Source organism: Rhinolophus sinicus, chromosome 17 (assembly GCF_057876585.1).
Source record: "Rhinolophus sinicus isolate RSI-liver-muscle chromosome 17, RSI-T2T, whole genome shotgun sequence".
Lineage (NCBI taxonomy): Eukaryota > Metazoa > Chordata > Mammalia > Chiroptera > Rhinolophidae > Rhinolophus > Rhinolophus sinicus.
Window position 1 is genome coordinate 198,531,463 of NC_142517.1, and position 72,089 is coordinate 198,603,551.

The following is a 72,089-nucleotide window of genomic DNA, read 5'->3' on the forward strand; positions in this document are numbered from 1 at the left end:
TGGGCCATGATCTGAGGTTTTCCTGGTTTACGTCCAAAGACTGCTTGGCTCCCTTAAAAAGCAGTGTCACATATCCACACGCAGCTTTGCCATGAGGAGAAGAGAAAATGTCTTCTTTCCATCCTGAGTCACTGCAGGGCCACACGAAAACATCTGGTTGTATTTCTTTCTCTCTATATATCTCAGGATGCACACACTAAGTTTCCTCCAGGTGTGACAAGAGGAGTGAATGGATTGAAATCATGGGTGTGTTAACCACTAAACTAGATATGCAAGATGAGAAAAAAAGACTTGAGAAAGGGATCAGAGGAGTGAAGATTTGAAATTACTTTAATCTCGAAGAATTTAGATGTAATTACAAAATAAAACCTCGGTATTACAGCTGTGGTTATCCACCCAAAAACAATTTTCACAGTTTGTGAATTTGGCTTCTTATTCATTAGTGGCTCTTCCCAAGTTAGTAGATGTGTTCTAATCATAAATGAATTCTTAAATAGCTTCAAACCAAGGGAATTATAACACAAAGGTCACTGTTTATTTTCTAAATAGCTTTTTGTAGTGTAATATAAAATATCTTTGATAAGAAAATTTATTCCTTCTGAAACTGGTTGGGGATAAAGAGTCCACTTTCCTCAAAACCCCAGGGTAACAATGTCACATCAAAGACACGGCAGTAAATGGAAGCTTCAAGAGCTGCCCTACGCCCACATGCACATAATCACAGGCTTTTGTTTGAGGAAAAGTGAACTGTAGCTCAGCCTCTGAGGGCTTGGATTAGCTAGGATATAAGACTGGGTACTGTGATAAAGGTCAAATTAACAATGACTTAAGTAATATAAAAATTAATTCGTTGTTCTCCAGAGAATCCAGGATTATATGGAAGCTCTGTTGTAGTACACAGTCCTCAGAAGTCCAAGTTCATTCATAATGCTTCTCATTCTTGGTCAGTACAGGTTTGAATTCCAGCCATCATAAGGAGGAAAGTGCAAAAGGAGAGTACACACCTTGTTTTTAAGTTCATGACTCAGAAGTCTCACACCTCACTTGTGCTCACATGCCATTGGTCAAAACATGGTCACATGGTTACATGTTCTGCAAGGGAAGCTGGGATGTGTAGTTCTTATTCTGGGCAGCCATGTTCTCAGCTAAAAATGCAACATCCACAGAGGTAGAAGGAAAAATCAATTCAGAGCACTGGTAGATTTTGTATTTGTAGGGCCTGAAGACTTTGACTTGGATATATACAGAGCCTAGCGGATGATCACATGCTGAGCCAGCCCTCAAAGCCTTAATCCATCCCAATCCAACTAGCCAACCCATCTGTAATCAGAACGTTATGCCTCATCAATGGGTTTTTCAGAGAGTGCCAATATTTTAGACACTTTTATTCTATATAGTAGAGTAGATAAAAGTTAATAATACGAGTAAAAAGTTATACATGCAATAAGAGAGATTCTAACCAAGTGTTAAGAAATTCAGAAGGTGAAGGGAATATTTCCCGTACAAATGCTACTCCTTTTTGATCCATCATTTACCATTTCTTATCCATTCTTGAAGCCCAGTGACAGTAGTACTAACCTTTAAATGGCCAGCAAAGATGGCAGTGAAGGAGAGGATGCTGTTAGCTGAGCAAACAAATGGGTGCAGGTTACACTTTGGCTTTGGCCAGAGGAGGCTGAGGCTGAGAACTGGCAGATGGGACTAGGAAGGAAGACAAGGCAAGCTGGTGCCAGGTCTTCTAAAGATGTTGGTACTGTGTTGTCATTGACAACTGTGCTAACACTGGGCAAGTGTATGGAATTCCAGTTTACTAAGGACACTAAGCTACTAGGTGGAACATAAAATGAAACAAGCAGATTGTGTCCTGGAGGGGGTGGAAGACTAGTACAAACTGTGACCATTGGGGCTTCTGAATCATGTTTTCACAGAAATCATAAGACCAGTGGATATTTGACTACTGTTTGGGGCACTCCTGTAAAAGGGTTTTCCTTTCTCTGGAGTTTTAGTGGAGAGTTTTTTGTACATTATGAAACAGAAAGTAGAGAACAGGACATAATGAAAACCAATTTGGATAAAGGAGTTCAGGAGTAAAGTTACCATAATATCAGAAACAGATGTGTTTAAAGATATACGCGACTTCTTTTTTATTTATCAGAGCTAAAAGATGTTAAGAATGTCTCTAGGAAGTTTCTTATTTGTTTGGTCATTTGATTTGTTTGTTGTTGTTGTTATTATTATTATTATTATTATTATTATTATGCTTGGGGAAAAATGATTTTTTAAATGTATGTGTGACGTATTGAATTATGAATTTATTTACCTAATCTCTCTGAACTTCATTGTATTTACCTGTAAATGGGGAGTAATATTACTTACAACGTAGGGTTATTGTCAGGATTAAATGGGCTAGTGCATAGTTCCTAGCACCCAGTAAGCTAGGCTGTGTTCAAGGTGATGATGATGATAATGAATAAATGTTACAGGTGGTGATGATGATGATGATGATGATGATGAGGATGAGGATGAGGATGAAGGAGAAGGAGGAGAGGAAAACTGATGATAAAATGGAAGCCTCTACATTTTAAACAATGGGCTATGTTACAGTGAGAACACCAGTGTTCTAAATTTGTTTTAATAAAGTTATATTTGCATAACTGTGGATAAATCAGAAAAAAAACATTCAGTCCCTCTGAAATAGAGGACTTATCCCATAACTACATAGAAAGCTAAAAATGCCCCCACCAGTGCAATATATGCTGAGCCTTAGTCACAGATGACAGATTTGTATATATATATATATATATATATATATATATATATATATATATATACAAATTTATATATAGCATATATAAATATATATATATATATATATATATATATATATATATATATATTTTTTTTTTTTTTTTTTTTTTTTTTTTTTCTATTGATAAGGGCCTGTTTTGAGATGTGCTTCTGAATGTTGATTAGGGAAATTGATAATATATCAGCAGTTCCTCTTCCCCTTCTTATTATGTCCTCCTTCTCCTCTTCCTCCTGTTCCTATTCTTCTTCCTGTTTTTCTTCCTCTTCTTCTTTTTATTCTATTCTTCCTCCTCCACTTCTTTATAATCACATCATTATAATAATAATAAACACTTTTTTCTCTCCAGTATCCCTTCTTCCTCTTTTTCTGGATCCTTTTTTTCTCCATTTTATATAGCTCAGGGGGCCATGATCATTCCTTTCCACTCTTCCCTAGCCCCAAGTGAAGACACATGTAGGTACCTGGCCAAGCAGAATAAGCCAGCTCCCTGTATGTGGCAATCAGTGTAGGGCTGGCCTCGGCCCCAAGCAAAGCCAAGTAGAGGCTTGTCAGATACAGTGGTACCTCGGTTTTCGAATGTCTCCATTGACGAACGTTTTGGTTTATGAACCCTGTAAACCTGGAAGTAAATGCTTCAGTTTTCGAACATGACTCAGAAGTTGAACATGTCACACGGCTTCCGCTGAGTGCAAGATCCTGAGGCCTAGCTGTCGGCTGTTTCTGAACTTTTCAGAACTCGTGAATTACGTTCGAAAACCGAGGTACCACTGTATTTTAGATTTGACCTATAGCAGCTGTGAAAGAGGTAGATTCTCTTCCTTTATGATAAAAAAAATTGTATGCAGAGTTTACTTGTGGCTTCTTCCTCCGTAGTCAACTGGAAGAATTTGTCTGCAGAAGATAAAAGAGTCATTGGAAGGCAATTGAATTGAATTGAAAGGCGAGAAAGAAGGGGCAGGGAGAGAGACTGAGGGAGAGAATTAGCGAGTGATTTAATAATAATTTTTAATAGCTAAATTCAAAATTTCTTAGTATATATCTGTGCACAAAGTTTTTAATTACATGAAAAATACATTTTTAAAACTTGAACCAGTTTGAGTTGGGTTTCTGTCATTTGTACCCCAAATATCGATTGAATAAAAATTTGAGGAAACGAAGTAACTTAAGATTCAAAGTATAAGTACTAGTATTTAAATTTTTAATCCAAAAAAGACATGTAAATATATATATAAAAAGACATGTAAATATATGTATATATATACATATATTTACATGTCTTTTTAGGGCAGTCTTGTTAGACATGAGTAGTTAGAGCAACTAAAATTTTAGTCTGGTGTGAATAAGTCATGTTCAGTAGACAACTCAATTTGAGATAAAACTTCTTAGAACTTTTCCAACATAAAAGTATCTTTCTTATTGTCTGGTTTGTTTTGTGAATAGTAGTATGTTTATATTTGTTTATAAAATTGGTATGATTTACAAGTAGTATAAGAAAAAAATGAACATTTATGCTGAATGGCATGAGGTACTTGGAATAGGTACCACATTTGAAGAAAATAAAATCAACAAAAGCTGTTATTTTTCATTTGATTTTAGCTTTATGTTGAAGTGGAACAAAGTAAATATGGTAAATATTTCTGATATGTAAACACTGGTATCACATTTTTATTAATCATGTAGTACATTTCACATTCCCAATTAAAACCTTTAATTTGCCTGCTATAGTGCCTGCAGTCCTGAGAGTAATTGTTCCCTTGTTTTCCTGGATAGCTTAGTTAGGGGAAAATAAAATAATGAAATTGATCTTAAAATGAAAAGGCCTGAAAATAGCGCTCTTATTTAAATTATGATACTTCACACTCATCTGAGATTTCTTCATCTCTGCAATAACGCAGCTGTTTTCCTCAGGGTGTTCTCACAAGTTCATAAAGAAAAAAATTGTTATGAGCCTTCCGAAACCCCAAGGAAGGCAGCTGTGTTTTTGATAAACTGGGCTACGGTTTCAACACTTCAAGCTATAGAGAAATTTACACAGGAATTTTCTGCATTATATATCCTTGAGTAATATATTTTCAACAGTAACAACGTACACTGTATTTAGTCAAACTTTACACAGCGAAGCGGTCAGGCTGAACACTGCGAAATTAAAAACCTGACCTTCAACAGAAGTCTCAGCTCTAAACATACAGAATATAACTCACTCTGACCTGTTAAAAAACGCAAGGGAAATTAAGGAAGGGTGAAGAGATGCTTTGGCTGAGCTCCCCCATCAGACGTCTGAGCATCACATTTTTCTCCACATTTGGTAGAGGGGATATGTCATAAATCAGTGGCATTATCCAAGGATTTCAGTAAAGAAAAAGTCTACCAGGGTTTGAGTGATTGAAGAGTTGGGACTCTGCCAATCCTAAATTCTCTTGGTTCAGGAGGCTGTGCTGAATCTTCCCTGCTCTCTCACCTTTGCTGTCAAAGTCCTTATCTTGCTGATTTTGGACAGGGAGGGAAACATTCCAGACTGAACTTAGGTACTTGAAAATTTTCTGTGTCCTGTTGTGTGCAGTGACTTAGGTTGTGGCCACCCAATTGTAAGAAAATGTGCGGGGAAAATACTATGGAATTGGTGTGTTCAGATGTGGAGAGTATGTACTTGCTTTTTCTGGACCTGCCGTCACCCCTTTCAGGTGCCTTGGCTTCACGTGGAACAGCTCTTGGATCATTCCTTTAGGCAGGACCATCATTCTCTGTCAGATCGGCTCTCCATCAAGCCAACTCTCATTTATTCCATGCCGGTTTCTTCCTTTGTGCGTCATTTATCCTGCTGACTTTTCTTTGACTTCTTGCTGCCCTCTTAGGCTTCTGCACTAAGAAATAAGAAGTTGCCATTGCAACAGACTGTTAAAAACAAAAAAAGGCTTATCTTATTCTGTGACCTGTGTCTCTTTTAAGAGCTCTGTTGTTATTGTTTATTTGCTTGTTTCAAGGGGCAGTGGCATTATTATTGCAAATATTCCCCAAGCTCATTTAATGAGCACCTATAATTTTTGAGCTCCTGTTACGGGTTGGGTATGGGATTATGTGTGTGTGTTTTCTTTCTTTCTTTCTTTCTTTCTTTCTTTCTTTCTTTCTTTCTTTCTTTCTTTCTTTCTTTCTTTCTTTCTTTCTTTCCTTCTTTCTTTCTTTCTTTTGTTAACCCTTTATTACAAGTCACACTCTTACAGGAGTATATGTGGGCTTCAGTGAAAGCGTGTATGTGTTTTCTAATGAGGGGGATGGAGAGACAGACAAGGAAATGAGGAACAATAATACAGTGTGATGCACACACCAGGGAAATATGCCCCACCTATAGTGTTGGGACCAAGGGTATGTTTGTGGGGTGAAACGAGCAGTTTAACCATTCCTGAGCATCAATTATCACATGAGCAGCCAGCATGTTAACAGCTTCAGTGAGTTTCATTGAATCAGCTGTCTCATGTCAGTCTCCATTCATAGGCGAGCCTCCAAGAGGTAAAATAATTTTCCAGAGGCCATACATAGAATTAGTAAATAGCAGAGGCAGGGTTCACAGGTTTTGTGTCTATTTCCTAAGCACATCTTGTATCTCAACACCAAGAGACACTCTTCCTTTCTTCTTCATAAATCTGATTTTATGCTGGAAGAAGAGAGAGGAACAGTCAATTCCTTTATTATTTTTGTTTTGTTTTGTTTTATTTTGCTTACCTTCCCAAGTACAGCAGTTCTGGCATCAAGGATACAAGCTAATCGTTGTATATTAAAATAATGGTCAGATGTAAATATCGATGAAAATAAATTATCTTGATTTGATTAACTTACCATTTTAATACCCTTGCTATCCCCTTTCAGTATGCCTGGGATAGACAATAATGTCACATACATCAAAACAACTCCATCTGTCTCATGGTAGACATTGCTAATCAAGTACCATCCTCTGATCTGCTTATCCCAGCCATAATAAGGAGCGCTCTCTATACACAGTACTCCAGACGGCCACCCCTACAGATCAGCCAGCCTTAGCAAGTGTTACAGATTGAACTCTGTCCTCCCCCAAATTCATATGTTGAAGTCCGAACCCTCAGTACCTCAGAATAGACCTTATTTGGAGAAAGAGCTAATCAGGTAAAATGAGGTCATTAGGGTGGGTTCTAACCCAATATGATTGGTTTCCATACAAAAAAGGACATTTTGGACACAGTCATGAATGCAGAGAGAATGTCATGTGAAGATGAAGGCAGGAGTCTACAAGTCAAGGGACGTAGATTTCCAGCAAACCACCAGAAGCTAGGAGCATCGGATGGAACGGTTCTCAGAAAGAACCAACCCTGCTGACACCTCAGTCTCAGACTCTAGGCTTCCAGAGCTCTGAGACAGCACATTTCTGATGTTTAAGCCACCCAGCTTGTGGCACTTTGTCACGGAAGCCCAAGCAAACTAATACAGCAGGGAAGATAAAGCTGTTTTCCATTGCTGTACTTGGGGAGGTAAACAAAACAAGACAAAACAAAACAAAATAAAAATAATAAAGGAATTGACTCCTCCTCTCTCTTCTTCCACTATAATAGCCTCCACTGATGAATTAGATTATTCTTATCCAAATTCAATTTTCTCATTAGAGTCAATATAATCAGGGCCCCTCATAGTGGAAATAAATGAGCAATTGATAACACGTGTGCCATCTACCTCAAATGTCCTTCAGGCTAAGCAAGGTCAGCATCTCTATGGCCACACCCATATGCAAAGAGCTAATCATGTTTGTCGGGAGTGTGCCTCTGAGAACAGTGGAGGTCCTTGCTTGGCCAGTATTCCTCAGCCCCTGTCCAAACTGTGCCACTAAGAAAGGGGACCCGCTCATGGCAGGTGGAGGTACAGCCATGCCAGTAACCCCAATATCAGACAGTCACTGATGCTTACTCATGTTGTTTCAACAAATGGTTATTATCATAACATAGAAGGATAAGCGTCCAAAGATGTGTGGGTGAATGTGTCTCTGTGTGTCCGTCTAATGCTGTGTGGAAACTGGACAATCCTGCACACTCCTGCTAAATGAATGAATGAATGAATGAATGAATGAATAATGCATGACATGATGCCAAAGGAAGAGCACGGGCTTTGGAATGAGGCAGAACTGGGTTACAAGGATTACAAGAGATAACCTTTGGAAAAGCAGTGACACAGAAATGTCACTTTCTTTCATACTCTTCCCTGTCCTCACCACCCTTATGCAAGAACACCCTTGATTGGACATCATGACTTAGCTTCCCTATTTCCAGCTTTGGTAAAGCTTTATTTAAGGAGAACTGGATGAACTCAGCTGAATAAGTCCCACTTCAGGTACAATGATAATTTCTTCTTTTTTTAAGGAAAGAGTGAGTATGTAAGAACCAATCTTTTCAGAATTAAGGTTTTATTAATCAATTAACATCTTGGAATAGATGAATGTATCAGCAGAAACCAAGCATCATATACTGTTTTAGTGATCCAAGAATGTATGGAAATTACATGCACATCCATGTATGTCCCTCAAGAAGCATGTTACTGTCATAGCTCCACATTCCCAACTCATCGGTGCTGAATCTTACCTGTTTTGTTCCTCACTCTTCTAAATTGCACCATTAACCAGCTGGTCCTGAAGACACATTCAGCAGTTAGGGAACTTTGGATAAGGTAGCTAACTATTGCTTGTGCCTTGTGGATTTCGTCTCTGTGACACTGAGCTTCTCACTGGTGTCCTATCTGGGTCTTTCCAGCTGCTAAAGAACATCAGTAGAACAAGAGAATTAATTAAATGTCCCTTATCTTCCCCTACACCATAGCTTGAGTTCTTTTAAATCAATAAGCTGCTCAAAACCAAACTGAGAATATAATGGGACACTCAGCGTTTTACCAGAGAGTGACACAGATTCACTCTTGACACAAGAATGTGACCCTCTCCAAACTGTGTTGGTTGACTTAGCTGCCATTTCCTTGCCAAAATTATAAGTAACCATGCTCTATAAAAAGTTCCTTCCGGTCAAGGAATTCCTTCCAACTTTTGCCTTGAGCTCCTGCTTGTGAATTCTCTTCTTTTAAAACTGGAGTTCTATTTTAATTCCAGTGCAAATGAGTAGAAGCACATTCATGTGATATTTGAGACATATGCTAAAAAGTTATTCCTTGTTTATATGAAATTCAAAGTTAACTGGTCATCCCATATTTTTATTTTCCAAATCTGGCAACCGTTTTTTACAGCTAACTTTCAAAGTAACGAAGCTCTGTCTTTAAAAGAAACTAGCATCAATATAAGTTTATCTTGTGATTACATTTTTGTATATATGTTCACCTTATTAATAAAAGTAACTGAGTGAGAAAAAAAAGGTTGAGAAGTACTGTACTGTGCAGTTAGCTTATTTTTTTATTCACAGCTTTGTCTCTTAAGTAGTTGAGGAAACTTTGATAGACACTTGGCCTCTACAAACCAGTTTCTTCTCAGAATTGGGAAAAGTAATATAAGGGGAATATCTGTGGTTGTTAAGTACCTTTATTTGTGCCTCAAGAACAGACTTATAAAGATGAAGATATAAATAACTAAGCCAACGTCATACTTTTTTTGGAGGGGGGACGGTGTTTGCTTCTGAAGATACTGTAAGAAGATAGCACTGCTTTTCCAAAAATGAAGAGGCCACCTCGATACACTGATCCAACTGCACTCTGTCATCATGGGCTGAAATGGCAGGCAAAGCCCTTGGTTCACGGTGAAGTGAAACGTGAACTTCCCTCCCTTGGAAGCAGAGCTGAGATATGGAAGAAATGTCATAGCTGCATGTGACAGCGCTCCCAGACAGCTAACAAATGTGCCAACTAGAAGCCTACCTGCAGGTCTGCCGCATAGCACACTGTTGAAATAATAGCTTAATATGTGTAGTTTGCAGACAACTTCTTTTTAAAATAAATTTTATTAGGGAATATTGGGGAACAGTGTGTTTATCCAGGGCCTATCAGCCCCAAGTCATTGTTCTTCAATCTAGTTGTGGAGGGCACAGCTCACTGGCCCATGTGAAAATCAAACCAGCAACCCTGTTTTTCAGAGCTGGTGCTCTAACCAACTGAGCCATCCTGCCGCCTATGCAGGCAACTTGGTTTTTGTCCATACAATTCCCTTCCCTCAAAGACATCACCCTGCAGTAACAGAGAGTGACTAGGTAAAAAGATAACTATAATTGCCTTATTAGAAAGTAATTAAATGCATAGCAAATAAAACTAGATATGCTCATCAAGAACAAGGATTGGAATTTGAGGATAATAGAGTCTAGAGTTCTCCCACCTTACATCGTTTGCAGTCCACCTTACAAGACGGCAGACACGGTATTTGCTTCAAAACATATGGCGAGGCAGATGAAATGAGCTCAATGGCAAACCAAATGCAACATTTTGTTTCCTTTTTTTCTAATACAAATGATAAATTGCTAGAAGAAAAAGGATACAGAGTATTTCAAACTTGAATATAAGGACGATATCCTTTCTGAAACATAGTGACTGACATTGGATACAAAAAAGGAGAATTTTTAATGGTGTATGCATTTAGTTAGGGGCACAAATATCATTTCCTAGTGGTTTGGAACATACACAGAATACAAATTGTCAAGCCAAGGAATTTATAAATACAGCAAACTCTTCTGTTCTCAGATAAACTGTAAAAATAAATGAAGTCATCAATAATATCAAGCATAATTTAATAATAATTTTTCATTCAACATTTAATGGTTTCCAGATGGCTTGATATTTCTCCAAAAATAAAGATGGTATATACATATATGAAATAAAAGCAAATGGTTAATTATTTTCTAGGAAAAGAAGCAAAAATGTGATAAAATGGGCAATTTAAATTTATCAGTGACATTTAACTAGAATCGTAGATATATAGAGGAATTTTTATCTAGATATTAATTCAATTTCTTCTGAAGTTTTACCTCATTTAGCAAGTGCTTGTTTTTTCTCTGCTAAACTTTCTTCTTTTATGTTTTTATATGTGTGCAATAGTTTTGTTTTTTATTATTGGTTCTTAGATGGTGTAAAAAACAAATCTCATTTTTTTCCTCTTTAACACAAGTTCAAAAGTGGCTTTAAGTAACAGTATATAGGAACTTAGCAAACGTTTGTCATTTTACTAAACCCTGTAGCATTAGTAGTGTAAATGTGATCAGTGGAATTGACTTCTAGCTGTACTTTTCTGTGAAGTTCCTTCTTTTAATGAAAAGAATATGAGTTTGGAGTTAGAACTGGTTTTGTGACCTAATAGCTTTGTAACCATGAGCAAGAGACTCTCTGAAAGTCAGTTTCCTTTATATCAAAATTTGATGACTAACAGGCTTTCTGTGAAAATTAAATAAGATAATGGTGAAGGCCAGAATATCTTGCCCATAGCAGCTTCTAAGCTCAAGTTAGTCGATTGCTGTGTCTCCTCTTCTTTCCTTTCCCTGATTTTTCTGAGAGTCTCGTCTGTCTATTGTTTTTTTAGTGTCTTGGACACCTAAGAATGGTGCAAGTTTAGTAGAACACATTTGAGAAGGAATAGAAGTTTATGATCTAGTTGATAAGTTACATGCATTGATACCATATAAAGTGATGACTAAAGCGTCTGCTATGAAGGAATGTTACTGATGGAATAAAAAATTATTCTGGAAAGAAATCAAATCAATTTATCAGACACTGAGTCAGCCCTGAGTCGTGTATAAGCCCGTATGTTATGTGTGTGCTTGGAAACACAAATATGAACAGGGCATAGTCCTTGCCCTAAAGGTGCGACTGATTTCATGAAGATATAAAATAAGTTATAAAGGATCCATAAAACAGAGCAAAAGAAATTCTAGGTTGAGGGATAAACAGTGTGCTGTGAGACAGGAGAAAGGAAAATTTTGCTTTGATATGAGTTTCAGTGAGAGATAGTCCGAACAATTAAAGGTAATGGCAAAAACAGGGCTGCATTTTTCTCATTATTCCACATTCTCATTTCACGTGACTTTGGAGTTTAACTACAATATACATATTATATAATACACCAAGTTTTAGGCTAAAAGATGGTACTATGAAAAGCAAAGGATGAAGGTACCTCTATCCAAAAACATGTTAATGCATTTGTGAGAGTGTCCTGTAAATCAACTGGCACATTGGTACAGCGATTGTTAATTTGTTTGAGGAAATCTGTGCCAAAGTGATTTAGCAGTGATTTACCATGTCCAATATAGCAGAGGAGTAGAAGGAGCGGCAGTAGTAGGAGTGCTAGGTACTTCCTAAGTAAATCACCGTGTTTGTTATTCCATTCAGCTGGCTATATTATTCACCTGTTTTATTGAGTTCCAACATATGCTTTTTTTTTTTCATTATATTTTAATGAGATACAACTTACACACAGCAACATGCACAGATATTAAATGTACTGTACATGCATGTTTTAAAAAGACTACTATTTTAGAGGAGTTTTAGGTTTGGAGCAAAATTGAGAGGAAGGTAATCAATGCATTTTGACAAATGCTTATATCTGTTAAATTTACATCTGCATTGATAATAGCATGTGTCCATCATCCCAGAAAGATCCTAAACCACCTCCATAAACAACAAGTATTCTGATGTTTATGACCATAGATTAGTTTTTCATGTTCTGGAACTTTTTAGATGGATTAAAAAAATGAATAAAATTTATGCTCTTTTTGTGTCCAGCTTTATTTACTCAGCATAGTGCTTCTGAGATTCAGCTATGTTGTTAGGAGCCTACTAGTTAGTTCCTTTTTATTTTTGAGTTGTATTCTGTGATGCGCTGATAAATGTTTAACAACTGGCTCTTAAAAACAAAAAACAAAAAAACAAAAAGTCAGAAAACAAAATAAAATCTCTGAATGGTAGTATTTCCCAATTTTTCTGGTGTAAATATTCCCCAAATAGAAAATTTCCAGCTACCAACATGTTTTCAGTGATTCTGAAGAATTTCTGAAAACTGAACCGTCAGTTCTGGTGACCTGGCATAAGTCGTCTCCAGCACACTACTGGTCATCTTCCACTGTATGAACATAGCACAGTTTGTTTATCAATTCTACTCTTGATGTGAACATGTGAGTCGTTTCTACTTTTGCATTATTATGGTTTAAGCTCCTATGAACATTCTTGTACAAGTGAGCATACATTTTCATTACTCCTGAGTAAATACCTGAGAGTAGAATTGCTTAGTCATGTGTGTATGTTACGTGCCAATGAGTGGACTGCTGGCGACCCTACAAATGAGTGATGGCCATAGTATAACTGTATCTTTAACTTTATGGAAAAAGATTGCTAAATGGTTATCCAAAGATAATGTAACATTTTATACCTCTAATAACGAAGCGTAGTTGCTCCACATCCTTGCCAATATTTGGTATTGTCAGTCTTTTCATTTGTAGCTATTTTGATGGAAGTCATATCTCATTGTGTGTATGTCTCTGTGTGTGTGTTTTCTCTTATGACTAATGGTCATGAGCAGCATTTTATGTGCTTATTGGCCATTTGTCTATTTTTCTTTGTGAAGTGTCCATTTAAATATTTGGACAATTTTTCTCATGTGTATTTATTATTGAGTTATAGGAGTTTTTATGTACTATTGACATAAGTTCTTTGTCATACACATTTATATATGTGTACATATAAACATTATATATAATGTATTATAAATGTATAAATATTTTGTCCTAGGTTGTGACTTGATCATTCATTTTCTTTATGGTGCATTTTTAAAAATCAATAAACGTTAATATTTAGGGCAGTTTTAGGTTTACAGAAAAATTGTCTGTACCACACAAATTCCCCCTCTATCAATATCCCATATATGGTGACTTTTGATAATCAAAAAAACCTTAAAGTTCTATTTATAACTGTTTTCCAGGTAGCACTTCTGTATCCTAAGAAATCTTTGCCTATTCCAAATTGACATAGATATTGTATGTTTTCTCTAGAAGTTTTATTGTTTTAGATTTTTATATTTAGGCCTATTAATTATTTCAATTTCATGATTGTGTAGGGTGAGAATTAAAGGTTGAGAAACAATTCACTCTATATAGATATCTAATTGTTTCGGCATTATCTGTAACACAAGTTTCTTTACCCCATTGAATTGCTTTGGCAACTTTGTAGAAAACAATTGGCCATATAAGTCTAGGTATAATTCTGGACTCTTCATTGTGTTCAATTAATTAGTCTATCCTTAAATCAATATCTAATGCCCTTAAATTTGTAGATTTATAAGCATTCTTGAAATCAGGTATTATGTGTCCTCCAATTTTTTCCCCAAAATTTTTGGCTATATCATTTAAAAAAATATTTTAAATCTTTATATTCTATATATTTTAAAATCAGCTAGTCAATTTCTACAAAATGATTTGCTGTGGTTTTGATTGGGAATGTAATCAATGTTTAAATCAATTTGGGAAGAATGACCTCCTAACAATATTGACTATCCCAATCCATAAATTTGATATGTTTTCTTAAGGTCTATAATTTCTCTTAGGAATGTTTTTTAGTTCTCAGTATAGATCTTCTGTACATTTTGTCAAATTTATCTCTAAATTGTTTTTGTTTTATGGTCCTATTATAAATAGCACTGTATTGTTAATGACTGTTATGTAGATTTACAATTGATTATTAATTAATCTTATATTTTTTATCTATCTAAATTTACTTACTAATTTAATAATTTTTTTGAAGAGTCTATAGGATTTTCTATATCAACAATCATGTTGTCTGTGAATGAAGATAGTTTTACTGCTTTTTCCAATGCTTATGCTTTTTAATTTTGTTCTTCTCTATAATAGAATGTTAAATATAAGTGGTGAGAGCCTTGCCTTGTTAGCCACTTTAAGGAGAAAAGGCTCAATTTATTATTACTTTTTAAAATAAAAAACTGGTGTGGTATTCTCTCAGCATTTGTTTACCAACACAAGTTTCTAGTTTGCCTTTATTATTCAAGGATATGATTGAAGAATATAGAATTTTAGTTTGATAGTTATTGTCATTTTTTTCAGCACTTGCATGACGTTCACTATCTTTTGACTTTCATTATTTCTGATGAGACATTAATTATATTTTATAATTTTTAAAACATGTATATAATGACTTTTCTTTTTCTTGCTGGTTTTAAGATTTTTTTTTTCTTAGTTTTGGGTTTCAGAGATTTTACTTTGACACCTAACTGTGGTTTTTGTGTTTCTTTTGCTCAGGGTTTGTTGAACTTCTCAAAATGTGGTTTGGTACTCTTTATTTTTCTTTCCAGTTTGGGAAAATTTTGGCCATTATTTATTCAAATAATTTTTTTCTGGGCTCATCTCTTTCTGTTGTATTTAATCCTAGTATTTCAGTTATAAACAAGTTAGACCAGCTGATATTTTTCTATATCTTCTGAGGCTCTGTTTTTTTTCTGTATTTTGTTTTCTTTTGCCTACATATGGATACTATGTATTACTTTGTCTTCAAGTCTACTGATTCTTTTTTTCAAAGTTTTTAATCTGTTATTCAGCACATTTATTGAATTTTAAATTTGATCATTTACTTTCCAGTTCTAGAATAATCATGTGGATCTTTTTTATTGGTTCCATTTCTTGGCTGAGATTTTCTATTTATTCACTCATTGTGATCATTACTTTATTTAAATTCTTGAAAACACACAAGTGCACACAGACACACACTGCATTAATCATGTTTTCTTATTTTTTGTTTTGGAGACCTTACTGACCCTGGATGGAATAGCTCTCCCTGGGCTAGTCAATTCCTACAGATAGTAAACAACTTGCCTGCATGCATGCATTTCATATACAAACCAACCAATCCAAAGCCCACACCCCCAACTACTTCCTCTTTTGGATTTTCATACTCGGAGCCAATATCCACAGGACTTAATCACTCCAGGGCTGGGTATCAGTCAAAAAGGGACAGTCCCTATGACCAAGAGGTCATTGAAATTATTCAAACTAGCCAATCCTAAGCCTATTTACCTTGCCTTGTCCATTTCTTCTCACAGAAACTGCGGAAGACATTTTCCCGCTTGGTCCTTCTGCCTCCTGATCAACTGTGGTGCTTTCCTGTGTTATTTCCCATAGCATGCACCCTTCTCTTGAGATCTGTGAGTATAATGAAATGTCTTTTCAATAGCAGTTGTTTCCTGATCTACTGATCTTGTCATAACTAACTAATAATAAAACTTACATTTTAAAGCATACATACATATATTCATAGATAACATATATTAACATTATCATCCAGACAGTTGTTGTTGTTTTTTTTCTTTTTTTTTTCCCAGTTACGGGTCACATTTTTATGCTTCTTTAAGTTTTTGGTATATATATATATATATATTTTAATTGAATGCTAGACATTTGTTGATAATATTTCATGGCAATTCTGAACTTTGTTTTCTTTTGAGAGTATTAAGTTTTATTTTGTCAGGCAGTTAATTTACTGTTCAGTTGGCTTGATCCCATGAAGACTTGGGTTTAGTCTTTGTTAGGTTAGGCCTAATGGAGCCCTTACTATAGGGCATGGATTTTCTCCTCTGAAGGCATGGCCTTTCTAGTGTTTCAGTTGAATGACCATTGTCTTAATAAGGTTGCTTCACTCTGGCTGGCTGGAACTCTAGTGTTCCCTGCATCATGTAAGTTCTAAAATATCTCTTCTGCTCACTGCTCTCTGTATCTCTTGTAGATATTCTCACATTGTTTGTACAACTTAGCATTTGACCAAATGTAGAAGAGGAAGCCTGCACTTGAATACTTAGAACTTTCTCTCAGCACAATTGTTTTTTTCACTGATATTCTACTCCATAAGTTCCAACTTCCTCAATAGCTTTGGAAATGTAGTCTCAGCTTTCTCTGAGCAGGGAGACCACTGCTACCTGTTTAGCTTCACTTCCTGTACCCAGGTTTCGAATATGGTCCCAGGCAGAAAGCTCTGATGAATATGACACTCACACTCTCTGGATACTTTCTTTCAAGGGATACAGACCTGCACTCTCTGTTTTTCAATGCTTAAACACAATTGCTTTGTATATTCTTGTCCAATTTTGTAAGTATTTATAGTAGGAGGTCAAATATGATACCCTCTCCTTTGTGAAAGCCAGAATGAGAAATATGTCAATATACGCTCTTTTTAAAGGAAAGATAATTTTTATGGGTTTCTGAAGGAAACAAAATGTAAAAAAAAATTTTTTATTTTTTTCTATTACTCTTTCTGGCATAGCTTTAGGATTGTTTTTCAATATTATGGTGACTTCAAGTGACATCTGTGAATTTTTGTTCTCTTTTTTGTTTCAAATCATCCATGTATGCTGTAATTCTTCCACAAATTACTCCTTTACACAATGAATTTTTCTATGAACTTGCTGTGTCTCAAGCATTCAGGCTTTTTAGACCTCAATTGTTCATTCTATTATGATGAGCACGTTAGGGACTATGTGGGGAACTCATTATGTATGATTTTAGTGCTTTTGCACAAGAACTATGATAAAAACTTTCAGGGAAAAGTAGCTTAACAAACTATATTTTGCAATTTCTAGTTTTATGAAGTTATAATAGGATTTATTGTAAAATTCCATAGAATATGATTAATTTCAGTCTGCACAGACCCAATAATTATTTTGAGATAGATTTAGTTGATTTCCTAACATTTAATTGGTTTGCTATAGGATCTGCTTGATTTAATTGTTAGTAGAGTCTAAAACAATCATATTTCAGAATAAGGAGATAAGGTTGGTTACAGGTAGATAACACAATTCATAGATCACTAAATTAAGATATAACTGCTCTAGTGTTTCAGGCTATCTTAATAGTGAATTTGGGTCAGTATATAGCCAATTCCATTGAATGATGGTGCTTAATAAACATGGATTGAATCCATACCCTACTAAGAGACTGAACTCAGAAACATGAGAAAACAAAAAATCAAGGTTATGCTTAATATCTTTGTATTAGTCTTTCTAGGGCTGCCATAATAATGTACCATAGACTGAGAAGGTTAGATAATAGAATGTTGCTTCTCGCTGCTCTGGAGGCTGGAAGTCCAATATCAAGGTGTCAACAGGTTTGGTTTCTCCTGAGGCCTCTCAACTTGGCTTGTAGACGGCTGCCTCCTTGCTGTGTCCTCACACGACCTTTCCTCTGTGCCTGCACACCACTTGTCTTTCTCTTCTTATAATGACATCAGTCATGTGGGATTAAGACCCCACACTTATGACCTCATTTAGTCTCAGTTAACTTCTTAAAGTCCCTATCTCCAAATATAGTCATGTGAGAGTTAAGACTTCTACATATATATTTCGGGGGACATAATATAGTCCATAACAATCTTCATGTTACCGTATATTTATATATGAGCATAGATTAAATTACTTAAGAAAAATACTAAGCTATGAAATTTCTCCTCTTAAGTTTTGTAAACAAACTTGAAGATATTTTTGTAGAGAGAGCGTTGAAATCTCATGACCAGGTGATAAAGATTTGAGGATCACATGAGATCAAATAGAAAATATGTGAACATGCTTTGAAATTTAGAAAACATAATAGAAACATAAGATGGTTATCATTATATGCATTAACTTTCAAGCCTCCTAAGCTCTCTTTTATTTTCCTTTCTGGTGATGTGCTCTTGACTAAAGCCCTTACACCTTAGTATAGATCTCTGGACCATAGTCATGTATATTTCTACTGTCCAGAGTTTAAAATTCCTTTCATTTTTCTCCCCTACATTTAGATATCTAGCTTCTCTTGAAAAAATTGAGAGTATGTGGCCACACCACAGGCTCAAGCATCTAGAACCAAGTGGCCATTATATCTCCAAAGGGCGTTCACTCTCCTGTTCATCATTGTCACAACACTTCTATTTCACTTATGCATGGTGTCGACCCTGAGACAATGGCTATTTGAATTCATAATCTTTTGATTTCTTAGCGATAGGGAATTGCTACATCTGAAGACAGACTGTGTTTTTTCTCTGAATCATTCTCCTGACATGCACACCCTCCCACAAGTCTAAATGTTCCATTTCTTCATATCAAAGAGAAGAGATTTTTGGCAACTTTCCCCAGCTTGGCCTAGCTATTATATTTCTTTTTTGGGTGAATTTCTGCAAATGAAGTATGTTTTTTAGGGAGAAAGGATTATGTCAGTTCCTCTCAGAGCCTAGCACATTGTTACTTGTTATTTGCACATAACAAGTTCTTGGAAATTTTTTGCCTTGGTATAGAGTACCTGACCTGGTCACCATGGGGTCTATCATGAAATGTCCATTGTAGCCTTTCTCTAGCCATAGCTTTCACCACTGGGTAAAGGGTCTTCAGGGTCAAGGAGACATGGCTACCCAGAGCCCAAGCATCCTCTTATCTCCCCTATTTTAGACCGTGCTCCTAGAATCCCTTGCCCCAGAGCCCATTTCCTGGGCCTAAACAGGTTTATTCTCTGGTTTGTTCTTTGAAGGCAGACTGAAGCACCACTGTGAATACTCCTGGGGGAATGTCCACTATGAATACACCCTAAGGGTGTCAAGGGTTAAATATTTGGGAGAGGGCTGTGGACAGGTGCACTGGGGCATCCACACATATATGATTAAGTGCTTAGAGTGGGACAAAAAGTGGGGAGGGCTGCTTGGGGTCAAACTTCTCCAGTTATCTTCTTTCCATGGACCCACAAATGTTAGGGCTTCCCAATGCTTGCCTACCTTTCAACCTCAATGCCTGCCTTCCTGTCTTCACTGAACTCTAGTCACACAGGTTTTCTTCCCGTCCCTCAAATGTGCTGCCTTTGTACACGTTGTTTCCTTTGCTTGCATTATACTTTCTCTATTTCTGTAATGAGCTCCTTCTGGTTATTCAAACCTGAGCTTAAGAGTCACCTCCTGTCCTATACTTTCCTCCCCACTCCTAGTCATTTTCCTGCATTTTATCCTGTTTTCCTTACAGGACATTTTCTAACCTGAAATGACCTTTTAAAGGCATTTGCCTGTGTATTGTTCACCTCTTCCTACGAGACTACAACCTCCATGAGAACAGACAATGTGTCCTGCCTATCGTGGTCTCTCCAGGATCGTTGAGCACAGAGAAATGCTCAATAATATTTAGTTAACAAGTGATGGACTAAATCACTCAGTGAATGAGTATTAGTTGACAGTGCGATAGGAAGACAATCACATGTAATGTTAAAAATAAATTTCATTGTCAGCAGTAACCAGGCTAGGGTAGGTTTAGCCACAATAATGCTCTGATTAAAACATGATTTACTTCTCCTTTGCACTACATCACCAATGTGGGTTAGCTGGTGGCTCGGACCTGTGCTGCTATTATTCTGGGATCCTGACCGACAGATTCTTTTCCATCTGAAGCAACACTGATTCCCATGGCACAGGGAAAGAGGCAAGGTATCAGAGCAGGAGCTGGCTCTTCAAACATCTACCTGGAAATAACAGACACAGGCTGTGTTCACATTTGGTTGGTCAGAGCAAGTCATGAAACTGTGTCTACCTTTCCTCGGGGTGCCTTGGTGGAGGATGAGAAACATGTGGTGAACAGCTCCAAGCATGACCACATGGCTACGGGACAGACCCTTTCCCTACACTTTTTATAGGATAGATAGGATATTATATTTTAGGATATTTTGCTTAGCACAGACACAGCTTAAGTTGTGATACAAGTCAACATATCATTTGTGAGTGGTCATTAGTATTATAAAAAAAGTATATATATTTTAACAAAGCTGAATCTCATTCAAAGTAAATGCTGTTTTTCTACATATTTATTTTGCCATATTTTAGTATAAAAAAGATTTTTACGTCTTTCAAATTGGTAATAACTTTGCATCTGATTCCTTTACTCTTTTAAACGTGATTGCTTCTGCCATAACCCACAGATATGTTACAAATAAAATGACGGAAAATCAAGTGGGTTATTTTCCTGCATACATATGGTCCCATAATGAAATTATTCCTGCTGTGAAGAACAAGTTTGCATTTTGCATCTGGTCACAATTGGTGAGAACAGAGGGTCTATGCATCTTTAATGGCGTGTATTTCTCAAACTCTTCTGACAAGAGCAGTGTCTTTCATTCTCTCCCACAATTAAATCAGCAATCCTTGATTTCAAGCTTTCATTAGGAGACATGTGACAGATATATTGCACACAGAAACAGCATCTTGCAGGTTGCTTTTCAATCTATTATCTCTTGCTTCTCCTTTTTCTGCCCCCTGCCTGTCTCTTCCTAACTTCCAATTTTTTGTTGTTCATCAGCTTCTGTGTAAACAATTTGGGGCTATGCAAAAGATGTAGACAAATTTCATTAAAATTCCTACATATTTTGCAGGAAAAAAACCCCAAAAACAAATCAGCACTTCAAACGTGCCTATGTGAGTTCTTTCTTTTCCTATCTTTTTTTTTTTTTTTTAATTTAGGAAATAGTTTACTTATTTTTAAAGTTAATACAAGCCTTTGGGTCCAAAAAAGAATTTCTTGGACAAAAAGTCCTTCGATATTTCTGTGATTCATCAGAGAAGTTGTTGGCTATACATGACAAGCTGACAAATGGTTCCAAGGAGCATGTAAACTGTTGTTTTAGGTCAAACTATTGGATATGGCCTATTTCTATGGGTAGTAGTCAGTAGAGCCCAGAACTATTTTTATTCTAAATAAGACAGACAAGCCATTAAAGAAAGAGTTATTAGAAAATGTTTAAAGAGAGCTAATTCTTCATAGTGTTCTTAGGAATACTCACTGTCCATGGCAAATCGCGTATTTGTAAGTATGCTTTACACGTTTCTATGGAAAACCTTACCATCCCTACAGAAAAACAAGGAGGAAAGGGTGATTACTATCTATTGAACGTCCGTATGTGCTAATCGCCATACTACCTATGTGCTTTACTTAATTCATCTCATTTAATCCCTCTCTCAACAACCTGTGAGATACGGAATATGCTCATTTATCTTTTCAGTTTCATTGAAGGAATAAGTGTATCACAGAGCCTTGCGAAATAGGAAGCCAAAGGGAGCCCTCTCTCAGTCTGAGACTCAAGAAGGAGGGTGGTGACCCTGGTGGTGTCTGAATAGTCAAACATCCGTGCTTGTGCCATTATTAAATCTTGTCCTCAAATGTTAGATTAACCAAGGATTTCTGATATAACTCAAATGATCACGTATAAGTTTTATGCGGAGTGTATAAAATTGTAACCTGGTAGAGACAAATATTTATTGTTTCATTATTGTGTTCATTTTTATTGACAACACTTTAAATATTAATTTAGAGTATTTATAAATATTAAAAATACAAGAAAAACTAATATCAGTTATGACCCTACGACTTTCTTTCACAGTAAGAAAGAACTGATTTTTACATATTGATGTATTTGCTTCCAGTCTAATTTCATGTATAATATTGATATTGTGTATATTTCAGTTCTCACAAAAATACTGATTTTACCACATATACAGTTTATGCTCTCTTTTCTTCCCTTAAAATTTCATAATGAACATTTTTGTGTGACGTTATAAATCAAAAATATAATTTTAAGAACTGTATGTTTTCTATTTATGAATAGACAACACTAAATATAGCTTTTTATTGTTTCAGAGATGATTTTGTGTGTGTGTGTGTGTGCGTGTGTGTGTGTGTGTGTGAGAGAGAGAGAGAGAGAGAGAGAGAGAGAGAGAGAGAGAGAGAGAGTTAGACAAAATTACATTACATGCTCCCTATCTATTCCTCTAGATTTTCTCAGTCTCATTCCTGCAACAGGTCAGATTACAAAACCACATATTTTAATTTCCCATGAAAGTGCCATTCCTGAGTCATGGTTTAGTATTATTTCTTCATCGGTGATTAGTATGTCTACATAAAAACATAGCAACATGAATAACACTGCTGTGTCCTCAATAAAACTATCACACCAAGGAATTATTCACTGTATGGATAAAGTCTATGAAATATATTTCTGTTAGACACTGGGAATGAATAAAGAGACTGCTTCTCCTGAATAACAAGGATGCTTTCTTTGACCAGCTAATTTTGCTCAGTGCATCTTCCTTTCCTCCTAGGTGAACGGAAAGCAGACCTACATTTCATGCTCACCTACAGGAAATATTTGTAGTTTAACTCAAGGTCACCGTCCAGTATGGTAGCCACTAACCACGTGTGACTCTTTTAATTTAAATTAATTAAGATTAGGTGAAATTAACAATTCAGTTCCTCAGACACATTAACTACATTTCAATTGTTCAATAGCCAGGTGTCTCTATTGTCTATCATATTGTAAAGCACAGATATAGAATATTTCCATCATTATAGAATGTTCTGTTGGACAGCACTGACCTAGATTACAGATCAAATTATAAATTGCTAGCATTCCATACAACTTTGTATTTTATGTTAATGTAAACTCTCTACATGATTAGTTATTATCGCATGCTACCTTCTATTACTTTTAGAATTAGGTAGTATACACATTGAAAATATGTGATTAAATCTATCCTACCATAATATGACATCATCATCCTGTCATAAGTTCTTATAATGTGGACACCCAACCATTAGGAGATGAGTGGCTAGGGCATCAGTCTTGCCACAGAGAATTATATACTTTATTTTTTCTAGGTTATTTACATTTACTTGATCACATTTGTACAGGCCCTGTCCGCCTATATTATTGTGACCCTCTCATCCTCACCACTCCCACCCAGTCCCATTTTCTACATTATTTGTAATAAGTGTGACTAAGTACAAGCCTTGCTCAGGATCATTAGGGTAGTGCTAGAAATTATGAAGGGGCCATGATTCTGTGCTTCTCTTTCTGCCAGGTGACCTGTGTCATGGTCACCATTAGTAGGCACGCCTGTAAGCAGGTGAACACCAGAGAGAGCTTCAGGGAAAAGCAGTGTCAGCACTGGCTGGAAACATGGGATGTTTTATATGCCTCTTGGGACATTTCAACTTAGATTGAAAATCTGAAAGCAGCATTCATATTTTAGAATTTAAAACCACTCGCTCCTGTAGTTTCCACCGATTTGAGATGGATTTGAAATAAACAAGTCAATAGTACATCATCTTTAGGGCTGGTGATGGGACTTTCAAAACGATTGGGTATAAATACACAAACATACATTTCCCAGGCCCGTCTATCCAGTCATAGATCGCTTAGCCATAAATCAGTATGGACCACTTTAATTTCATTCCTTACCTACATAATCAAAACATGAAGCCCCCTTTTCTTTAGCACACAAGTCTTCTCAATCATTGCATAAATTGCCATATTTCTTAGTAACAAAGAAACTGTCCGGTTCAGCTATGATTTACAGATTGTGTAAATTATTAGCCATATGGTTGTTATATGCCATTCTGCTTACAAAATATGTGTTTTAAGTAAATATATCTATGACTACGAGAGAGGGTTATTCATTACTATTTAGATGTTTTAAATATCTCCTCTATAGCAAGGGTAAGCACTGCCAGCTGGGTTATGTTATTTGTCCCCAATACTTTTTTTTTCCCATGGTCTTATCATTTCTACTTGTAAGAATGGATAAGGATAGGCCTTCATAAAGATAGCTTCATATCACAGCTATCATTTACTATGAAAATGTCACAAAAATTTTGTCACCACTTCTCTTTCCTACTCTCAGCAAACAGTTATTTGACTGAATTTTTCATTTGTTATACTTCCTGGGTGCTAAGATGCCATCGATTATTTGATGCACCAACAATTTAATAATCTTCAGGAGGGTTGAGGACGAACCACTTTCGATAAAAGTAACGATGTTTGATAATGAAATGGTAAATACATTCTTCAATTATGAGCGCCTGGCACCAGAATTTGTCTGAGGGAGAGAGCTGTTTTGGTTGGTAAACAACTTTGCTGTTAAACAGTCTGGCTTGTGTGGGTGTTAGAAGGCACTGAATCTTCTGAAGGTGTGTGTGTGTGTGTTGGGGGGATGGATATGAAGCAGTGTGTTGATGAAGCACTGTGTACAGACAAAAGAATTTGGCGCTTGGGGTGAGGCAATCCTGGAGACAGTGAAGAAGCAGGGAGAGATGCTGAGTTGGGCATGTAAAATAAAATTAGGCCAAAGGCTTCCTAGTTGACTCCCATCATATCTCCCAAAAGTCTTCAGCAAATTCTGCATGCTATCAGCTGTCTTAGTGAGAAAGCAATTTTGGTGGAAACTGGTGGAGAGGCCAAAAATATTTTTATGGACATTGATAGACTTGGGATACAATTGAATTGAGCCTAGGAATCAAGAACCAGAGTGAGGAAAGCTATGGCATATATGCCCAAGAATCAGTCATGTTGACACATGTCCATCTAATCCATTCATTGCATGAATATATCTATCAGTTTAGTTATCTGTGCACTTAGGAAGGGGACTTAGTTCTTGTCAGTTTTTTGTTTGTTTGTTCGTTTCTAGTACAGCCAGTGCTGCAAAGAACACTTATGTCTTCTTGAACACACAAAACGTATCTAAGAATACACTTAGACGTGCCATTTTTGGTTCATGGAAAATTTACGAGACATTTTCAAATTGTCCTCCAAAGTAACAGTATATGGTGTTTTCCAAAGCACATTATAAATATATGCTTTCATTTTTAGTATATGACTGTTCTCCTTTACCCTCATTTTGTGAACAAATGACATAATCATTCTGATTGGGAATGGGATGTTATCTTGTTTTATTTTGTCCTTTGCTTATTACTAGTGAGATTAGCCAACTTTTCTTAAATGTATTAACAATTAAGCTTCCCCGTTCTGTGGATTCCCACAATTTTTCTTTGGCACGCACTGCTAATCTTCTCCTTCCTATCTAGTTTACACTTCTTTACCAACAGATTATAATTTTATTTGAGATCTTGATATAGTCAGTTAAACTCATTTTCTATTTTCCCTTGAAGCTGGAGGTGGTTACGTGACCCAAGTCTGGCCAATGGGAAATAAGTGGAAGTCACTGGGACTTCTAGACAAACTTTTTAAAAGGCATGTCTTTTACTTTTTGTCCCTGGATTTTCCTTCTGTTTTTTGTTTGTTTGTTTATTTTTTTTCTCTTTGTTCTTCCCCCCCCCCCCCCCCCCGGAACATAGACTAGATGCTTGGAGAAAAAGAAATACTCTGTAATATGTGAGAAATTATTGAACAGGAGAAGAAGCTGAGTTCTTGATGATTTCCTCAGGTTGAATAGCCTCCCTCCTGACCTCTGGTTTTGTGAGGCAAACCAGACTATATTGGCTTAAGCCTCTCTAACTAAATTTCCATAAGTAGCAGAATTCCATCCTAACTATTAAAAGAGCTTGTTCCCATTTGTAACTACTGTAGCTTGTTTTATTTTCTTATTGATTTCCTAGGATTCTTTATATATGATAGACACAAATCCTTTGTCAGTTATATTGGCCATAAACATCTTCTCCCAAAGACTGGGGATTTTGTTCTGGCTCTTTTACTAACTTCACCATGGGTTCTGGAAAAAATCACTTTTTCTTTCTAGGTCTTGGGCCCATCTTTTGTAAAATGAAGGGTAGAGAGCCTCAAAGGACTGGTATAACCCAATATTCTGTAAATCCATGAATTTGTGCTTAATAAACACATCTCAGGGTAGCAAGATAAAGCAGCGTGGTCTGCCACATCCTTTCATCGTGATAAAGCTCTTTCTGCCTTGCCAGATAGATCACACAATCCAGACTGATTACTTAAGAGGCTATTTACAAACCATTCACTTAGAGTGATCCATCTTTTCGAGTGTGTATATCTTACAGACTTAGAGTTGAAAATTTTCTTATGTTACCCAAGACAAAAAAGAGGAGGAAACTCAAAAACAATGTTATAATACTTCAGCGTATCTCCTGCTAAACTAAATGAACATAAGTTGTCAAGAGATCTTGACAACTTTTAGAGAGACTTATTGATACCTAATAGAAGGAAATGGTGAGTAACTCTCGATATATTTCAACAATACTCATTAAGTTATTAGAAAAGGGAAATTGACTGAAGTAAAGTAGTTTGCTAGCTGTCAAGTTTGGATTTGATTTAAAACAGATTGTCTGTGAAGAAATCTTAAAAGACAAACAAACAAAAAAGCAAAAAATAGCAGATAAATCATATTGAGTCTTCTTTCAAGGCAGCCTCTTTTCTGTTATTATTATGAAGACAAAATGTTGATTGTTTTTCTTTTTTCTTTTTCCCTTTGTGCTTGCATATAAGCTGATGTAGAAAGGGTCATAACAAATGGTTGGACTAAAACTGAAAGAATGCCTTTTATGGAGACATGCTCATCTTGGATGTTAGCCTAAAAATGCCAGCACTTATGTGAGCATTCGTTCTGCCAAAGAACGTTACACTCCTCATTCTTCATTACAGTGCTCTGAAAAGGAAGAATCTGACAAGCTGTCTGGGGCAGCTCCTCTGAGATTCCTAACAGTTACATGAGAAGCTCCTGTAAGAATCCACCGATCTGATTCAAGGGAATGTTATGTGTGACTGAACCTGTGTGACTGAATTTGTTGAGGGGGAAGAACAACCACCACAAAACAAAGCTTGTTAATTAGGTCTGTTCTTCCCTTACAGCTCTGCCTATGGAAAGTCTTTTAAGAGGTGCTTGCTTTATGTCATCCTTCCTCGTTATCTCTCCATCTTGGCCACTTGGAGCTACTCACTTGATTCTGGATTTCATAGACTTACTTTTGCTTCTGGAGAAGAGCTTTCCTTATCTAGCCACACCTCACTCCTTTGTTTTCATGAGAGGTAGCAGCAGGTTGGAGAGATCTGATGTTAATGTATTTGTGTCACTAATAATGCAGTTATAGCCTTTGCCCCCAAAGGAGCAGCCTGGGGCTAGTTGGACCTAGACCTGGAGCCACCATCCCTGCAAGGTCTCAGGCCCCAGTGATGCTCTGGTCCTCATCCCTTCCAGACTCCTTCCTCACTGATGAAGGAGAATGTCTCAGTACACTCCACCCACTGTATCCCTCCAGGAATCTGGCTTTCTTCCCTTACTTCTTGTTGTCTATTAAATATGAATATATCTTTCTGAACTGCAGGGTTCAATTATTTCTTCTTCTCTGTATGTTTTTGTTTGTCTAGTAGAGTAGTAATTCTTCCATACTGGTTCATAAGAGGTCTTTGTATACATTTGCTGAGTATATTGATTTTTTTATTGTTTTTTCTCTTGGAATAGTACCATAAACACCAGTGATGCCCCATCCTATATTCTTGAAACACCTGCATGTACCAGGACTGCCGGTAGAGTGTTTACAGTCCACTGGAATTTCTTTTATATAAGTTTCCAGATGTACTTGTACCTCTAACTTGATTTAAAACAAAACAAAACAAAACAAACAACAACAACAACAACAAAAAATGAAACAACACACACAAAGTAACACTTGGTCTACTTTGTCAGGATAAATTGTTGAGTCATTAATCCTTTCATTCCTTCTCCACAAGTTAAGAATGCATCGATGTCAGATTTGTTGCCCTGCTATCTGTGTTGTTCACTTACTATTCAAACAAAACAAAAACCTGGAAGTGCCTACTATGTGAACAAGACAAATGGAGTTTTCTGCCCAGGTGAAAAGTTTATTCTATTCCATTTATTCATCATTCAAATTGTACACCAAAATAACATGTTTTCCATTACAGTAGTTTTATAGTCAGGTTTTATATGGGCAAGACATTCACAATCTTAATCATTTTTAAAAAAAATTATTCTACCTACCCTTACCTATTGATTTAAAAATATGCATTTACAATAATTTTGATTTCAGAACCATCAAGATGTTACTGAGAACTGTTACACCCATTGTATTAGAGTAATCACTTATAGAATTTCATCTTTCCATTTTGGTATATATAGGTATTCATTTTTATTTATTGAAAGGTCTTAGTAAATTATATTAGTCAGAGTTCTCCAGAGAAACAGAACCAAAAGGAGATGTATAAATGGAGAAAGAGATTTATTACAAGGATTGGATCACAAGGTTATAGATACTGGCAAGTCCAAATATTCAGTGTAGGCCAGAAAGCTGGATACGTAAGACAGCGATGATGGATGATGCAGATGAAGTCTGAAGGCAGTCTGCTAGAGAATTCTGTCTTGTTCAGGGATGTCAGTCTTTTTGTTCTATGCCTTTAACTGATTAGATGAGGCCCACCCACGTGATTAGGACAATCTTCTTGCTTACAGTTCACCAGTTTAAATGTTAATCTCACCTGAAAGCACCCTTCAAGTTGACACAAGAAATTAACCACAACAGTAAAGATTTTTCAGTTTTCCTCAAATCTTGTGCATGTTTTTAAAGGTCATTCTTTACTATTCAAATTATTGTTTGCTGTTATCACTTAGGATTTCTTTCTCACAATATGTTTTTTAAATAGAACGTTCTGGCATAAGTCTTCTATATAACATTTGTGCAGAGTGCTTGGCACATGGAAAGTAATTCATGTACAATTGCTATGTACATTTATTTTGCATCTAGGCACCTTAATATTTGTGTTCTAGTTTTAAAATAGTCTTTTGTTAAACTTTCATTTTATATTTATAAATGTTATAATCTATAAATAATTTTACTCTTTACTCAAACTTTCAAAAATGTGTTATTTCTATTTCTTTACTTATTTCTTTGGCTGGAACCTCAAGGACAAATTTCAATAATATTAATGAGGGAAAGCATCTTAGTCTTATTCTCATGAGTAAGGGAGATCCCTTCTCAAGTTGATAAAATTTTCTTTTCCCTCTAAATTACATTTGTTTCCTTTAGGGACAACTTTTCTCTTTATTATGGCTTTTTTTTTTTTAACATTTCATATTTCCCCTTTGTCGAGTGATCCTTAGTTGTCTATTTCTAAGAATGTGATACTGTGAAACTGGGAAAATGTGGCAACTGGGGAAATGTATGGGGATTTTGACTATTGGACTTTATTGTAATGTGATTCTGAGGGGAATTTTTCATGCTATGGGATCACTGAATGTCAGAAATTAGGACTGTTCAACTTACCCAGGTTTCTGATCTCTTTGATTCCTTTACTGAGAAGTATTATGCAGCTTTCCATGAGTTTTGCATATAGGGTGTGTATAGAATTAACTATACAAACTTTCAAGTACTCTCTTGTTGTTACTCTCATATCTTGTTCCTTTCCGACAGTGTACCTAGTATGAGTCTCAAATCTTTCTGAGATTCTGAAAAGTAGAATGGCAGTTCCTCAGTATATTTTAATATTTAAGTATTTTCAGCTTTACATCCCGTTGCCTTGCTTCATAGATGCCATTTCTCTAGCTCCATGCTTCATTCTTCTAGAAACACATTAATTTCCAAAAAAGCCTCATTGTGGGGTTAAACTTTACTTTAAAAATTAGTTTCATTTCAATATGGTCTCAGGAAGTAAGGCAATAAACCATATTGAGTGAGGACGATCATTTTAATTGTTAGTTAAAAAAATAACATATGTGCTGCCAAAGCAAGCACAATTTAAAAAAAAATAGAATGTTGTAGTTGCCTCTTTAACATAGAATCTTTTAAGATTTGAAAACATTATTTTATTCCTAATTTTCTAAAAGTTTTTAAAATTTAGGAATGTCAACATCTTTTGGAATCTCTTATTGTTTTATTATTTGGCCTAATAATGTGAAAAATCAAATTATTCGATTTTCTTAATTCTTCAGAACTATTTGAGTATTTACTATGCTCTAGATACTTCTTAGAGAATACAAAAATAAGTAGAAGACATCCTGGACAATCATGATGCTCTTAATATAACTGAGAACCTGCTTAAACAACAAATTATAATGAATAAGTGAAAAATAGAGGTACAGGACAAATGGGACAAAAAGGAGCAATTATTTAGAAATGAGAACACCAGGGAAAGTGTCACAAAGCTGTTGCCATTTCAGTTGGAACTTGAAGGATGGGAATGTATTTTCCACGCTAGTAATGAAGAGCAATGGTGGGCTTGCAAAGATATTCTGATCTAAAGAAGCAGGGAACAAAAAACAGAAGGATGAAAAAAAAGTGGGATACATGAAAAATGGCAAATAACCCTCTTTGTTGTTCTCTAAGATGTACAGAAGAAGAGACGTATTAGAAAGTTGAACTGGGGTCAGACAATAAAAGCCTTGAAGGCTTTTTGTCTTTATACCGTGGGCATGGACATTTAGACTTGTCAAATAGTTTTAAAAATAGTACCATGATCAAAACTCTGTTTTACAAAGATAAACCTGGGGAAAGTGTAAAGGATGGGTTGGCCAAGGGAGAGATCAGAGGCAGGGAGCCTGTTAAAAAGCCATTGCAAGAGTTCAGAAAGAGATCAAAAGAGTCCAAACTAAGGTATCAGATGTAGTAATTGGAAGAAAAGGAACATTCATAGAGTCACTTTGAATATATAATTGATAGAAATCATAATCTGATTGGAAATAAGGATTGAAACAATGCAGAAATGGGGAATACATCAAATTTTCTAGCGTGAGTAACGTGGAGAGGGCTGCAGAGCTATTTCCTGATAAAGCAAACACAAGAGGTGAACAGAAAATAATATGGGAAAGCTCATAGGGTGTTTATGGCAAATAAACAAAATGCCAAATAAACAAATAAACAAGTAAACAATGTCAGAAAATACCACTCAAAAGCTTTTATGCTCACAGGAAGAAAAACCTTTCCTATTATTTGGAAGAGTCAAATTTGTCCCATGTGGAGGAGTGTTCTAGCTTCATGTATTAGTGTTATACATAAGAAGTTCTAGAATTTGATGAAGAAGAACTGGGAAGTTTACCTAGGCTGTAATGAGAAAATGTGTCCTATATCCCTAAAAAATGGAATGCAATCAGACTGGCTCTCCAGCAAAGATGATGAAATCATCTTACTGTTCTTCAACTCTGGACTGAAAGACATGGAATTGGCTTTGCTTTGGAATCAAACACTGCTTTAAAATCACACTGAGGTGCAGCTGTGTCTGACTATGCAAGTGAAGTTCGCACTCACAAAAGGGAACCCCAAAATTGTTTCTTCCATTCATTCGTACCAAGCTGAGACACGGACCAAATTTCTTCAGCTACCTTAGTAACGGTCACAGGTCAGACCACTGTTCTGACTCCTCCTGGGCCATGTACAGTGTCCCTCCCTGGCTGACCTTTGTTCACTACAACAGAAGACCCTTCATGGAGGGCCAGTGGGACATCAGTTCGTAGAAGTGCTGTTCTGACTGTCTAATGAACAGCTGGTTCCTCCCAGAAGCATGGTGTCTGGTAATGTAAGGGGAAGTGCTACACCTCTTCTAACTGGAATTTTTGTACAAGTTAAGCTTTGCCACTCTAATTCCTAAACACCACCACCACCACCAAATACTTCCGGAGGGCAGTCATATGGCCCCCATAGAAAATAAACAAAGGTGGGAATGCATTCTTTCCAGAAAGAAGAATTTCTAACTCCCTGCACCACTTTAAGTATCTTGTCTCCAAATGATCCATTCACCCTATCTAGATTGGGCTAATATATAATTAAAGCCATAGTTTGCTAATTTCTCTTTATTGAATTTCTGATCAGAGTGACTATATCACCTTCCCTGAAAACTCTTAAGCCACACGTTTTTCTTTGGATGTATCAGCTTTCCTCTCTTCTACCTTCCATTTACCAAGTCTTAAAAATTCAATCCCTCGTTAGATTAATTAGTGAAGAATTTCCTTGTTGTTCATTTTATAACCACACTATAACTTTGTTAAAACATTTCTTGCACAATGTAAGTTCCGTTGGGTCCTACAGTGGCCTGGGGAAGACCTTGGAATAAAGAGAAGATATCCTCTGAGTGAGGATAATAACAGAACTTCGATGACAACAGTTCAAGGACTTATGGGCGAGGAGCTTCAAAAAGTATTTGTGGTCCCCCCTTTGGTGTTAGGCCAAACCTGTGTTCTCTGGAGCTGCCTGATCTTTAGGGCGAGGCAATTGTTACAGAGCTACTTGGTGTTGAAGCCAGGGTTTTGAGTGAGGTTCTCTCATCTTTCACTTAAGTCCTCAACAGACTTTAGCTTAGGCCTCCAAGCACTGGTGTCCTTGTTGGCCTGGCACTGTGAGAAAATCATATGTTTGTATACAGAGTAGTCTATATTCTGGAAGAAGTAGTCTCTATAATCTGTCATCCTTTACTTACATTACTTCTCAGTTTATAAATCTCAGCATCTAGGGGATCTCATTTAATCCTCTCATAACACTAGGCAGTGGGCTTTATTGACCTCACTTTGCAGATGCGAAGGCCCCCAACTACGGAGATTAAAGCAACTGCCCCAGGTCTTCTTCTCATGAAGTACTTTGTCCACTACCACAACTACCGTGTGATCAAGGACAAACCCCAGAGTTGGCTTCCAAAAAATCTCATGCATAGGCCGAGAAGCTCTGGGTAGTTCTTAAAGGCCAGGCCATTGTGTTCTTTGGTCATGATGTTCCTCCTGTCATGCCTGCACGTTCTCTCCATCCTTGCTTTAGTTAGAAACTACTCATCCGTCCAGTCTCCGTGGGGGAGTTGGGGCCTCACAGAAGCTTCTCAGACTTCACTGATACTACTCCAACCTACACCCCCTTAGGATGATGAACTCTTCTGTGTGATTACATGATTCATGTTTATATTCCCTGGGAAGCCCCTCGATATCCACTGAACAAGGGAAATGTGTTTTTGTTCATTGTTTTGTTGCAGGCCCAGCAGTTTCTAGCGCATAGTAAATATTCAATATATATTTGTTGAATGGATGAATGAATAATTAAATCTTACTTGAGTAAGTTGGCCTATTGTAAGAAAAAGCAATAATTTTATAATCCAGTGCTGGAAATACCTTTAAATATTTTTTTCCCTACTAAGCACATTTTCTTATTGTGAAACGGACCATGAATCCAGTTCCCCTGGTACTCACACTATTGCATGGAGGCAAATGAAGCTACATAAAATTAGTTACGTCAAGCAGAGGAGTATTTAAGAATTTTCTGTTTGAGCCCATAAAACTAGTTTCATCCAAAATGAATTAATGAATCTATCAAAGATGTCAAGTTCCCCCCCCCCCCCGAAGGTCAGCCAGAGAAAGAATCTCATACCAGGTGGATCAAATTCATTTCCAAGTATACATTTCAGCTCAAGTTAACGGTAACTGTATCTCAGCTGGCCCAAAACATAAATGTCAACTTGTGAGGCATTTATACAACATGCATAAACTTTTCTCATGAGGATGCTAAACTATGAACTGATGATCTGATTTTTCCATTTTGCCTTTGATGCTAATGCTGTTACAGAAATGTACACATCTATTGTTATGTGCAGGAAATCTGTCATAGAGTAGTTCAAGTGGTAAGACTGAATTTCTTATCTCAGTCCATGCTTTGATAATGCTAACTGACCATTCAGTGAGAGCTGGTTCTATTCCCACTGTACAGAGTAGCGTAAATGAGGCAGCACACATTGACGAATTAGATGAGGCAGAAAAAATGCCTTTTGTGAAATGACTTTCTTGCATTGACCTGTGATAGGCTTTTCTGTGAAATTGTGTTCTCATAAAAAGGTGGATTTGCAGTGACAGAATCCCTGTGGAATCAGGTGGAGAGTTACAGGAAGCTGCCTGGACATTGCTGCATGGAAACTCCTATTGCCCTAGTGGTGTAGGCAGCCTCACAGGCACGGGACAGCCGGGAGCTGGGAGACCTGGGTTCCAGTTCTGGTTTGTAGCAACTTCCTTTATGAGCACTGGCAAATTACTACTCTGGGTCTCGGTTTTCACATCTGTAAAACAAGGAGAATAAATTCTGGATGATTCTAAATATGGGTTTGCTGCTGGGTTGTATCAGAATGACCAGGGACTGATTAAATTCCAGGTTCCTGGCTCTTCTCCAAGACTTAACAAATCAGAACCTTTGGGAGAGGAGTCAGAACCTGGGAATCCAAATTTTTAATAGCTCCATGGATGATTCTTGTAAATTAATGAAATGCAGATGGAATACTTCCAGCCTCGGATTGTAGGCTTTGGCTCCCACATTTAACGACCTAATCACAATCTACGTCCCCAGAGCAGCCATGGGGCTGCTGGAGGTATCTCTGGGTTTGATACAACACGACTGCTCATCAGAACAGACTGCTTGGATTTCCTAGGCAATGTGTGATTTGAAGGCAACTCAGATAGACATTATGAGTCTCTCCAAGGTTCAGAAATGCTATAAAGTAGGGATGGGACATAATTCTGCCAACAAGGGAGATCCTTGAAAAGTGTCTAAGAAGAGGACCACCATAAGCAACTTGAATCTTCTTAAGTTATCTCTTGCAACAGGCTAGTGGATGAGCTGGAGGGAAGGGAGACCAGAGGTGTTGATATCATCCAGACAACAGGTGATGAGCACCAGAACAGGGCAGTAACCCCCTCCACAAACTAAGCTGGAGGCTGTTAAACTGAGACTATTGTCATTTAGAATGAATGCTGGCATTTCACAGGCACCATTGTTTTTCTACACATCTTTATCGTCTTCCACATCACTGTTTTTTGTGTTTTTTTTTTAAATTTATACAATTAGGAACATTTGTGCTCTCTCAATATACCTAGATGTGGTGTGTCTGTGCATGTGTTTAAGCGTTTGTAATGGTGTTTTGGGAAGAAGGATCCAGAACTGCTAGGAATTCTAATGGGAATTTAGAATTTGAAAAGTGACACTGAAGACTTGTAATTCTTCCATTTAAACAACAGATTTGTAGTTAAGACATACTTTTCAGCAGACTGTGTATAATTAGCTTTGTTTCCTCTGACAAGCTTTAAATTTAGAACCAAGATAATGCTTTTTAGTTAAGACCTTTAGGCACAGCATTTTAAAAAATCAAAACGATAATTTGCTGTTCAAAATCTTTAGAGTTGCAAAAGAGTAAAAGCTACATATTGAGGTTAGACCTTTCAAAAGCCAATTTAGGTTGCGATATTTAGCTCATTTTGGTTCTTTTTTTTTCTTTTCGTACCCCTAATTGGTAGCTTATTCTGATACAAAGGAATAGTTTTATGAGTTTATACTCATTTGCATATTTTTATCTCGATTTATCCTCTCAAAATCCTGTTTTAAAGAACTGCGTGGGTTATGGAAATCTCTGTAAGATGGCTTTAGTCAACCTACTTGGCCACCAAGAAGACAGCTCAAGAACTTCTGACAATTGCTATTTATAACTGTAGTCTTTTCAGGCAATAGAATCCCAGCTATGGTTCCTTGAATAAGTTCCAAAGGGTAGCATTTTAGGCAGCACTGCTCACTTTGTTAGAATGTCAATCGGAGAACCACCTGCTTTACTCTTTGGTTCTGCGGGCATTTATTGAGATACCATTGTGAGCTCATTGCTATAACTAGTGCTTTCAGACAAAGATCTGTGAGCTGCTTGGAAACACAAAGCCCAGAGCAGGCTTGATTTGAAATTCCCTAGTTGAAACATGTGGTCTATTGAAGTTCACCTTGTAGGTCGTGAGGATTTGTATGGCCACCATTGTGACCTCTCTGTGTGGAAGAGAGCTGCTTTAGAAGAAGCTGACAAATGAGCAGTGTGGATCCCACAGTCTGCTAGAATCAAATTGGACCTTTCCCCTTTGTTGGATGCCTTAATACACGAGATAGAAGCCAGCAGGATGCCCGGGTTGAGTTACTCATCCTTTTCACCAAGCTCAAAGAGAGACCCGTTCTCATCACTTTTGTTCAGCAAGAAACATTTCACCACAAGGCAGCTTATTTTTCCAAGAGAAAATAAAATCTTATGTAACTTAAGAGACTAGAAGATAAAGGTTTTATACATTTTAAGGAAGGATTTCTATTAAACAAACCCATGCTTTCATGGGAAAGTGCCCCAGTATCAGAGAAACAGTATGGACTTTGGTATCAAACAGATCACAGTTTTAGTTCCTAATCCACAACTTACTAGCTCGTGACTTTTCACATTACTTCTCCTCTGACCTTCAGTTTCTTCATTTATGAATAGAGATATGATGGTACCTCCTAGGACTATTTTGAGGATTAAATGAAGAAGCTACTATGCGTAGGTTGTGTCAGACTGTGAGTACCTCCCCAAACAAATCCTCAAACTGTCTCAGAAACAGGGGTGTGTGTGCACCCAAACTTTTTGTAGCAGGATAAGCATGAGCTGGGAAGTTGGAAACCTGGCTTCAGGCTGTCTCTATCATTTCCTGGTCGGATGACTTTTGGCAGGATTCTTGCTCTCATTCTCTCTCTCTCTCTCTCTCTCTCTCTCTCTCTCTCTCTCTCTCTCTCTCTTTCTCTCTGTGTGTGTGTGTGTGTCTCTCTCTCTCAACCTCATCATTAAAGTAGATGTTATGATGTAGGGGTAGATCTACCCCTAGAAGATGTTATGATGACTAGTTGAGATAACCTATATGCAGCACATGGAACATGGCAGACTCTCTGAGAAACGCAGTTTCCTTCCTCTTCTCCCCTGGCATCTTTGAATAGAGAGAGAAAGGGACAGCAGGAGAAGATTAGCTGCAGTATATTTCATGCTTGCAAATTATTTCCAGATCTTATCAATGGTGATTATATTGAATATCTATTGATTACTTTGTCTGAAGAGTTCAAAGCACTTCAATGTATTATTGCATGTAATCTTCACTCCATCCCTTCCTGAGAGATGCTTTTATTATTACCCTTGTTTGCTTGATAGCAAGGCGCAGAGATTAGGTTACTCACCTAAGATCAAACGTGGGTCTCCCAGGTTCCAAAGCCAGTGTGTTCAATCATTCACCTTCTCCTTTCCTAACCAAGTTTATTTGTTCTTTAATCATGAGTGCCCTTGGTTGTTTCTGTTTGTTTGTTTTTGTTTTTCCCACTCTTTGGATTTAGATCAGGAGCAGTACTACCTTATAAAATATAGACAGGCCTAACCTGAGCTCTCTTTGGATTTCCTCTACTCAAGAAGATACCATTTTTTTAAGGGGAACAGGACTTTATTGGGGAACAGTGTGTACTTCCAGGACTTTTTTTCCAAGTCAAGTTGTTGTCCTTTCAATCTTAGTTGTGGAGGGTGCCGTTCAGCTTCAAATTGTTGTCCTTTCAGTCTTAGTTGTGGAGGGCACAGCTCAGCTCTAGGTCCAGTTGCCGTTGCTAGTTGCAGGGGGCACAGCCCACCATCCCTTGCGGGAGTCGAACCATCAACCTTGTAGTTGAGAGGACGCGCTCCAACCAACTGAGCCATCCGGGAGCTCAGCAGCAGCTCAGCTCAAGGTGCCGTGTTCAATCTTAGTTGTAGGGAGCAGAGCCCACCATCCCTTGCAGGATTCAAGGAATTGAACTGGCAACCGTGTGGTTGAGAGCCCACTGGCCCATGTGGGAATTGAACACGCAGCCTTCGGAGTTAGGAGCATGGAGCTCTAACCGCCTGAGCCACCAGCCCACCCCAATACCATTTTTTTGTAGCCTGAGTATTTGATTGTTGCTTTTATAGGGATATAAATGAGATGCACTTAGGAAAACAAGGCAGGATTATACTTTCTCATTTGCTTTGCAACAAAGGTATATGGTTTAAAGAAGCTTTGCCCTTACATGATTAGATAGCTTGTGTGACTAATAAGAATATTGTCCTTAAAGGAAAGTGGAACATCTCATGAATACAAGAGCACTCAATTAGGGTTTAAATTAGAATGTAATTATGTGCTTTTGGTTTTTTCCTCTTTTTTTTTAAGCAAAAAAAAAAAAAAAAAAAAGGAGAGAGCTTTTAATCTTTTAGGTGGCCTCATTCTGGTGAAAAGACAATTTTAAGAAGTGTTTAAATTTAAGGAGCTGCTGTGCATCCTGCTTGGTTCTGGACCTCGTCCAATCCTTGAAGGACTAGACGCAGATCAGTTTGCTTATACTTAGCTTTTTAAATAACTGCATTTTATAATTCAAAACAGGGATAAGCTGTTGATATGGATTATTGCACTCAGTATAATGAAATTGTCAATAGCTTAGAGATACTCAGCCTGTAATCAGGTGTGTAGGAAAATAGCCTATTCATCCTCTAAAACAAAGGATTCGCCGTTGATGCCATGACCGTACAAAAGCAACCATGCTCTTTATTTAGAAAATAAACTGAAAGGTGGGTAGTTGTCTTAACATGGAACCGAGTGTATACTTTGTCCCCTTTATAGAGAAGAACAACATGGATGGCAAAGACCAATAGGGTTATCTGTTAATCTACTCGTTGCAAAGTTGTCCATTTATCTACCACTTGAACTGGCATGAAAACAACCTCTTGGAGTTCAGATCTTGTGAACAATGATATAAATCTTAACAAATTTCAACAATTTAGTTTGAAACAGAGATGAATAACCATTTGTTTAATTTGGACCGATTCTCTCCTTTTGGAAGTCTCTATTCCCATGAAGTAGATCCCTTGTTCTTTGATGCTTTCTAATAAGGACACCAATACAAACTGTCCGTTGGGTTCTGCAATGTACTGGGTATGATTGCAAATATTTTACGTTTGTATTTCATCTAACACTCTCAGTGTTATGAAGGTAGGTCTCATTTCTCCATTCTATGAATGACTGAAGAGGTAAAAGGACTTTTAGCTCCATAGCTATTATGTGGTAGAAGCAGGATTTCCCTACCTGTACTGTTAATCATGCAGGTGTACTCATCAAGGATTACTCCTAATCATACGAGTATATTCACTCTTTAAGGGAGAGGTGGAGCCTGGCACACTCTGCCAGTATCCCTTGCAGTCAGACCGATTGTCAGTGTCTAGCTGTGCCTTTTTCAATCCAGTCATGCCTACATACATTTGGTTGGAATGAGTTTCCTATAATCCTAGAAATTCAGAGTTTGAACAAATGCTAGCTGTCACCCAGGACCCAGTTCCCTAAATGTTTCTTCTGAGAAACTGAGGACCAGAGAGGCAAACAAACAAACATACCACCATCACCAACAGAACACATTGCCCAGGTTTCCTCAGAGGGTTAATAGCAGAACTAGAATTAATGCTCAGTCCTTTCTGCTGAGTTTGAATCACTCTGTTGCTATATTGCTAGCTATAGTTGCATCTTTACTTGTTTACGAAGCACATTACAGAAATTTTCAGATAAGGAAAGATAAATTGCAATTTTCAAATGCTTTTTTTTCTTTAAAAGCTACATAAGGATAAAAAAAATCCTTGTTGAGACAATAATTATAGATGAAAACACAAATAACTGGAATGCTATTTAGAGACATCTGAAATCAGAGTAGGAGGCTGAAAGTAACAGAATAAACAAGTCACTGAATGTAGGAGCTGGAAATGGTATGAAAAACCATCCTACTTAATGTTTTCCAAAGAATGACACTTGTAATTCTCAGGTAGTAGGATGGTTAGGGGTACATGTGATGGTTTTTGGTGACGTAAACAAAATTTAAATATTTATTTTATTGATATTAGCATACACATGCTTGTGTTTGTGTATATGTATGTATCTGTGTATATTTCTGTGTATATATTTTGAGCTCTTACTGTGTGCCAGGTACTTTCTTGGGAAACATCAAAGAATAGAAAAGACCAAGTTCCCTGCCCTCATGAAGCTGACATTGGCCCATGAGAATTGTCCATACAACTCAAGGATTGTTCTGATTTTGAAATCTTTTGGCCTTAGACCACACTGGCCATTCTCTTTGTTGCCTTAAATATAAAAGCCAGGTTCTCTCCACAAGCGTGGCTGGTTACAGCCCTTGGCTGAGAAGAGAGAAAAGTCTTTCAGCATAACTCAGGTTCTATCACAATAGATGGGCCTCATCAGCCATTCTAAGCTTCATAGATAATGCAGTCGTGGATGGCATCGTTTGGTTGGGTGAAGAATTACCCAGGAGATTGTGTTGACATCTGAGATTTATTTTAATCCTTTTTTGCAGATTTCATAATGAGCATTGCAACAAAGTCCGCCAAAGAGTCATTACATATCTTATAAAATCTTAATAATACAAAAATTAAAGACGTTTTTCATGCATATGCTCAATTTGTTCAGAATCCCCAGATTTCACTTAGCTGATAAACACGTACTGCCCTGTGAGGGGGCACTGCCTTTACAAGGTCACGATTCCTGAATTGCTATGCATATTTTTGTTAATGAATATTATTTATGTTTCCTGGTTGTTACTGTCAAATTTTGCAGTTTGGACAAAGAAATATAGAATGCATATATCCTGTGTATGGGGGTTCTTTTTTTCTCACCTACTCATTGAATGTTTATTGATTGCCTACCTCAAGCATAGTATAAAGTGTAAAGAAGGTGAAAAAAAATAATGTTTTAGAAATGAGGAAACATTTTCAGTGTAGAGCAGATGCTTTGTGGGGATCTGTCTGGGAAAGTGATTCCCACAAAAGGCCGAGAGCCAAGGCTGTAGCCATAGCATGAACGTGGGACCTAGTTTCAGACCTTATTCTTTTCCTGGGTCTATAACTTAATTGCTGTGTGATCCTGGGTGCTATAGACTAAATATGGCTCCTCAAAATTCATATGTTGAGACTTAATCCCTAGTATGATGGTGTTCGGAGGTGGGGCCTTTGGGAGGTGATTAGGTCATTTGGGCAGAGCCCTCGTGAATGAGATTAGTGCTCCCATAAAAGAGACCCAAGGGAGATCCCACATCTCTTCTGCCGTGTAAAGACATGGTGAAGAGATGGTCGTCTCTGAACCAGGGAGCACTACTTTGCGGGACACCGAATCTACCAGTGCCTTGATCTTGAAATTCCTGGCCTCCAGAATTATGAGAAGCAAATTTGTGTTGTTCATTAGCCACCCAGTCTGTGGCATTAGATTATAGAAAACTGGATGGAGAACCCGGACAAGGTGTTTAATCTTTCTGAGTCTGGTTCCTCATCTGGCAAATAAGAAAACCACCTATATCGCCCTGCTATTGTGAAGATGAAAGGGAATATTATATGCAGAATTACCTACACAGGGGAGATATCCATTGAAGGTTGTTTTCCACCACCTTCTATTTACTTGTAAGGTCTCATACAACTTAATTATCCTCAAAAAGCCGTTGTTCATTTCAAAGCACCTCCTCCTTGAAACTTCGTGGCCTGAAATGACATCTCATGCAGTGTTCTTCCTTTCTACTCCCCACTCCCAACCAAGAAGTCACGTTGTTTCTCTATTCTTTTCTCGGATTTCTGTTTCCTTGGTGCTCCAGGCTTCCTTTTTATTCAGGAATCTATTTGCTTCACTTTCCTTTCCACAGCTTTTTATTACTCCTTCCTTAAAGGTTCCATTCCACTCAAGACCTGTCATAGACAGTACTTCTGAGCTCTCTATTTTCCTTGCACCAAGATAGAAGTAGTCAAGTGTTTTTAATTAAGATAATTTCCTAGTAACATGAACCATCAAAATACGTGTTGAAATATTCTAGACTCTCCCAAAATTCTTACGATTGTGTCGAGACTTCATTGCAATAACCAATCTTGTTCTCACTGTTACCCCACCTCCCTCCATCCAGTCCAAGGGGATCATTAGGCTTTCGGCTTGTGACTTTCTGTTGTAAAACTTGCCTATAAGTCCTGTCCACCATCCACCATGACCACCCCTATCCAACCCTTACACTCCTACAAATATTTAGGGTTTTGTTTCTTAAAATTAAAGTGTCTGATAGTATATATTAAGATAAAGTCAGAGAGGCAAATGCCAGATGCAATGGGAGCACAGTGAATGAGAAGGAAAAGTTGTAGTACTTCACTGTCTAATATGGCAGCCATGGATCACATGTGACAATTATTAAACACATGAAATGTGGCTAGTCTGAATTGAGATTAACTGTAAGCATAAAATGCACAGTGGATTTCAGAGCCTGTATGAAAATAGGAATGGAAAAATATATATAATTTTTTATTGATTACATATTGAAAAGATAATATTTATATGCAGTCATTTAGGATATAGTGAGTCAAATAAAATAAATTATTAAAATTAATTTCATCTGTTTCTTTTAACTTTTTAACGTGGCTACCAGAAATTTTAAATTGCACTTGTGTCTTTTGTGGGGATCACCTTATATTCTTGTAGAAGACAAGATATGAAAGATGATAGAAGCCCCATTTTTAATGTTTTGTAGGCCATTGTAAGGACATTTGCATTTGCTCTAAGTGAGAAGGAAGCCAGTAGAGGGTTTTGAGCAGAAAATGGACATAACCTGCTATTTTCAGGAGAAGATCACTCTGGCTACTCTTTTATAGGCTTTTGGAGGACAAGGGTGAAATCAAGGAGATCCTTTGAGGGGCATTGCGATAATCCAGGCTAGAGATGTCTCTGGCTTGATTGGAAGCATGGTGAGAAGTGATTGGAAACCAGTGGATTTTCTAATGCATTCAAAGTGGATTCGAGAGAAAGAGAAGAGCTGAGAATTATTCCTCAGAGTGTTTGTCTTAAGGAGATTTGTTCATTAAACTTCAGTTGTCATTCTCTGAGATGGAGAAGATAGGGGAGTAGATTTAGGCAGAAGCTCAGGCGTTTAGCATTGTATAGGTCAAGTTTGAGACACTTATTGGGAATCCAAGTGGAAGTTTAAGGAGGCATTTTGAAATAAATATCACGGAGAGGTCTTGGCGATAAACTTCGGAGTGTCTTCAATATACAATTGGTATAAATGCCATGAGATTGAGTGGTATCACCAAGAGAGTGAGACGACATAGGGAAGAGGTTAGAGGAGGGAGCCTGGGGCACTTACAGAGTTCATGAGCAGAATCTGCTGCAGCTACAGCTACAGCTATAGCTACGGTGCATTGCAACGCAGTCTCCATCACTCCCATGTGTGGCGTTCATTGGTGTAGGCTCATTCGGAAGGAGAAACACAATTATAAATTTAAAAACTTCTATTTGCTCTGGGATTTGTAATTACAATAAGTATGTTAATTAGAGTCAGAAAAATCACATTTAAAGTATATTCCTGCATATATAGATATGAGTCATTATTTTTAGAGTTTTTTGGTTTTTCAATTAGAGTTGGCATTGAATATTATTATGTTAGCTTCAGGAGTACAACGTAGTGATTAGACATTTATATAATTTACAAAGTGATCATCCCGATAAGTCTATTGCCCATCTGACAACATTCATAGTTATTACAATACTACTGACTATATTCCCAACGCTGTACTTCACATCCCCGTGAGTCATTATTTAAATAGACAAATTGCATTATAATGAACTCTTAGAGGTGTTCTAATTTTAATAAATAATTAAACATTCCAGTGATCCCAATACCATAGTGTGTTATCAATTATCTCAAAGGGTGCTGTCTCTATTTTTAAGTAAAATTTTAAATCACTTTAATTTCTTGATGCTACGCAGTGTTCTGAAATGAGTACTTGCAAAATTCAGATAAAAATGATAGGGTCTTAGAACTCTAAAATAGTGGGAATTGGCGCAACATAGAGTTCCTGAACACACACTATAAAGACATTTTTAGGTGTTCTTGACCTTGTCTTGTAGAAAATATGCTCCTTCTACGTCCGCTTACTGCTGCATTTTGAATCATCACCTCTGAGGTTTCTGAATCTCTTTCTCACTTCAAACTTGATCAACATGTCCATTTCTTAAAAGTAGAATTCCACAAAGGGATAAGAAGTAGAGGTTAAGTGACCAACAGCAGAATATTATTCTACTACAGAATACCCAGGATGTGATGTGGAAAATTAGGTTCTTTATCTAGACATGGAAATTGTATGTTTTCATTTTTCTCTATTCATCTAGCAAGAGAGTGGGTAGAGTGTGGGTGCTAAGAATTCAGACTTTGCATCTGCACTACTTGAGTTCAAATCCTGGTTCTTTTATTCAACAGTCATGTGAATTTGGGCAAAATTTTTATGTTCTCTGTGCTACAGATTTCTCATCTGCACAATGGGGGTAATATTAGTACCTACATACAGGCTTGTTAGAAAGATTAAATGAGTTAATACTTGTTGAACACTAATAATGCCTAGCTAACCACTGTGTAAGTGTTAACTATGTTTTCTATTATCTATCGATCGGTCGATTGATCGATCTATCTAATCTATCTTAGTACCTCCCTGTCTATCATGCTTCATATTACAAAAGTGCTGTCATCAAGAAACATTTGTTCTTATTTTGTACAAAGAAACCTATTTTAGATGGTAAGTCCCCATCCTTCTTGGATTCCCGAAAATTGGAAATGTCCTTAAACCCAAGATTTTGCAAAGTTTTCCCCACTGCTTAGACTCGACAGGCCATTAGTGATACATCTATATGAGTTTGATTCAAAGGCATCCTTTATCACAGCCCCTTTGATTTCTTTATGTCCCCAATTTCTGCTGTTTTTGTGCTATGGACCACACTGTCATTCCTCCTGGAAGCTTCCAGGTCCTCTTGGAACAATGGAAAACTATTTAATAGCTCAAGATGGAGTAACAGGGATAAAACCTACCCTCCTGCCTGAAACAACAACAAAAAGTGGATATAATATATACGAGGTCTGGAAATTAAGTTTGTGAAACATCCTAGAAAAGTGCTACATATCTCATTGCTGAATATCACTATGGTCACCTTTGGAGTATTCCCCTTGGGAAGCTATGCACTGATGTCAGCGCCTAGTCTACCCTTCAAAGCAATTTTGGAACTCTTTTTTCTGGAATGGCCATCAGAGCTATTTTTGTACCGTGTTTCCCCGAAAATAAGACCTAGCCAGACCATCAGCTCTAATGCGTCTTTTGGAGCAAAAATTAATATAAAACCCAGTATTACATTATATTATATTATATTATATTATATTATATTATATTATATTATATTATATTATATTATATATTATGTTATAGACCTGATCTTATATTAAAAAAACACCAGGTCATGTATTAATTTTTGCTCCAAAAGACATTAGAGTTGATGGTCTTGCTAGGTCTTATTTTTGGGGAAACACAGTATTATCCTTGACCTTTGGGTAAAGAAAGAAGTCATTGGGGGCCAGATCAGGTGAGTAGGGAGGGTGTTCCAATACAGTTATTTGTTTACTGGCTAAAAACTCCCTCACAGACAGTGCCGTGTGAGCTGGTGCATTGTCGTGATGCCAGAGCCTTGAATTGTTGGCGAAAAGTTCAGGTTGTCTAACTTTTTCATGCAGCCTTTTCAGCACCTCCAAATAGTAAACTTGGTTAACTGTTTTTCCAGTTTGTGCAAATTCATAAAGAATAATCCCTCTGATATTAAAAAAAAAAAAAAATGGTTAGCAATAGTGTTGCAACAAGTTTGCAAACTTACTTGTCTGACCTCATGTAAAAACAATGCTTTGTGGGACACTGGGCATCAGGCAATGAAGTACATGGTCCTTGAGAGACAGGAAACTATGCATCCTGTGATTGCTCCAGCTTTCTGTCGGGAGTTTCTGATCTACAGTGTAGGGAGTGGGGATTCAGGAAGAGCCTGTTTTACTCCCTGAATTGAGACGATGGATCTGAGAATCTGGGAAAACCAAACCAGCTAGTGTTTACAGGACAGAATACTGGAGAGGAGAGATCTGTCTAAAGACAGAACTCCGGAGAACTGCAGATGATTGTCCTCTAGCATTTGACTGAATACCGATATGTACATGCATATGAGGAAATTACCCAAACTATGAAAAGAACAAACTGAAAGGATTAGAGATAACAGTGCCTAGCAATCAAACAAGGCTGGGACTGGTGCATGTCCCCTTCAGCCATATTGGAAAACCTCAAGACTCATAGGTATTGAGTAGAGTACTTATGTAGATCTTTCCTCAGCAGTGGGAAAAATTAATCCTACACTGAGCATTGCTCTGGTCCCACATAATGAATCGTAAATGCAAGATCCCAAAAGATCAAACTTCTTCCGAATAACTTAATTGCATTCTGGAATGAAGTTCCAGGATATGTATAATATTTAAAACATATTTATTGCAAATATGTAATACAAAATCACCTAGCTCCAATAAAGTTATGTTCACAATATTTAGTATCTAATCAAAAATTACTGATCATAAAAGAAACAGGAATATCAATCAATCAAAACCAACCCACAATTGACACAGGTGTCAGAATTAGCAGATAAGGACATAAAAAGATTCTCATATATTCAAAATGTTAATACATTAAAAATAAGGGGAAACTCCAAATACAACTTTTACATTTGAAAACTATAATGTCTGAGATGAAAAATATACTGGATGGCATTAATAGCAGTTGAGGCATTGTAAAAGAATGATCAATGAACTTTAAGGTATGACAATAGAAGCTATACGAAACGAAGTAGAAAAAAGGAAAATAGAAAAGAACACCAGTGAGCTGTGAGGCAACTTCCAGTTGGAGTCTCTGCAGAAGTGAGGGGGCACAAAACACATCTGAAGAAAGAATGATTGAAAAATTTCCAAATTTATTAAAAACTATAAACCCATAGATCTAAGAAGCTCAATGAATCAAAAGCACAAGACACATAAAGAAAGCTACCTCAAGGCATGTAACAATCAAATTGTTGAACGCCGATGATAAAAAATTCTTACAAGTAGCCAGAAGAAAAAAGAATGTATAGAGGAACAAACACAAGGATTACGAGAAATTTCTCGTCAGAAACCGTGTAAGCGAGAAAACAGTAGAGCAACATCGTTAGAGTCCTGAAAGGAAAAGAAAACTCTCTCAATTTAGAATTCTAGACTGAATGAGAATATCTTTAAAAACAAAATTAAAATGTATTTTTTGTATATAAAATACTGAAAAAGAAATTTTTAAATAAAGTTTATTGGGGTGACAATGGTTAATAAAGTTACATAGGTTTCAGGTGTACAATTCTGTATTACATCATCTATATATCACATTGTGTGTTCATCACCCAGAGTCAGTTCTCCTTCCATCACTATGTATTTGATCCCATTTATCCTTGTCTACCACTCCCCTCCCTCCTTACCCTCTGGTAACCACTCAACTATTGTCTGTGTCTACGGCATGAACACCAGCAGATTTATAGCATAAGAAATGTTGAAAGAAGTCCTTAGGGCAGAACGAAAATTTTACCACATAGAAAATAGATCTATGCAAAGAAAAAGAAAGCACCAAGACAATAAATAAACAGGAAAAATATAATAGAAGTTTCTTATTATTTAAATTTCTTTAAAAAGCTGATTAACTATTTTAAAAACCCATAATAATGTAACGTCAGTTTCAAAGCCTATGGGAAAGTAAAATATATGACAAAAATAGCACAGGGATCAGCACAGAGAAATACAATTATGTTATGGTAAGGTTCTTATACAAGATGTGAAATGGCATATTGTCTTGAAGGTAAACTGTGAAGGTAAAATATATACTATAAACTCGAAAGCATCTCTGAGAGTTATAGCTAACAAGGCAACAAAGGAGATAAAACAAAATTGTAAAGAAAAGTATACTATTGAATATATGTTTTGCTCTAAACAAACATCATAGGATTGAACATTAGACTTCTGGAAATCCATTCCTTTAAGAACAGAAGAGTTCATTTTGAAGCAAGAATAGAAAAGCATTTGGAAGGGCTTGATCTTACACTGATGTCAGGGTATGTCAATCATCTTTGTACCGCAAATAACCTGAAAACAAGAAGCTTATCTCAAGACTGTCATAGGAATTAGTTGGAATTTCAGCAGGAAGTACAAGACTTGAATCTGGAAGCAGCCCACATCCTTCACGGCAAATGGCAAATTGCAAACATGCTGGGGGTGGGGGGTCATGTTCAACATGCAGCATCTACATGAAGGCCCATATATCCTCCCTAAAGGTTCTCCCTAAAGCAAATCAGTCTTAATAACTTGCCCATGCCCATTAAAACAAATATAAATTTTATAAAATTGGTACAATCCTAAAAACAAAAAGGGGATGCCATCACAGTCTATTCTTAGAAGATGAAACTGAGATGAAAGACTATTACGTGAGAAACAGAGTGAACAATCATCAACTTAGAGATCAACACTGAGATCACCATAGTGGAGAGAGGAAACTGACCTGCTTGACAGAGAACTACAACGAGTGGACAGTAGTGAGAAGTAGGAGAGAAATCGGAGGTATTAATTATAGGTCTGTATATGTAACAGTTGACAGCCCTCTTTCCTATCCCTGTTTGAAAAATTCCTGATGGCTAAGCTGCTAAGTGTTTGTTCCCCAATCAAAACAAAACAAATGAAATACAAATTTTTTTCTTTTTCTTTTCCCCTGTGGAACTGGAAGTTATTGTTAAAAGAAATAGTGTAAGTAGTGTGAATGCAGATTACCTAGAGAAAATCTTTTCACATTCTAGCATTTGATGGAAGGCATTTCCAATGTAATGGTGAGCTCATGGCCATTTATGCTAAATTAAAGCTTCTAAAAAATAAAAAAAATGAGCTCCACCCAATCCTGTGGAGTCCTCAGTAAGCCTTCCTATTGCTTTAAATGTGAAAAGATAACCAAGGAATACCAGGCATTTGAGGAAATTATTCATGCAAATAATAATAATAGTAAAACTTATCAAAAGAGAAATGAAGTAATTCAGGAATAAAGAAATCAAAAACGTTTAGTTAATATTTATGAAACCTCAAGGAAACTTTACACCTATAAAATAAAATAAGAATGCTATTATGAAGGCATCATCTGAAAACAAGAAAGAGCTCTTGGGCATTTAAAACACATTTGTCCAAACTGAAAGAAATTAACAGAGAGGTCAGAAGAAAATGTTTAAAAACAAACAAGCAAAAAATCCCAAAATGTAGAATAAAAAGATAAGGACTCGGAAAATATGAGAAAAAAAGAGACATAAATTGAAGATCCATTGGATAGTTCCCAAAGAAGAGAATAAAGAAAACAGAAGAGAAGAAACTATGTGCCTGGAAGTGCTTGACAAATATTTGAAAACTGGGAAAATCAGCAGAATCTTGGCTATTTATGAATATTGTGAGATTGGGCAAGTTGTTTGTTCTATCTACATTTTACAAATTATTTTACATTTATCATAACTGCTCTTTTAAATGCGAGGATTGTTATAAAATAAGACATAGGATACTCTGAAGTATTTTCATTGCTATAGTAATTAGTCAATTTTTAAAACTGTAGGCCCCTGAAAAAAATTTCTTTTACCCATCATATATGTAAGCTGACGGTCATACTAAGGCCTAATTTAAGTGGGCATGCTGTATTACTTTATAATTTAAAAATGTTCCATGAAAAGGGCACTTCTGAAAGTACATAGGCTAAGCTACGCATGCCACATAAAATTATGAGTTTATATATGGTTGAAATTCTCTTGTCAGTCATTCTACTTCTCTTCTGAGCTCATTTAGAAACAAATGGAAATTACTATAGTAAAACTTCTAAATTTTAGGTAGCTTTGATGGGTGTACAGGATAGTCCATTTGTGATGATACATTCATGTGGATATGTTTATAATGCTGATCATTACATTTGTTTTTTATAATTTTAAATAGCAGCAGATTGAGGTCAGGATCAAATAATAGCATCCAACTAGCTTTTCCCAAAAGCATTTTTTTTTTTTTTTTGAGCTAGGAGGGACTTAGAGATCATATAATGTAATTCAACATCTTCATTTTAGCCATCAGGATATTAAGGCCCAGGTTGATGACATTTATTCTTAATGGCAGACAGAGCCAGTTCTTCTAAACACCTGCCAGAAGGTTCTTCCTGATCATTTCTTAAATTGTTGAGTGTCCGACGTATTCTAAGAGGAAAAAAAACCCACAAAACCCTATAAATTGATAACAAAAAATAGGTATTTCAAGAGAAATACAGTCTTAGCCGGTGAACTAATGTGTACAGATGGTGTCAAGTACAGAGTAAAAGCAATTAACAAAGCTGAAATGTATTCTTTAGTTATTTAAATCAGATAAGTGAGGACGTATGTTCTTACATGATATCATGAAGCCATTCAATTTTCTAATCTTGTTATAGCATCATCAAAGGATATTTCATTTTCCGTCTTACTTTCTACTTTTCTTGGTTTAGTAATCCTTTTAAAGGGAAAAAAAAAGTCTTGCTAAAATTGAAGTGAATACATTTAATGCAGCATAATCAGCTTCTAAATCTACTTAACTGGAGTCCCATCATGCATTTAGTACATTGAATGAATGGCACAAATGGGAAATGTATTATAATGAAGACCGGGTGAATTTTGTGAGACTAAAACTTCACTTTCCTGAAATGTTTTTAAGCATCTGATTTTGTAGTCAAGTATAGCTCAATTTGCATAGTTCTTCATTTGCATTTGACCTAGACACCTGCATTACTTTTTGGAGAATTCTACTTTTATGGTGCTTTTGAACACTTCACTGCCTCCCCACTATGACAAAATGTGTTTTGCTTGCTGAGGCTCTCTGAGAGAGGTGCACAAGCGTAATTATTTTTAACCTTTCACTTATTTTCATTGAAGTTAGAACAAGTTGTTTACTTATATTACAAGGGTGTTTTGCTTGTCATAGGTTTACTTTCTCACAGTTTTTAAAAATGGTATGCAGTTTTAGAGACATGGGTATTTTCTAAAAATGGAATGCAAATGATACCTGTTGATATCATCGCTGTTCATGTTAATATCAAGAGATCCCCACTTCTGCTGTACTAATTTTAGATCACTTTTTTTTGTTTTTTTTTTTTTTTTTACATCTTCACTGTTATGGAGGAAACAAACATCCCAAACTCAAATGTCCCAAATGGAACCTACATGCTTCCCGTTTCACTTTGCGGCAAAAGAGTGCATCACGTTAAATGCCTTTATTGTTCTCCTTTCTGTCCAACTTGAAAACCTGGGAGTTGTCCTCGATTCTTTTCTTTCTCACTCTCCTCCGTCCAGTCAATCATGAAGGTTAGTTGATCCTACCTCCTTCACAGATTGGGTCTGATGTTCCCCCATTCCCACAGCCATTGACTTAACTCAGGCTCCCACCGTCTTTCAGCAGGACCATTTCCGTATCCTTGTTACTTTACTCATTGCCTTCCACCTTTCCAATGCAGCAAACTTTTCCAAAATTAAAATTTGCTCAAAACACAAAAGGCAAAATATGTCCATTGCCTTTAGGGTAAAAATTCAACATCTGTCATACTCTATATCTCATCTGTAAAATCCAGCCTCTGACTTCCTCTTGCTCATCTACTTCTCACTGACTCTTCCTCATCTATTACTCTTGAGCTATATGGAGTTCATTCTTTTTGCACTGGGCTTTCACGCACTTCTGAACTTGTACATGGACTGTGCTTAGAATTTCCATTTCCTGACTGCGTGGCTGGTGGTGTATGTCAAATAGATTAATGGATTTCAGAGTATAGGTGGAAATATAGGGTCTGTATTCCAGTCCTCCCACCAATTAGCTGTGTGACCTTGGCTTAATTGCTTAGTTTCCCAAAGCCTCAGTTTTTCTCATCAGTAAACAGTGATAGTAATACTGTCTGTCTTATTGGATTATTTTAAGGTTTCTGTGTGTGAAGTGTGAAGTGTAATGTCTGGCATATGGTGATCAATGAATGATAGCTATTATCAATGCTAATAATTAGGACTAATTATGTAATTATCATCAAAGGAAATCAAAGCTATTAAGTATATCATGTTGCATCTCATATAAACTGTCTAAAGCTATCTATGTTTGATAGCTATGGCAAAAAGAAAAAAAAAAAGAGCTATGCCTTTTCTCTACTATGTCTTAAATAATCACCTAATTTGTAAGTCAAATCTGTGTGATACACACACACACACACACACACACACACACACACACACCATAATTTATTTTCTACGGATGTCCATGGATAAGGCTGAGAAATTACAGTCTCCAAGAAAATACCGACTGCTAGATATAACTTATTTGATTAGTAAATCCTAAACTCCTGAGGCTCACTATCTTGGACTTTCTTTTGCAGAAGAAGAAAGAGCAGTCAGTCCCTGGTCCTCTCTGATTCACAGAGAGCATCTCCCGAGAAGTATAGGTGCAATTGTAGCTTTAGTCTGGAAAACTCCTGCTGGTTCTACACACTGCCTTTTTCACCCTGGCTAGCCTTCTCGGTTATCCTTACTTTGCCTCTGGGTTCAGACCCCAGAGCGGGCCTGGAGGGCAGTGGGAATGGCTAAGAGGAGCCCCTGATTTTACAAGTTCTTTAAACCCTCCCTCCAGGGCTTGCCCAGAGGGCTGTGCTGCTTCCTCCCACTCCCTCTCTCTCCGACAACCTGAAAGTCAGCTCCCTTTTTTACTTTCTTTGTGGTCAGAGCTACCTCTGCTATTGAAGTGACCCTGTTACCCCAGCTCCCAGAACAGCCATTAGCCCCTCTTCCTCCGTAGGCCAGAGAGCAGGCCACTGAATACTGATTTCATATAGTAGGCCACTACTGTTTGAAATCAATAATTATTATAGTTCCCGAAAGCAGACAGGCAAAATGCAAGTCAAGCGGGAGGCTGCACCGGGTAATGCCAAGGTCTCTTTTCTGCTCTAGGATCTTAGGATTCTAGGTGTAGAGGTATTTTGTTTTCAGATCTCCCATTAACAACAACAAGTTAAAATAGAAATAAAGGACACACACGTGCTATGTTTGGTTTATTGCAGTGAGCAGGCTGTCTGCTATAGTGAGAAGGGGGGTTGAGGCTCTAGTCCTTCAACATGGTCCCTGCAGAGACCGCTGGTGCTCTGCAGGCCAGTCCCCAGGCTCTGCCTCCTCTTCCCCGCAGCTGGCTGCTGCCTTGTAGCCCTGCCTCAAAAAAGAATCATGATTTCAAGAGGCGAGTAGGATTTCAAGGAGCCCTCACCATATGCCCTAGGACAGCTCCTGCCAGGCCTGGGGTCCCACTAAGGTATCTTAGTGGCTACAGAAGAGTAGGATGTGGAGGAAGGGAGCGGACGGAGCGTTAGGTGAGAAAACTGCAATCAGAGCTCTGTATTTATCACTCCCCATGTGACAAATCTTTACAGAGCCCCTCCATGTGCCAGGATTGTGCTGAAGGTTGGTGGTGTTGGAGGTGACAGCATGGTCTCTACCCTCTTGCACAGGGGCTGGGACTGCAGGTGAAGGGTGAGGGTGGGAGGAAATTGTTAGCAAAGGAAGTTCAGTAAGTGATGATTCCATGATGATATTAACAAAACACTCTAAAAGAAATGATTTGAAGGGCTGCCTTAGATCAGGTGCTGCACTGGGGAGGGAGCTGTGGCCCTGCCAGGAGGATGAGGAAGAGAAAGTTCCACGTAGATGGTCTGAGCACTGCAGAGTGAAACTGGGAAGGAAAGTTGGTGAATTCAGGAAACAAGGGATGGTAAGAGTGTGTCAGAAGGGAAGGTGGGATTTAGGTCTCATGGGCCTTTGCAGATGCAGAGTTTGGATGTTATTCTAATGTTGCATTTTAGATAAAATTCCATATGGACAAAGGGGCTGTATCAGAACAGGTCCAATCAGGAAAGAGAAGCCCCACAGTAGTGTGAACAGGGAAGTTGAATATAAAGAGTTGGTCATTATGATGAAAGAGTAACTGTAAAATCACTGAGGAATCCAGGCTCTACCGGCTTCCTCCCTCCCTGCCCCACGCTCCCGCCAGCACCATAAATCCCAAGCAGCCTCTTTCTCCTGCAGGTCTCTCCAGCACTCTTCACTGAGAAAGATGAACACTGTGCTCACTTTAAAGAATTATTTAAAGGATTTCCATTATTTGTCTCACACTGAAGGGTACATTTAGAACTGAGAGACAATAAATTGATAACTAACACAGGGATCCAGTGGCTGGAAGTAAACTAAAATAAACACCCTACTGGGTGGGAGCCTGTTAACTTGTTCACGTTCCTTGCTAATATTCTGGGCTCTGAATTCTGACATCTGTGCTTCTCAGAAGATGCATTGCCCCTACCCTTGTAGCTTGTTGTCATCCCTGGATCTCCACGTAGTTCCCTGGGTCTGAGTGTCTCTTCACTTTCTTCCCAGTCCCCTAACGAGAGTTCTATTCCACTGTTTTGGCATTCCTCTCGGGGAGCCTCCCCGGAGCCCCAGCTCAGCAGCCGAGCTCTCACCCTCACTGAGGGACTTCCTGGATCTAGACTTTCTGCCCAGCAGCCTGGGTTCCTGAGAACCACTGCCCTGGCTTCCCCAGCTCATGGCACCACTGCAGCAGGGGCCACCCTCTCAACGATGCCCGCCCCAGTGCAGCAGAAGCTGCCATGTTTCACAGGAAAAGAGCCCGGGTTGGGGCATCAGCTCTGGTTGCACCATTGTAGGGTTATTGTGAGAAATAAATGGAAAAGCAACTTAGAATTCAAACCATAAAGTACAGTCACGTGACGCATAGTGACATTTCGGTCAGGGATGAACCACATAGACCACGGTGGTCCCATGAGTTTATAAAGGACCTGAACAATTCCCATAGCCTAGTGATGGCATAGCTGTCATAATGTCATATCGCAATGCGCTGCTCATGTGTCTGTGGGGCTGCCAATTGTATAAAAGTATAGCACATACAATTATGTACAGTACAGATTACTTGATAATGATAATAAACGACTGCTGCTGGTTTCTGTGTTTACTATATTATGCTTTTTATTATTTCAGAGGGTACTCTTTCTACTTATAAAAAACGTTTGCTGTGAAACAGTATGTCATGTTGTACTGGCAGCAGCCTCAGACATCTTGTGTTTAGTGGGTCTCTTGATGGCATCATTTTCTCTTGGGCTTGATTTACTCTCATGTTGTTTTATAAATTTAGTGTAGCCTAAGTGTACAGTGTTTATAAAGTCTCTAGTAATGTACAGTATGTCCTAAGCCTTCACATTTACTCCCCACTCACTCACTGACTCACCCAGAGCAACTGCCAGTCCTGTAGGCTCCATTTATGGTAAGTGCCCTGTACAGGTGCACCATTTTTTATCTTTTATACCGTATTTTTATTGTACTTTTTAATGTTTAGATATGTTTAGATATAGAAATACTTACTGTTGTGTTGTAATTGCCTACAGTATTCAGTATAGCAATACGCTGTACAGGCTTTACCTTAGGAACAATAGGCTGTACCATACAGCCGAGGTGTGTAGTAGGTTGTGTCACCCAGGTTTGTGTAAGTTCCCTCTGTGATATTCTGAGGATGAAATGACACATTTCTCAGAACATATTGCCCTCATTGAGCATGGCATTACCAAGCTTAGCACAATGCCTGGCACATAGCAAGGACTCAAGTCATGTTAGTTTCCTTCTGTCCCAAGGGGCACATCTGGAGTCTGCTCTTAGCCTCTCCTAGCTGGTCCCATCCTACGATAATTATGCAGGTCATGGCTAGTGTATCCCCAAATCCATATAATAATAATAACAACAATGATTGCTTTTAATTGAGCCCTTATCATTTTCCAAGGGTTTATAAGCATTGTAATGTTAAAATAGCTTTTAGGAAAATGCATGAACACCTTTGAATAAATGAGGAGGTTGAAACTCAGAGAAGTTAATGCAGATACTAAAGGTCATGCAGATACTAAAGAATGGAGCTGAGACTCTAGGCCATGTGTCAGCAGTTGTGCTCTTTATGCTCTTAGCCAGGAGGCATGCCTCCTAAGATACAGTATCAAGACCTATTAGCAACCTGTGTCAGTGCTCTGGTCTCACATTTTGCATCTTCTGTGAAAGGCCTTAAACCCTGGTATTTCAAAATCTTACTTGGGGAGAATGCTCTTCATCACCCTTAATGCAATATTATATTATAAAGATTATTTAGTGGATGTTGGTAAAGGACTTTGAAAGGAGTGATTTAAGCATGGTCACAAGTCTTGATCTTTAGCATCCTTTTTATTTAGTATTGACCTGATATCACTGACCAGCTAGAGGGCCATTAATCAAGCTGACTCAGGTTTTACCATTCCCAAATATATTTCTGCAAACTGACTGGTGGTATAAGTTATTTTGGCCATAATGCATCCACACATCTCACTGTCATTTTTAACCGAGAATTTGAAAGGTTAAAGTCATTCAACCTTCAATGACACTTTTTTCATACTTTTATTATAGCCATAAATACATGGCATCATAATTTATTGCATATGTGTCATGCTGGGTTTCTCCATTTGAACTCTTTAGAGCAAGACTTATCATTTCTTGTATATCCATGAATGCAATGACTCCAGTAAGTGCCAGACGTGCTATCTAACATCTATGTGGGCTTAACATTAGCTGAATGTAAGAGATTGCTGAAAAGAGTTTAGTGTGCTTCAGGTAGATTCTGTTGAGATTTGCTTTTAGGGAGGAGAGAGACCTTTAGAAGCAATCTTCTAGCTTTGAGGGGGTCAAATAACCCAATTTATTTTCCCTTTCTATCTGTTGTACACTATTCCAGTTCAGTAGCTGTCATGGCTGCCCTTGCAATCACCCCACTTCTCCCTATCTCTGTTTTATGCTGCCCCCTAGATAGTCACAGTACAAGACAAGAGTTCTACACAAGTGGTTCTTTCCTTTTAGGAGGGAAGAAATAATGCAAAGGATCCAGAATGCATTACATGCGTACTAGTGTAGTCATAGACCTGAACAGAACAGCAGTGCAACGTTCTTCAACCAACATTGCACGTAAGGAAACTGACGCTCACAAAGACTGAGTACTATGCCTAGGTCACACAGCTGGTAAATAGAAGATCCGCAATTTGAAACCGGGTGTTGACTGGCTCCAACTCCTGTGGGTTTCAAGCACAATATAACTCCTTCCAAGGTTGGGAATCAATTATTCCATCTCCCTTTCTCATCAGAGAAAATGTTCCAAGAAACATTTAATTGCTACAATATCAGGGTGCTTTAAGTAACAGGACCCCTTAATTGCATTTTATTTTAAAGCTTTGTCATCAACCAAAATAGAGCAGGTGGAGGGCTGCTGTGTAGGTGCTGGCAGCAAGCATTGAGCCGAACTAGGTAATAGTACCATGAAGCAGAATCTGAACAGGATGAGCATGGTTGGCCCATTTATGTGTTCAAGGGAGATGGTAAGAAAGAACTGGGTCAATCCTAGAAAAATTCACACAGGAGATGGGATTTAGCACAAGTCTTAAAGAAAATAACATGGGTTCTCCCTTTTGCGTAGTGTGCTGTTGAGTTGGAGCCCTGGGAAACAACTTGGCGGTAACTAGTACAACAATGGAGGCATATTTCTGCAGTAACCGCAGAGAAGATGTGAGACTCTCCCTGTAAATATAATCACCCTCTCTAGTATTTGAGAGTCTGTGGTCTTCTGGAACAATCCTGCTCATCTTTCTCCTTTCTCGTCTCATCCCTTCACGACTGCCTACAGGTGAAGCAGAATCACAGAACATGCAAATATTAGAGCCCTCAGGGATCAGAGCAGCCTAATCCATGACTCCTCAGGTGAGGACACCAGGGGACATTGTGTTGGTGGAGGTCACATATTCAGTGTTGGAGCCATTAACACACCCTTCAGTTTTGTTCATTCATCACGTATTTTTAGGTAGCTATTACATACCGAGAACTATGTTATATATAATAGATAAATTATGGATCAAAACAGATTCAGTCTTGCCTCCAGGAGTTTACACTTGAATAGGAAGAAAAAGCCAAGGCTTGAGCTCCTCTGCCAGCTCACTGGCCCACCTCCGATCGCCCATGCTCAGTATTAACCAGAACTTGAGGCCGTTTTCCTGTCTCCTCTTGGGAGATGCCTCTGGGCTCACATCTCCCCAGAGAAAATCAAAAGCTCAGAGACTTTTTATTTTCTTGGTTGAAATTTCTAAAGAGAGGGAGGGAGGGAAGGAGGGATTGAGGGAGGAAGAGAGGGAAAGAAAGAGAGCGAGAAAGAGAGAGAGAGACAGACACACACACACACACACACACACGGAGAGAGAGAGAGAGAGAGAGAGAGAGAGAGAGAGAGAGAGAGAGAGAGAGAGAGAGAGAGAGAGAATATACATTCTCCTTTTCCCATTGCTGGAATCTGTATCTTTAGATCTGTAAATGTGGCCGATGAAGTTATAGTTAGTCATTATACCAGTGGACCTGGCAAAATTTCTGTCTCTTTTTATTATGATTTCATATCACCCATCCAACTTTGTTAAAGCTCATAGGATATGGATTTTTATTTATTTTTATAAATTTTATTGGGGAATATTGGGGAACAGTGGGTTTCTCCAGGCCCATCAGCTCCAAGTAGTTGTCCTTCAATCTAGTTATGGAGGGCGTATCTCAGCTCCAAGTCTAGTCACTGTTTTCAATCTGTAGTTGCAGGGGCGCAGCCCACCATCCCATGCGGGAGTTGAACCGGCAAACTTGTTGCTGAGAGCTCATGCTCTAACCATCTGGCTGCCCCTCAGGAAGCTCAGTGGCTGCTCGTTGTCTTCAGTCTAGTTGTGGAGGGCACAGCTCACTGGCCCATGTGGGAATCGTACCAGTAACCCTGTTGTTCAGAGCTCATGCTCTAACCAACTGAGCCATCCGGCTGCCCAGGATATGGATTTTTAAAAAATTGTATGTGTAATACAGGCATACCTCAAAGATATTGCAGGTTTGGTTCAAGACTGCTACAATAATGCAAATATTGCAATAAAAAAATCACACGAACTTTTTGGTTTTCCACTGCATATAAAAGTTACGTTTACCCTGTATTGTAGCCTACTAAGTGTGCAATAGCATTATGTCTAAAAAATGTATATACCTTCCTTAATGACAATTACTTCATTGCTAAGACACGTTGGCCATCATCTGAGCCTTCAGTGACTGTATTCTTTTTGCAGGTGGAGGGCTTGCCTCTATGTTGATGGTGTTGACTGATCAGGGTGGTGGTTACTTAAGTTTGTGGCAATTTCTTAAAATAAGACAACAATGAAGTTTACCAAATTGTTTGACTCCTTTCAAAAATGATTTCTCTGTATCATTCGATGCTGTTTGATAGCATTTTTCCTAGGTGGAACTTCTTTCAGAATTGGAGTCAATTCTCTCCAACCCTGTTGCTGCTTTAACAGCTAAGTTTATGTAATATTCTAAATCTTTTGTTGTTATTTCAATAATGTTTATAGCAACTTCACCAGGAGTAGCTTCTATCTCAAGAAAACATTTTCTTTGGTCATCCATAAGAAGCAAGTCCTCGTATGTTAAAGTTTTATCATGAGATTGCACCAATTTAGTCACATCTTCAGCCTCCATTTCTAATTCCAGTTCTCTTGCTATTTCCAACACATCTGCAGTTACTTCCTCCACTGAAGTATTGAACCCTTCAAAATCTTCCATGATGGCTGGAATCAACTTCTTCCAAACTCCTGTTTATGTCAATTTTTTTTTTAAAATTAAAGTTTGTTGGAGTGACAATTGTTAGTAAAGTCACGTAGATTTCAGATGTACAATTCTGTATTATATCATCTATAAATCACCTTTTGTGTTCACCACCCAGAGTCAGTTCTCCTTCCATCACCATATATTTGATCCCCTTTACCCTCATCTACCACCCCTCTCCCTCCTTACCCTCTGGTAACCACTAAACTATTGTCTGTGTCTATGAGTTTTTGTTTCTCATTTGTTTGTCTTGTTCTTTTGTTGTTTTTGGTTCATATACCACATATCAGTGAAATCATATGGTTCTCTGCTTTTTCTGTCTGACTTATTTCGCTCAGCATTACACTCTCAAGATCCATCCATGTTGTCACAAATGGTCCTATTTCATCTTTTCTTACTGCCGAATAGTATTCCGTTGTGTATATATACCACAACTTCTTTATCCATTCATCTACTGAAGGACATTTGGGTTGTTTCCGTGTCTTGGCCACCGTAAATAAAGCTGCAATGAACATTGGAGCACATGTGTCTTTATGTATAAATGTTGTCAGATTTTTTTGGTAGATGCCCAGGAGAGGGATTGCTGGGTCATATGGTAATTCTATTCATAATTTTTTGAGGAACCTCCACACTGCTTTCCATAGCGGCTGCACCAGTCTGCGTTCCCACCAACAGTGTATTAGGGTTCCTTTTTCTCCACAGCCTCTCCAACACTTGTTACTATTTGTCTTGTTGATGATAGCCATTCTACCTGGGGTGAGGTGATATCTCACTGTGGTTTTTATTTGCATTTCTCTGATGATGAGTGATGTTGAGCATTTTTTCATATGTCTATTTGCCATTTGTATGTCCTCTTTGGAGAAATGTCTCTTCAGGTCGTCTGCCCATTTTTCAATTGGGTTGTTTGTTTTTTTGTTGTTAAGTTGCATGAGTTCCTTATATATTTTGGATATTAGCCCCTTATCGGAGGCACTGTTTGCAAAAATCTTCTCCCATTCAGTTGGTTGCCTCTTTATTTTGTCGATGGTTTCTTTTGCTGTGCAGAAGCTTTTAAGTTTGATATAGTCCCATTCATTTATTTTAGCTTTTACTTCCTTTGCCTTTGGAGTCAAATTCATGAAATGCTCTTTGAACCCAAGGTCCATAAGTTTAGTACCTATGTTTTCTTCTATGCAGTTTATTGTGTCAGGTCTTATGCTTAAGTCTTTGATCCATTTTGAATTAATTTTGGTACATGGTGAGAGATAGCAGTCCAGTTTCATTCTTTTGCATGTGGCTTTCCAATTTTGCCAGCACCATTTATTGAAGAGGCTGTCTTTCCTCCATTGTATGTAGCTTCTTTGTCCAAAATTATCTGTCCATATTTATGTGGTTTTATTTCTGGGTTCTCAATTCTATTCCATTGGTCTATGTGTCTGTTTTTCTGCCAATACCATGCTGTTTTGATTATTGTTGCCCTGTAGTACAAGCTAAAGTCAGGGAGTGTGATACCTCCAGTAATGTTCTTTTTTCTTAAGATTGCTTTGGCTGTTCAGGGTCTGTATGTCGATATTTTGACCTCCTCCCAAGAATCACAAATATTCTTAATGGCATCTGAATAATGAATCCTTTCCAGAAGGTTTTCAAGTTACTTTGCCCAGATGCATCAGAGCAATCAGTATCTATGACAGCCTTAGCCTTATGAAATGTATTTCTTAAATAATAAGACTTGAAAGTCAAAATTACTCCTTGATCTATGGGCTTCAGAAAGGGTATTTTGTTAGCAGACAGGCAAATATTAATCTCACTGTCCATCTCCATCAGAACTCTTGGGTAAGCAGATGCATACAGGTATATCAAAGAAGTATAAGAACAATTACCCTGCTTAGTTTCAAAAAGCATACATCTTGTGATTGACCCTCAGAGTTACAAATTCTTATGAATTTACCACAGCCTCCCCTCACCAAAAGACAAAAGTCAAAATTAGGTAGGGGAAGAAATAGTGGATGGAACTGGAGAAATCTTGGCTCCCTAGTTCCAAAATAACCCCCTCCCCCTCCCTCCCACCCCCAAAACTTGGGAATATCTTGGCATTTCTTTTTGTTGCTGTGAAAGAAAATGCAAACATGAACAAGTCTGTTTTATACCTCCTTCAATTTATATAAGCTTAAATGAGCCTAAGGGATGCCATTGTATCTTGGGCTCTAAAAAGACAATCCAAACGGACGGTAGTACTAAAATTATTTGGAATAAAGATTTACTTTAAGCCACTGCCAAGCAGATTAAATAATAACAAAATGACTTTCCTGTATTCTATTTTTCATGATGCGAACTGTTGCAAGTGTACCCCGTCCAGCTCCATAATTGCCTGGCAGATTGTTAAAGGGTGGGTTTTGATCATTGCAGATGGTGCCACCTACAGCCAGTTCCTCTGTCCTTGTTTACTCTCTCCGTGGTCTTGGTCCTGATCTTCTAACAGCTCATTTAGGAGAGAAGAGGGAACCATGCAGCCTCTCTGGTCACACTTCACTGACATTCAGCAACCCATATTCTATTGCCAGGGATACAGTGGTGCAAGGGGGTGGGCATCTACTGACCACGCCAACCCCACGTCCACATTTTGATTCAGGATATATTGTGAAGAGTGGAGATATCCGGTTACTGTGGCAAAAAAAGCACTAAGATAATTACAACAAATACCTGTTTATCAAAAAAGGCGGCAATACATATTGATGTATAGGCTAGCTTGATACTATAGAAAAACCTGTTGAGATAGTGCCAAAGCTAATTTAATTGAAATGTCTGAAAGTGGCTGTTCTGTTTCTAGGCTGTTAACCTCTTGTGTACTATGAATGAGTGATCAGATCTTCCATCACTTTCTTTACCCCTTTATGTAACATGTACTTCTCAAAAATTTCCTGCACGATCCATGGGGTACTCTGTTTGCAAGCCCTTTAAATACAATCAAGAGTTGTTCCAGCATCTTCCTGATCTTAACGGTCATAATTGTTCTTTTCCTCTTCCCACTTCCTCCTTTTCCTTCTTCTCCTTCTTCTTGAGACCATGGGAACATATTTTAGAAGAATCTTGGGGAAACCTTAGCAAAGAGCACGACTCTTTGCAACCTGCTTTCCAGAAAAAAATGTTTGACATTTTAGAGAAAAAAGAAATGTTTGACTGTTTAGATATTAAGTACAACTAAAGTGTTGGTTTCTGTCAAATTGAAGGTTTTAAATTTTGCATGTCAACACTAGCAATGTAGTGGAGATTTTATGCAATTGCTCAGATGATTCAACTCTGATTTTTCCAGATAATTGGAGAAAATACATAGGCAATACAGCATAATTAATGTATAATTATGGATGTTTGGTGCATCATTTCATCATGAAAGTACAATCTTTGATTACATTTCAACTATAAGCTCTATTAAATGATTCTACAAATTATTGAGAGAGGGTGAGATAAAGAAAGAGAGAGAGAAAGAGGGAGAGACCCAGGAATATGTTATAAAGAGCAATTTAATACAAAAATGTGTTGGCATTTTTTGTTTCTCTTTGAGGTATCACCAAAGGAACTATAATAATTTGACTTAATTTTTTTTTAATATTCCTATAGATATTTATTCCCTGTGCACGTTTTGCTTATTACTAAGTGAACACCTAGGACACTCATTTACCACCTGGAGTTTAGTCTCTCTTGGACCCTAACATGGGGGAAAAGCACACAGAGCAATTTCATAAACAGGACGACAGTGTTAACTAAGGTTAAACTATTTTGGATAGAGATATTAAATATTCTGTTTAATATTGAATAACTTTGAAGTTAAGTATTTAAGAATTCCTTAGAATACAAAATCAAATAAGTATCTAATAATTAATGTTTAATAAATTTAATACATATAATAAATATCTAAAAGAAAATATGTTTATTAAAATCACATTCAAAGATATATTAAAGTTATATGATACAAGAAATCTCTATTATACAGAAAAATTTAGATTATTTTTTTAAACTGCCCAGTACAAATCCTAAAACAATTATGGCTGACAAATCAGTAAAGTTTATCAGAGAAATAAAATTAGGCCACAATTTTGTCCATGAAACAGTGTCTATGACATTTTAACATATGGCCATGAAGCTGGCCAAATTTGAATTACTTTTCATATTTTGCATCTTGTCTTGCAGGATGTTTCTAGAATCTTTGTCCATGATTTCTTGTAATGGTATTTATTTGGAGAAAAGGAAAATAGAAACTGTTTCGTGTATAAAATATATAAATAAATAAATCCAAGATAATTTTTAAGATGAAAAGAGATAAAAAAGAATGATGGACTACACTCTTCCACTGTTTTTTTAATGTGACATGTTTTTTATATATACTGTTTCAGCTCAAGGTAAAGTTAGAGAAATGACAATGACACCGTAGGTCACGATAAGGAGGCAGTCAATTGCTTGTCTAGACACTGTCTTTGATAACAATAAGCATTTTCAGATAGCCAAGGAAAGCGTATCCCCTTCAGAAATGTAACTAGATAGGTGATGTGTTCTTATATTACCAATAATTGGCCCCAGAATTAGAAGTAGAGATTTTTCCCTTCCCTAACTGGCTCATGCATCAAATTAGATATCACCTGCTCTTTCAAAAATGAAATTCAGGGAAAGGAAAAAAATTCTGGCTTTAGTGAAAGTGATGCATTGTTAGAGACCATATGAATATATTTCACATTCATTATCAAGTTAGATACTATGTGAATTTTTATAATCACCTATTTTAATAGATTATATGACTCTATATGGACTAAACCATACTCACTCAGTTTTATCTCTTGTTTCTTAACATCCTTCTTTCATTCTTGGCTATTATGATTTCTTATGGGATTTGCTGATATTTCTTTCTTTCTACCTACACTTTTATTATCAAGGATGATTATGATATATATATATATATATATATATATATATATATATATATATATATATGATATGTATATTTAAAGCAGTTTTTTCCATTCAGTTTCTCCTTATTGCAAAGGTGAGCTTTGCTGATACTGTGAGTAGAATTCAGCTTGCAAAAACATACTGGAGCTAGCTGAATTTAAACTTCATCAGGTTACAATGCGAAAATATCATGACAAAGAGTGTGTTTCATCTTGTCTTTTGATGAGCACAGCACAAAGTAGAAAATGTTCCCTTTTAACACTGACTGCCAAATTTCTAAACTGGCACCCTAATTACACCCTTGCAATGTGAAGGCTTGTCCATTTGCACATCAGTGGAGAGTAAATTCTGCAGACACTGGAGGGTTGGTGCTGTCAAATGAACTAGGGGAGTGGGTAAATGACTCTTTTTCTGTTAATGCCTTTTCCCCCCAACATTTTATTATGAACATTTTCAAATGTAGAGCAAAATTTGAAAGCATTTTTCGGTGAGCACCTGAATGGCTTCCCTCTGGATTCTACCATTAACATTTCACTACATTTTCTTTATCACATAACTATCCCTCTATCCATTTCTCTATCTGTACATCAATCCATCTTATTTTTGATGCATTTCAAAGTGAATTGCAGTACTGTTCCCCTAAATACTTCAGCCTGCTATAATGGTTTTGATGAAGAAAATGGATGTATTTCTCCCAACCAACTTTGAAAGAGCAATTTTAGAGAGACGAATAAAGGTAGAGGAAATTATTTTCCAGGAACAAAGATATGAAGAAAAATAAGTTTTGAGACATCATACAGACTCATTTTATAGAATGCTGTTCTAGTCCTGCTGGAATTTATATCAATATACCTTTTTTTTTTTTTCCTTTTTTTGGCTCTCAGTAGCAAGAGAGAATTGTTTATCATCAGATTTATATGACACTCTTTAGAACCAACAACACATTGATATTAACTTGGTACCAAGTGATGCTTAAAATATGAGAGTTACAAGTGGATTTTTTTTTATATTACTAAGCAGATATAGGACAATTTTCTTTCTATGTGCTATTAAAATCAAATAGTACAGATGAGATGATCTGAGCTTAGAATGGAATAAAAGTCATCCTTTCACTAAACCATTGATTTGCTAAAATGAGGAGAATAGATATGTAACAAAGTAATTGAGACCCTCACTCACCTCTGTATATGATATTATTATTATGTTGGACTTCGGCTGTGTAATGGCTTAAACTTACTTGGCATAAGATGGGTGAATAAGTTACCAAGCAATGTTGGAGCTTGGAAAAGGAGTGAAATAAGGGGTTCTGAACAAGAGATGCTAAAATAATCCATTTAACAGAGATTCTTAAATTGAAAACAAAGATACATTATAGAAAGCCATCCTCAATCTGCCATATATATGGAATGAGAGATGATTTAAGTTTAGGATGCTTCATGTTTCAGGGATTCAGGAATTGATAACAGAGGGCAGGACAGTGTGTACTGTATTATAAAATGATTGTAATGGCAACCTGTGTGGCCAAGAGAAGAAGACGCACTCCTATTGTCTGGGGCAAAAGATGATTGGAGGGTAGAAAACAAACCAGGAAGCATAGGAGAGCTTGACTTGGCCTGACCCCACGATGAGTTAGAAGAGGAAGACTTGAAATTCCACTGAGGTTACACAAAAAAGGACAGGGTTTCAAAAGGTGGTTAAGAAAAAGAAAATAAAAAAGAAAAAGAAAAAGAAAAAAATGAAAACTGATTATGATAGTTGAAGGTAGGGAGGGAAAAATGCTGAGTACAAAAGGAAATAGAAAGAGAAAGAGATGAGATATACACTTTCCGTAAAACACCATGGGATGTAGTCTACACTACCTTCCAGAGCTAGGACTATTTATACCTTCTTTTGCCTAGAAATTGCTAAACGTACATGCTGATGGTGAATAGATCAGATCCCATGTCCTCCAGTCAGTATTCCTTAGTTCCTCCACCCACGTAGATCTTGTGCCAGTGATATGCCACATCCCACCAGGGGACGCTCACGTAGAGGGCCATCTGGAGAGAAAAGAAAGGGCAGTGCTTATAGGTTATGGATTATTTTGGCTAAACAGAGAAACATCACAAAATGAGAGATCTGAAGGAATATCAGTCTTTTAATTTGCTAAGTGCTTCACCTAAGTTCACACTGCAAGTTAATTGAAAGCATTGGACTTTATCTTGACTTCTCACCCAACATTGGTCAGGGGAAATGAGAGAAGGAGAAAAAGGCAGAGAAGGATGTGAAGGAAGAAGGGAGAGAGAGGAAGGGGGGAGAAGAAAGAAGAAGAAAAATAGAGGTAAAACATTTCCTAGTCCCCCAAAATATTTTTTCATTTCTTACCAGTTTATATATAAATTAAGTGTAAATTAAAATAAATATAAATGAATATAATTTATTTTAAAATCTCTATATGTGCACTACATACTCGTTTTATAGGCAAACTGTATTACACATGATATACTCTAATTTTCACAAGCTAACCAAATGACTTTATTTGTAATTACTATAGATGTCCTTGGTTCACTAACATTTTCATTAAAGAGGAAAAAAAAATCCCAAGAATTCAAAATAGCTGTAATTTCTAATATCACTCTTCTCCGCATCTCATCTCAGTTTCAGACATGCTGCCATCCTCCAGGCCAAAAGCCATGGCAGAGGATGTGAGTGCTTAGTTCACTGAGATTTTAAACTGCTAATGGCAACTTGCAGAGAATGATAGTAGACAAATACATTCATTGCCTTCTTTCCATACTCTCTCTCTCTCTCTTTTAAATATACTATCTATCTGAACATTTTAATAAGAAAAAACTTTGAGAATCAGGGAATTAGCTAATATAGGTAATTTAACTCAAAAGTTCTGTGGGAGAGAAAAGGAACTGTCATGAAATTTTCTGGAAGATTTCTCAGGGATCTCTAACATAATAGCTCTGTTTTGCCACCTAAGGATTACTGTCCCCCCTTAGGCACCTCCTTTCCTGCCCCTCCCTCCCTGACACACATGAAGTACTTGCTCACCAAGTGTTTTCTACTTTTTAAAAAGACATGGTTTTAAATTTATTGTATGAAAATGCATTTCTTTTCCTTTGTTCTTTTTTACAAATTGAAGGCAATGGTAATCTATAGTCACTTTTGCTGGAACTCATCTATTGTCTACCTGATAATGGCAGAAATTTGAATTTTAGCAAAAGTGTAGTTTAAAATTGGTACAATAAATAGTAAATATAGCCCACTAAGATTTTGATAACAAAAATATTTTCTACATTATGCATACTAAAAGAAAAACTCCTTTTAATACTCAGAGAAAGAGAATAATGAGGTAAATAAGTTTGAGAAGTTTTCTATGGAATCTGTGCCAGAAGACGGTCATATGAGTGTACTCTTTATTTTCACATTATATATGGGATTTTTGTAGGTATGTCAACAAGGGCTGCAGCGTTATGTAGAGGGTAGAAAGACTAAAATGTTAATTATAGGATGCATTTTTAGAAAGAATAAATGATTGACACTGATATTTTTTCTTTGCTCTGTGTCTTTCATAGTTTTTATGTAATTTGCCCATCCATCCATCCATCCATCCATCCATCCATCCATCCATCCATCCATCCATCCATCCAGATAATATATAATACATCTGACGCATGTGCTAGGCTAAGAAGGGGAATGAGACATTTCCTGCTCTGCGTGAGTTCATAGTGTAATAATAAAATGCCCTGTCTGTCAACTTAGGGTTCACTCCCAAGGGTTCATGTAGGGCCGTCCCCAAAGCCAGAGGATAAACATAGCACCTCTTTCTGGGGCTTCAGTTTCACTTTAAGTCTAAGCTATTGGAAAAATTCATTTGTAGGTCATTTAAATATTTTCATATATTTTGTGGCATGGAGACAAAATTTTTTTAGATTTTAAAACATTTAAGAGTCAAGAAAGATCCTGATTGACATTCTCTGATTCTGGAGGAGGAATGGCAGTTGGGGTCAACATCACAGAAGCAAAGAGCAGGCTGCAGGCTACTGGAGAGGGCGGTGGCACATGGTGCCGCCTAGGCATGTGGAACCAGCCTGAGAAGGGCCTTGAGTACAGGGCTCATTCATTTGGACTTTATGCCAGAGGCTCCAGGAAGTCACTATGAGTGAAGCAACACAATGAAACTCCCAGAAAGGTTTCGCTCTTCTTGGCAAGCTGATATCGGGCATTGTCTAAAGCTTGCTGAGGCAGCAAGTAAGTTGGATATTGTGCTGTCATCTGTGAGTCAGAAAACCACCCTTCTGGTTCCACTGACCACTAACCATGTGAATGAACTTGTGCAATTACCTTGGCCATTCAGAGACTCAGTCCCCTAATCTGCCAAAAGGAGGGAAAACCATCTGCTCATGTGTCCCACTGGCAATCACACCCATGTGTTGCCTTGGGTAAGTGAAGCATTGAACAATACACAGAATGTTTATTAATATGAGTCACCTTCACTGTGAGGCAAAAGCACTCAATAAATATTTTCCTAAGTTTTTATAAGTAAGTTTCCAAATCTTGCTTTTTTTTAAAAACTCATATAGCAGCCCTTAGTCAGAGGATTAAGGGTTTGTGTTCCTTCAAAGTTGTTTTTCACTGTTTTTACAGAATCTAAGCACAGCCATCAGTGCCATAACTCAGTAGGAGCTTGAAAAACATTCTTGCCTGACTTGGTTTTGATGGCCGGGTTCCCTACATCTAGTCCTATACATCTCTTGCCCAAAGAGTGCAATGTTCTGCTCCCTTTTTCTTGTTTTACTCAATTCCATGTCCAAAATGATCCTTTGATCCTGATCCCACTCTTCAGAATGAGACTCTCTAGATGTTTATACAAAGACATTCTTCTCGAGGGTTCCTGACCACTGTTTTCTTTGTATTCTTTCACCACATTGCCTGACCTCTTAAGAAGTAAGTTGAACCGAAGTCTTTTTTTTTTTTTTTTTTCATTTGTATTATTATTGGTTCATTCATTTATCCCTACACCAAGTATTAAATGTGTCCTTTCCTTGTGCAGCACTGGACTCTGGGAAAATAACAAGGAAATTAAAACTTTTGTCCCTGACTTGAAGGTGTTCCTGAAGGGGTGAGATGACAACTGTGTAGGAGAGTACTTGTGAAGTAACACCGGAGGCCTGGAGTAAAGTACAAACAGTTGTGGGATTCTGAGCTGGCACTGAGTAACTCCCTGGAAGCACCTGGACAGGCCTCACCAAAGGGGAGTCACGAGAGAATCTTACAGAATGATAACTTGTTATTTATTCATCTCGTCATTTGTACTCCAAGTTGTATGATTTCAGATGGATCTCAAAATTACAAGCAATCCACATAAAAGTCAGATATTGAGAAAATTAGAAAGAAGAACATAGAATGAGGGCAGGTTGAAATTAGTCCATAACAGCATAGAGTGAGGTCTTTCCACTTCCTAGAGGCAGATCACAGATTGGAGCTAGAGCACAGAGGAGATTGGAGCGTGCTTCCGATAAGCATAAACTGGCTTTCAGAAGATCTCAATTGTTTCTGGTTCTGAGAGCCATTTCCTTGGTGCGCACAGAAAGCGAACGCTTGTGAAACATGACAAACGATGTGTTTGAACACCACCACAGTCACAGAACAGCAAGGTTCACGGGCTTATTCGCACAACATTCCTTACTGGGAGTCACTGGCAGAACGTCCATGCCAAGTTGAGGAAAAACAATTCTAAGTTGTCAAGTATACAACTGAGAACAATGAATACAGTTTTGCCAGGTAGGGTTGGCATTTGGAGCTGAAGAAACAAGACGAACAATAGCAGAAAGTTGTGTAAGTGCCTGCAGTGGCTGTGGAACCATGCAGAGTTTGGCATAGCTGTAGCAGAGGGTGTGTCTGGGAGCTCTGCTGCCCTTAGGATGGGATCCAAACTCTTTAGCATGGCAAACAAGACCCTGGATGAGCTGGTCGCCTGCCTCCTTTTCCCGGCTTAAGCATTGGCACACCTCATCTCCACCCTTGAACTATAAGATTCAATCTTTCTGAAGTTTGTTTTTTTTATTTATCATTTTCTAGCTATCCCATGCTCCTTCATACCTACATAGCTTTGTTCAGGCAATTCCCTCAGCCTGAATGTCGTAATCCACCACGCACCTATCTCTGCCTATCAGGTCTATATCTCTTTCAAGGCTCAGCATCTTCCTTCAGCTTGATAAAAATCCTCCCAGTCTGAGTCTCACACACCTCTTGTGGATTCCATGATGACTTTTTTGTCTATGTCTTGTATACCCCTCATTAGCCTTACAATTCTGTGTGGCTATCTTTGCCTCTTCTTTGGTCTGAAACAAAACAATAAGACTCTTTCTCAGTCGTTTTTATTTCTCCACCACCTGACAGAGTGTCTTACCTATATAGGTATTTGATAAGTATTTACTGAGTAAGGAAGCAAAAACATTATGTGGGGTGACAGGAAGGAGATGACACTGGAGTAGTTGGCTGGGAAAAGAGTGCAAAAGATCCCACATCCATGTTAATGGTTGTGGACTTACATTAAAAAAAAAAGTATGTATTATAGGAAATACACAATCATTGAAGGTGTTGACATGAAGGAATGAATGGGGCAAGTCAATATTTAGGAAAGATAACTGGCAGCATTGTGTGGATAGACTGGGGGACAACCAGACCAGTTGATGTTTGTTGTCCTTGCCCTGGTATGAATTAGTACAGCCTCAAACCGAGATAGGGCAACGAGCATGAGGAAGCACTGGAGGTTAAATCAAGACCATGTTGTTTAGATTTCGCCCTTAATCTTCTCTGTCTACAAAACGATCCGAAACTTCTGGGTAGAGACCAGTATTTTTCTGAAACTGCTTTAAAGGTACTGTCTGACATATACTTCAGCAGTTCACCAAGTTCTTTCCTGCTCATTATTTATTGTTTTTAAATTGGGATATAGCATGGATAAAGGACTCCGACTTTAAATACACAACTCAATGAATTTTTGTACATTTATACAGCTGTAACTATCACCCTGTTAAGAGAGAATACATTTCTAGACTATCAGAAGTTTCCTTATGTCCCCTCCTAGCCAATATCACTCTTCAAATGGAGCCGCTATAAGACTTTTATCACCGTTGATTAGTGTTTTCCTGTTCTGTAACTTTATGTAAATGGAATT